This window comes from Olea europaea, unplaced genomic scaffold (genome assembly GCF_002742605.1).
Source record: "Olea europaea var. sylvestris unplaced genomic scaffold, O_europaea_v1 scaffold555, whole genome shotgun sequence".
In the NCBI taxonomy this organism is placed as follows: Eukaryota; Viridiplantae; Streptophyta; class Magnoliopsida; order Lamiales; family Oleaceae; genus Olea; species Olea europaea.
In genome coordinates this window covers 46120-118208 of record NW_019263883.1, presented here as the reverse complement: position 1 = coordinate 118208, position 72089 = coordinate 46120, and the positions used below count along the sequence as shown (strand labels likewise).

General features: G+C 33.9%; 4 protein-coding genes across 8 annotated transcripts; 2 read left to right on the top strand and 2 right to left on the bottom strand.

Annotated features, from left to right (window-relative positions):
• Positions 1-28628: 28628 nt before the first annotated feature.
• LOC111389043 (probable LRR receptor-like serine/threonine-protein kinase At2g16250) lies at positions 28629-32784 on the bottom strand. 5 transcript variants are annotated; one of them, XM_023013892.1, is made up of 5 exons: positions 32324-32775; positions 30157-32202; positions 29723-29851; positions 29235-29257; positions 28629-29069 (listed from the first exon to the last, which is right to left on the bottom strand). In XM_023013892.1, exons 2-5 carry the CDS (start codon positions 32091-32093, stop codon positions 28999-29001), a joined length of 2160 nt encoding a protein of 719 aa, XP_022869660.1. In that variant the 5' UTR covers positions 32094-32202; positions 32324-32775; the 3' UTR covers positions 28629-28998. The 5 variants fall into 5 exon arrangements, 3 of the variants coding, with proteins under 3 accessions (XP_022869660.1, XP_022869659.1, XP_022869661.1); XM_023013891.1 differs by lacking the exon at positions 29235-29257 and having other exon boundaries at positions 28739-29069; positions 32324-32776; XR_002701667.1 differs by lacking the exon at positions 29235-29257 and having other exon boundaries at positions 28944-29069; positions 29723-29873; positions 32324-32784.
• Positions 32785-54039: 21255 nt separating this feature from the next.
• On the top strand, positions 54040-54636 carry LOC111389060 (protein RADIALIS-like 3). The gene is made up of 2 exons (XM_023013916.1): positions 54040-54415; positions 54502-54636. Exons 1-2 carry the CDS (start codon positions 54078-54080, stop codon positions 54524-54526), a joined length of 363 nt encoding a protein of 120 aa, XP_022869684.1. The 5' UTR covers positions 54040-54077; the 3' UTR covers positions 54527-54636.
• A 3165-nt stretch (positions 54637-57801) lies between these two features.
• LOC111389048 (3-ketoacyl-CoA synthase 4-like) lies at positions 57802-59746 on the top strand. The gene has a single exon (XM_023013904.1). It carries the CDS (start codon positions 58036-58038, stop codon positions 59569-59571), a length of 1536 nt encoding a protein of 511 aa, XP_022869672.1. The 5' UTR covers positions 57802-58035; the 3' UTR covers positions 59572-59746.
• Positions 59747-61601: 1855 nt separating this feature from the next.
• LOC111389049 (sugar transporter ERD6-like 6) lies at positions 61602-67639 on the bottom strand. The gene is made up of 19 exons (XM_023013905.1): positions 67590-67639; positions 67328-67526; positions 66487-66549; positions 66314-66403; positions 66150-66209; positions 65935-66000; positions 65786-65851; positions 65591-65666; positions 65132-65196; positions 64951-65043; positions 64584-64664; positions 64385-64469; positions 63813-63859; positions 63663-63725; positions 63524-63583; positions 63324-63389; positions 63170-63229; positions 62716-62830; positions 61602-61900 (listed from the first exon to the last, which is right to left on the bottom strand). Exons 2-19 carry the CDS (start codon positions 67520-67522, stop codon positions 61788-61790), a joined length of 1464 nt encoding a protein of 487 aa, XP_022869673.1. The 5' UTR covers positions 67523-67526; positions 67590-67639; the 3' UTR covers positions 61602-61787.
• Between the last annotated feature and the right edge of the window lie 4450 nt (positions 67640-72089).

The window sequence follows — 72089 nt, the reverse complement described above, 5'->3', positions numbered from 1 at the left end:
TACGTGCACAGTGATAATACGAAGATAATAGCGTATAAATCATTCAATTCCGGAACATTTGCTTAAATATGTCAAATCTCCAAATTAAAAATCAAAACTCGTATTGCAAGGTTCATCTATCTCCTATTACATGAAAAATCTAGCCTAATATGTTAAAAAGAAGAAAATACAAAAATAGTTAAAAAAACGTCATCACCAGAATCAAGTTTCAATCAATTCTTCAATTGGCGTGATATTTTCCTCTTGTTCTCCCTTCGTTTTCTCCTTCAAAATCTTCCTTTTTCTTGTAAAATCGGCGTCCCCTTCGTTTTGGTCGAGTTTTCATTTATATACGACCCCAAAAATTTTGTTTCCATAAGAGTTTCGGCAAAATAAGGAAACTGCAGATTCGGCCTTCGAACTACTCTATGCGACCGCGTAGTACATTTCTATGCGGTCGCATAGAGTAAATTTTTTTGAGAAATTATTCTCTGTCTGCCTTTATGCGACCGCATAGAGTGCTGCCAACTATGCAAAAATTCAATTTTGGTCCTTGAACTTTCATTTTCTTCATTTTAGTCCCTTTGCAATTCCTTCTTCTTCCAATCATCTTGTATCGCGTTCGAGTTCATACTTAGCATATATGCATTCATGGATTGCTTTTTAGTTCAACTCTGAATATTTGCATCCTTAGTCCCTGAACTATCACTTTGCTCCATTTTAGTCATTTTTCGGCTCTTTTCTCCTGAATTCCACCAATTCCATAGAAACACTTACATTGCATGAATTCGAAAAGATCAAGTCATAATTTAAACATTTTGCTCGTAATTAAGTCATGTTTGTGATCTAAATAAGTTTGCAAAAACACACTTATTAGCCATCTAGCCAAAATAATGCAATCTAACATCAGTGATGTTAGAGTGCCAGCTTAGGTATTCGCATTTGATTTGTTTAATTAAATGAATCACGTGACATTGCATTTAAATGAATTTATCATTTAATGATATGCAGTTATCATCTATATGGGCACTTGATACCAGTGATTCAGAATAGCATTACTCTTGAATATATGATATGTATGCGTTCAATCAATAGTCACCTACATCTACACTAGCATTGCATTAACTGTGTTTGTAGGAATGATGATCTTGGAATTTGTACACTTACTTTGACTCAAATATTTTAACCGGGAGTTGGACCATCTCCAATTGTACACCAAAAATAGGAAACAATGTAATAATTAATATGAGGCCTTCAACTTTGCCATGATTTGTTAGTGTTTCCATCTTATATAAAACTAACGAACTTGTTTCCATAATCACCAGTTAGCACCAACAAATGCCATTTATTTATAATAATCCCCATGAAATTATTTTTCTTCAACTGAAGTCCTCTTTTCACTTTGAATTGACCAAATATTTTCTTGACTTTGACTATAATGTGTGGGGTGTGACAATTATGCTGGCACAATTTATTTTGGACTTCATTACTCTTCTAATGCTATTGTTCTCAATGCATATTGTGACTCTAATTGGGTTGGAAATCCAAATGACAGGAAAAGCACCAGTGGCTATGATATTTTCTTGGAACAAAACTCCATTTCGTGGACAGCGAAGAAACAAAACATCGTGTCCCGTTCAAGTAGAGAAGCAGAGTATCAACGCATGGCATTGGCAATTGCAGAGATGTAATTTATTCAAATGCTCTTCCAAGAATTGTAGGTTTTCTTGTATACTGGTCTAGTTTTGTGGTATGATAACATTAGTGCTACTGCATTAGCTTCAAATCACGCGTTTCATGTTCGGACAAAACATATTGATGTTGATTACCACTTTATCCAAGAAAAAGTTGTTAATGGTGACTTTCAAGTTAAACACATTGCTACACATGATCAAATAGTAGATTTGTTTACCAAAGAACAATCTGCTGCCAGATTTCAATTCTTACATAACAAACTGAAGGTGTGTTTGCTTCCCATCAATTTGCAGAGTTGGTGTTAAAGTATTCCCACGTGAACTCAATCTTGAGGTCGAGAATGAAGGAACAAAAGCCAACTAAACATCTGTAGAATTATCTCAACCTCCTGTTGGCTGAGTTCAAATCAGTAAACATTGTAATCAATAAAGTTGTAGTATATCTTTGACAGTCTCCTATCTTTGGTAGTCTTCTGTTGCTATTGTATTTCCTTTATAGTCTCCTATTATGACTACATTCAGTTATTGTAAATCATTATATAAAGGTGATTAATGAATGCATTTGGTAAGTAAGCCAGACAACTCAAAATTTGCTATACTTTTCTGTTCTCATTTTATAAATCTTACATATGCTTGTAATGGTGGTGTATGCTTTTGGGTACCAGCAAGCGATGGCATCTATTTTCTGATTCATGATGGGCGATATCAAATGGACATCCATCTTACGGGATATAACGCTTCTTCCAAAATGAATATAGCAGTCGGACGAACCAATGCTTAGCTATACTATTCTAGAACAGAGGCTATTGAATACTAAATATCAAACACGAAAATCAAAAATAATTTAGAAATTATTTTGACAGAATTCGAAGAAAGAAAGAGTTAGAAATCCAAAGATGATAATGATTTTCAAAAGTTTTGTTATCTCTTTGAAATCTTGTAATTTAAGTTGATGAAAATCTAAATCCAGATGTTTATTTTGTGATTTAATCCAGATGTTTATTTTGTGATTTAGTTAGGTAAACGAACCAGCTGTGCCATGTATATAGTGTATATGTAATAAAAAAATAAGGTCAATATACTTCAATTTGTTTTCATGTGATAGACTCATTATTGCATACATTTAGAATCAAATTTTGAATTACGACAATATCTATTTTGAATTTTTGGTAGTACATTAATTTTCACATCAATCATGCTATATGTACATTTTGTTTGACATCATTTTTGACATTGTATCATGTGTCGTAACATGAGTAGACAGTTTTAAAATGAAACACACTTTCCCATCCATTTCAATTTGAAAATCAATGGAGTGTCAACCACAAGTAGCTTATTTCTTTTCGCATTGAATTTGACCACCAAACTAGTGATTGAATTTTTGTTACCCATTGAATATAGAATGATTCTATTTAGCACAAATGGTATTAGAGCACAAATTTAGGTATTTACACTTAATTGATTTGATTAAATGAATTACGTAACATTGCATTTAAATGAATTTATCATTTAATTACATTGTAGTTACCATCTAAACTGGTGTTTGATATCAATGATTCTTGATGGTAGTACTCTTGAATAGATATGATATGCATTCAATCAACAGCCAACTAGAGCTTTGCATTAATTGTGTTTGTAGTAATGATGATCTTGGAAATTGTACACCTACTTTGAATCAATTAAATATTTTAATTGGGAGCTGGACCATTTCCAGTGGTACATCAAATTTGGTATAAAATTTGGTGTAACTATTGTCCCATTTTGCCCTCCATTTCTTTTACACCAAATTTTGTTCCATTTATATCCTTATTTTTTGGTGTAGAATTTGCTGTTAAAAGCATTTTCAATGATTTGGTGTAACCATTGGAAAGGTTACACCAAATTGCACAAAATTTTGTGTAGAAGTTACACAAAATTTGATGTAATCATTGGAGATGCTCTTTCATACTTATCTAGTACTATACTTCATTCATATTAAATTATTAGTATACTCTTTTCTATGTTTAATTTTAATTTTGTAGGTCAAGTCCCATACTTTAAGACGAGTAAGGCGAAAATGAATGGATTTTGACGCTAAAAGGACCAATAGATGGAATATTCGTGTAATAGGACTTGGACACGAGGAAAGGTCGCTAAAATAATGAAGAAGAAATTCAAATGAAACGACGTGCTTCAAAGAAACAATAAAGATTTAAAGTGGAGGATCAAATATCGAAAGGCCGAAGAAGTAAAATGAAAAACCTATGCACAGAGTACGTAAAGAAAGTGGAGCACAAAGTTTGATACAAAGATCTTCACAGGAAAATATTACACCATTGGAAATAATTGAATTTGCCATACAAAGTTGTGGATCAAAAATTAAGTGCATTTGAATTTACGTCGCCAGAGAGATTAGAGTTTGTGCATACACGCCATGCAAGTAGGAAATGGGGCAAAAATTTTAGGCTAGCTACAAGGCTTAACCACTAGGGGTGGCACGACTGTTCCATCCCTTGGCACATAATGCCACCACATCTCAACTTTTAGGTTAGTTTTGGAAAATTAATTTTCGTTGAAATAATGTATCTTGGACTCATTTTTAGGGCTTTCTGAGACATTTGTATATATCCAAAGCCTCACAACTCCTAATATAACAACTCGAAATATTGTGCTTAGGTTAGATGAAGCTTGGGAAAAACATGCTGAAGAAGGCCAGATACAAAATATAGCAACCCAAACTTATTATTATTATTATTATTATTTGCAAAGTAAGATAGTGCATTTGATCTATGACTTTATCCAGTATTTTACACCTGCAAGTAGAATATTGAAATATTGAGTTACTTCCGCAACAACTTTGCTTCTCTCACTTAATTTCATTATATTTTCATTAAAAATTAAGATCACGTGTAGTGCCACTGTACACTTGAACATCATGGCCTCTTCTTATTCCCCAAAGGATAAATTATTAAGTTTGGAATCACTATCAAATACCACACATAAAAAGCTTGTTTACCATATGTAACTCTGGTGTTTCAATGGAAGGAATATTAAATTGATGTTTCATGTGCTCAAAGGTGTATATGATTTTCATTGGCTTGAACCTTTCCATCTTCGACGCAAGATTGATTGAATACGCAATTGGTAAAATGTTAGATAATCCATGTTGGGGATCACGTCCATGGAAATATCCAACAGAGCAAAAAGGTTTTATATAGGTAATGCACCAGAAATAGATGAAGACACAACAAGTCAAACGGATTGTTTAATGGAATTTTTGAACTGAACTTAACTAGCAGGAGAAGAGAAGTCACACTGGTGTTTAATAAACAAGAGTTTTTTTAATTTCTTCATGTTAAAAGAATCTGCCTGACTTGAAGATGATAATGAAGATTATATGCCTCATGCATTACACAATAATTAAAGACTAAATAAATATTAGGCACTGAAATAAAGGCAAGAATCTAAAAGGCCAAAGCATCCAAGAAGCCAAGTTCTAAGCATCATACTCTACTATATCAGAAGAATTCATTCCTGAATTTGGCAGAAACAGCAAATGGGAAGCCAACAAGTCAGGGAAGATCCCATTGAAGACATCGGCCTTATTGAGATCACTAGGCAGGCAAAGACGGCAAGCAATAGGATTGATTTTCTATAGAACCTCCATTGGTTCAATTCTATGGGAGGTTAATATATTGTATTTGTGTGCATGAAAGCGATCTTCAGTAAGAATATCCCAAACAAGATCACCCACCACAAACAAAGATTGGCATGAGACTTATCGACATGATCTTTAAATTTTGCAGTAAATGCCCAAGATTGGGGAGAGTTATCTGATGAACATCCGTAAGGGAAGCGAACAAAATCAGCCGCTGTATTATGAATGTCTTGTGGCTAGGTAGAGACAGACACAAGGTAGCACGCTATAAACTTCCTAAAAAAGACTGAAATGTGTGCTTTGATTAGCAGAATGATTATGGGCAAAACTATACTTAATAAAGCTGGAGATCCCACAATTTAATGTTGTCAGTATCACTCCTACCCCACCCCCACCCCCAACACAACAACAAAAAACAAATCTAGCAACACCACGTCACATCGAAGGTTAAAATATCTAGCAGAAAGAAGCCCAAGAGTACGGTCCCAGCTAACACATCCTTCATTATACAAATCAGACAAAAGTTTGAGCTAGAGACTACAGTCGGGAACACTCATCTATACACCATGAAACGGAAATCCACCATCTATAATGAACCCTCCAGCACGGCCAAATGAAATGGAATCCAGAAACCTTGCAAAAATGTAAATCAAACATATATATAAATCAAGAAAGTATCAAAACCAGGTACTTAAACATGCATTTCAGTAACAAGGAGCACGCACCGACTAAGGGCATCTGCTACAAATAAGAGGGCAACGTAGCATATCAAGCAGAAATTACAACTTAAACTGGTGATGTATTTGAGAGCTTCATGGCCCCTATAAAGAATAAAATCTCGTAAAACCAATAGTATCTCCAACGTTTTACTGCTTGAACAACAATTTAAAACTCAAGATATGTGTTGTACCTCGACCTTGCCTTGGAGACGTTCTGCCTCATTTTTTAAAATAACTTCGATGCCAATATGTGAAGTATCAATTTTTAGCTCACAAGACTACTCAAAATGTAGAAAAACCAAAATAGGGGCATTGGTTAATTTTTATTTGATGGCACAAAAGGCTTTGCTGGCTAAACATGTCCAATGAAAGTACATTCCTCAATACAATCTGTAATGGGAGCCATCAGCCATGATAGTTAAAAGTGTAGAATAGATTGTAACGACCCGAACTTGAGCCCAAACAATTAAATCATGCGTACTATATGCTTTAGGAGAGCATGTGTCCATCTTATCTATTATGGATTTCTATCGTGTTTTCCTGAATTTAGGCTGAAGACCCTATCTTATGAGATTTTTAAATTGAATTCTAGTACAAATGATTTCTCCCCTTACTAAAAATGTAGAATTAATTTATGTAAAGACAATGTATTTAAATTACAATGATAAATGAATGGAATGTGGCCTACTGTTGGTATATCTAGTCCCAGATAAAAAAACCAATCAAATCAGAACAAAAGATCATGAGAATTTTTCGCCCTTGAGCCTGGATGTTTACCCACAAAGGACTAATCACCACTTTGAATGTCCACCTAAGTGGTTAGTACTCTAATCAATTTGAATCCAGCAAAATAATCAATATACAAGTATCAGAGACTCAAGAATCCCACGACTCGAAGTCCTCAGCCTCAAACTCTCACTTTTCTCTCTTTACAATTACACAAAGTAACTAAGTGTTACTGCTCACCAAAGAACAAGAAAATCACAATCATGCTGTAATCTACACTAGACATCACAAAGAATATCCAGAACTCAAAAGATTACAGAGAGTTTTCATAGAGAAAACTACAAAGCCGAAGAGAGAGTAGACCTTAGAATTATCTCAAACTCATACAAATGAATGAGAGATTGGGGAATTTAAAAGGTCATAATGCATCCAAAGGTTAAGCCATCACCAAGTGTCATCATCTCAGCCATTTAACTCTAATAAACTAAAATCGTGTTTAAGTAATGCGAGAATGCACACAGAAAGGCTAACCGGGTCACATTCCACCATAATGGGCCAAGTATACAAATTATTGGGCTTTGCATCATTGGACAATTATAAGATGTTAAGCACATATTTAACAACATACCACTTCCTTGGGCAAATTCTTTCTATACCTCTGGCCAACAATTCACCTTGTCCTCAAGGTGAAAGTTGGGAAAAGTCATTGCAGCATCACATGGTTTTGGATTAACTGGAGTGGGCATAGTGACTGAAGAGGGCTTATTACAACCTAGTCATTCTCTTTGAATTCAATACCATCAATTTTTCCAACCTCTTTGTTGATAACAAAACACGTGCCTGTCGAAAGGAAGTATTAATGTCTTCCACAATTATCTAATCAATTGTGCAGCTTTATCCTGAGAAAATCAGCCCTTTTGGATGTAGCCCATGAATAAAATTCTCTTCCACATTCTTTTTCTATGACTCCTTCTTCTCCAAAGCTTTAACTATCTTCAATGCCACTGCCCTTCTGTCATATGGTCCCATGTCTCCTTTTCCTTCCTCTGTTGTTCTTGATTCTCATTTGTTCATCATAACATCTATTTTGTCCGACACATCATGCACTTTGTGAAAATCAGATCTCATTCCCTTTATCTGTGACTGCAATTCAATTTGGATTTCCTCCCTCCTTTCCTGTCCAGTGGACCTTCAAATTTTTTTCCTTATCAACCCTAATTTTCAAATAATTCTTGATACCAATTGGTAGGAACTTGATTTATATGTAATTAAATTTGCAATTGAAGAGGACAAATTGTATTTTTATAAATATATTTCCTGCTAAATGAAAGAGAAAAGAATTACAATTGTTGCCCATCTTTCGAGGGGATGCTTCTCTCCCACATTTGCATCCTAATTTCTATCGTCCTACTCAGTTCTCCCTTCTCCTTATTTATATGTTTTGTATTACTACTTAATTCATTTCCTTACTGTAAATGTAAGGACAATGTATGATTTGATTTCTCTCCCTTACTACAAACCAAAGAAATGCATATAAAGACAATGTATTTAAATGATTGTGAGCATGTACTCAGTTGGATAAATACATATTACAGTCCAAGCAAAGATTTCATGCCACATGAACTTGATATCTGAAAAATATTTGAATGTTTGTTGGTTTTTTCTTTCTAGAAAGATGAAAAGTAGTGTGTTGAAACATTTTAGTAAACATCCTGATTCAACTGTTGTAATTGTTAAGATGTCTACGGTAAGTATGTGAAAATGCTATTTAAAATCCGAATTGACTTGAGCAGACCAAACAAACCATAAAGAATGATAATAATGATTTGGTTGCTTCGTGCATTGAGAGCAGACCAATTTTAGGGCTCCACAGTGTCAAGTATGCTTAATGGTACTCAATAAAATTCGATGCCTTTCATCAATGAAAGATATTCTCTCAGTATATAATACCAAAACCAAAACCAAAATCAAAAATCAAAACTAAATATGATGACTATCAATTACAATATTAGTGGCTATCAATTATAATATTCATTAATGGTGACCTATTAAATATGAAGATTGATGCTTTACATTTTTTCCTCATATTCATGAACTGGTGACGATGACAATGCTATTGCCCACTAAGAGAGACCTAAATCACAGTAAGCAACTACTGAAAATAGTAACTGCAAGTGACCAAGGACAACAAATAGTGCAGTTACAACAACAAACTACCCAAACACTACTCGAAGAACACTTCGAAACCACTTTAGAGAGCTCACCCCTTACAAAAGAATTTTCAAAAGAAATTCACGAAATGTGCTGACACATGCAATGAGCTCTATTAGTTAGGAAAACTCAATCGAATACATAATTTGTGTTCCAACAAAACTTCTAATAGCCAAAACATCGACAAAAAATTCGACAATATATCGCTAGCCAATATGCTGCAGTTGAAAGAAATCGCACAAAACAACCTACACCAAAAACTCAAAGTAATCCTTCTTCGAGAATCCAAAACTCTAGCTCATCGGCTAGGCAACCAAAAATCAACGATCTGCATACACTCACTCTCTTTCCCTTTTTTTTTTTCTTTATAAACAGCAGCCCAAATTAATAGCCCAACACAAATATCCCAGAAACCAACAGCGAAAATAAATCCCAAAATAAATAGCCCAATATTACAACCACCTATTGTATCGGGAAAAATTCATAAGCAAGAGTTTAAGCATCACACATTCCAATATCAAGAAAATAAGTTTCAAACTTCAAAAATTAGATTTTAATTAAAATTTATTTATAATTTAATTAATTAAATAAATAAATTTAGGTCACAAATCTATACAATTTGATCACAAATTAACGATTTAGTTATTCACATATTATTTTTTGATCACAAATTAGAAATTGCATGTTACAACTTATTTTATGGTTACAATTCAAAAATTTTATAGATCATAGTTTATTCATCGGTCACAAATTAAAAAGATTATAAGTCACGATTTATTTATTGGTCACGAATCACAAATATTATAAGTTACAGCTTATCATACAATCACAAATTATTAAATAATCAGTCACAGATTAACAATTTTTTAGATCACATATTATTTTTTGATCACAAAGTTTTTTTTATTGATCACAGGTTAACCAATTTAATGGCCAAAATAACTTGTGAGCACCACCACCAACACGACCACCGCCATCAATCCACAACCACACCACAATCATCCACGGTCCGAGCAGCAAAACCATTATCTCAAATACCACAACTACCATCATCACCAGCACTACCAACAAGATCCAACAAAGCTATCGCCACCCAAACACCACATCCACGAGCTCCACCACCACCACCGTCCCCACCCACCAATTGAAAACACACAAAAAATTGTGAACCACCTGCGACAACAAACACCGCACTACAACACCGCAATCTCAGGCAACATCAACCACTACCATCCAAACACTACAAAAAAATAGATCCAGATCTTTCCAAACTAGAGCCATGCACCATTGACGACGAACGACATTGAAGAACATCACCACTATTCCAACGAATCGCCACCTACACCACCCCCACCTAACCATATCTGCAAGCATCGCAACAACTCCAACGAACCACCAACACCATCACAACCACACATTATTGACTTCCATACACAAAAATCACACAGATCAGCAAACGTATACCTTAGATCACCACTTCCACTACCTGCACCAACAACCATCATCACCACCACCACACTGTCACCATTATACCATAGCCACTACACCCATGAAAATTTCCCAAACTAGTTGCCGCTGCTACCACTGCATTCCATTGGTTTAAAACCTGATCTAAGAAATAAGGAAGAACTATGCACAGAGTGGTTCTGGTGTCAAACGAGGGAAAAAAAGAGATGGAACATTGAAGAGAAAAAGAGCGAGAGGGAATGAGTGAATGTGAGGTGATTTTTAGGGTATGTATGAAAATTGGGAATTAATTTTATTAATAATATTAAATTAACATCTGATTTTTGTATAAACAAACTTTAGATTTGATTTTTGAAATTAGATCTTGAAATATATGAGTAATTTCCACTATTATATTTCAATCTGATAAGTGTACAATATATCATAATTTTCCCCTCTTAATTGTTGCATTTGTGTGATTATTTGATACTAAAATGCACTCATTATACTTATGCTTTGATTAGGTCATATTTTGGTAAAAAGTGTGAAATTTAGAAGAAAAGATCAAAAAAGGATCAAAATGGAAGAAAGTGAAAGTTCAGGGACCAAGTTGCAAATAATCTAAAGATAAGATGGGCAATGAAATGATGATTTGAGAAATCTAGGAGTTCATTGGGTCCAAGTAGAAGTTAAAAGAAGTTAAATATGACCATAATATATCCACAAATCAAATTCCAACCGTATAAAGATTTTTAAAATTTTCAGCCGGAGATTGAAATCAACTTTTGACCCAGTAAATATCAGAATTTGGAAAAAGCTATTTCTAACAAAATTTAGTGTTAGCTTTCTAAATCACTTTGAATTATCTTAATTGGACATTGTGAGAGAAAGTTATGATCAAAATACTAAAAGTAGTCGTGTAGAATATTTTAGTCGAAAATTTAGTTTCCTTATTCGGTTCAACCTCTTCTCGAAACAACTTGGCACACGATTTTAAGCCCTAGACTGGATAGAACACATCTCTTCTTCACATCTATAACAATTCTCTCATCTTAGGCTAAAGAATTCGATAGAGAACTAAATTCCTAGGTGAAGCTTCGAAGGAATTCATTGGACTTGGTGACTTCACATCATTTATTCATGCAAATTGGTATTTTTACTGTTAAACACTTATAGATCTAGACTTTCTTTTATGAATTTACTTTGGAATTGATTTAACTTTTACTAGATTCTTCATAGATTTATGAATTTACTTTGGAATTGATTTAACTTTTACTAGATTCTTCATAGATTCAATCATGTTTCTCTATTGTGGAATTGAACAAATTGTTGAATTTCAATTTCAATCAACTTTATCGGTGGATTATTTATTGCCTTATGCGTTGTGTATATGGTCGATTCTTAATCTTAGTCCAAAAAACATGTGAGTGAATGGTTTACAAAAGCCTAGACCCTAGGATTACTATTGAAATTTGATTGATCTTCATTGTTAAATCTTCCGGTTAGAGAGTTGGGATGGAAACCTCTAATTGAGCAAAAAGCCATGAATTATTGATGTTGATGATCCAATCCAATTGAAGGAATTCAGATGCTTCAATAATCTCGCATATTAATAATTAAATGTCATCCAATTGATATATTATTTTCATATAATTCATGAAATCCTAGTTCGATAAATTCTTTAAACAATTCGTCCATCTCCATGGAATCGACACCACAAAGCTGTACTACAACTACAGCGTTATTCTTTGGGCGTAATCAAATTTGGCGTCGTTGTCGAGAAGACGGTACAAATAATCAAAGGATCTTCGAGCAAAAGGGTGACTTTATTCCTCTTTTATATTTTTTAATTAGCTTAATACTATTAGTTTTTATTCTGTTATTTCTCACAAAATTTCATATTTTTTTTTTTTGCTTTATGAATAGAGATCGAAACGAGCGGGGACGATTAATTGCAAGACCGCAACCAGTGTTTGAATCTCTTCTTAACCCTCTCTTTGATACTGAATCTATTGGCACACACATCATATTATACAACATAATGACTGATGGTGAACACGAAGAGGTACCAACTAGGACCTTGCATGATTATCTTCACCTCACACGTGCATCTACCCCATCATGCATTATATTTTTACATAATTTGCCACGTTTGGATCTTAAATCGGTACTTCTTTCCACCTTTCATGGTCTTGAAAATGAAAACTCATTCGTGCATATTAGGGAATTTGAAGAGGTCGTTGTAACTTTCCACAATCAACGTGGTACAATGGATGTAGTCAGGCTTAAATTTTTCCCATTTTCTCTTAAAGAAAGAGTAAAGATCTGGCCGTATTCATTGCGACCACGTTCGATTGGGACTTGGCCTGAAATGACTCAAGTATTCTTTGGCAAGTGCTTTTCCCACCACAAAACAACTGCATTGAAAAATCAAATCTCTTCTTTTTTCTCAAAAGGAGAGTGCAATTTTATATCAAGCGTGGGAAAGGTACAAAGAATTGTAAGCCCTCTGCCCCTACCACGGTTATGAAAGTTGGTACATTGTAAGTTATTTTTATGAGAGATTATTACCTAGAGAGCGTTAATTTGTTGAAATAATGTGTAATGGTGAATTTTTGCAAAACGATTCAGATGAGGCTATAGACTACTTAGATGACTTAGCCGAGAAAGCCCATACCTGAACTGGATCTAGTACCACTGAGAGTACTAATAGGTCACGACCCACTGAAAACCCGAATAGCACAGGTATTTATCATCTTGGGGGAAAGATAACCTTAGAGCAAAGGTAGAAACCCTCACTAGAGAACTTGAAAACCTGCGTGCTAAGGATTCAAAAATTACTTGATCTGTTTCCCATATTAAGTCTTTAGAGCCTTGTTTTATGTGTGGAGAGAGTGATCACCCAGCACAGGAGTGTGCCACTTATGTTGAGATGAGGGAACTTTATGAGGAATACTGTAATGCTCTAGGCGTATATCAAAAGCTCTATATTCCTTACCTTGAGACTTACAATCCAGGGTGGCAGAAACACCCCAACTTCAGTTGAAAGTCTGAAAACCAACAACCTGCCCAATCCAATAGAGCTTACAATATACCCCCACATCAACCCACATCCTCTAGGAATTCCTTAGAAGATACTTTACATGCATTTATTGAGGCACAGGGTAAAACAAATAAAAATTTTGAGACTATGATTGGCTAGTTAGTTGAGGAAAACAAAGAGATAAAGAATCATATGTCCAAACTAGCCAATGCCTTAGCTGTAGGGAAACGTGGGAAATTTCCAGCTCAAGCTTAACCAAATCCAAAGGGACAACACATGGCACAAACTTTGGGCTCGGGAAAGACCAACTTTAAGGAAGTAAATGCCATAACCATTAGATCTGGGAAAGTCATTGAACTAGCCCTTCAATCTAGGAAAAATGAAAAAGAATCAAGTGAGCCACAATGAAGAAGTAATAGAAGCTCCAGTTAGGGTACCTTTCCCTCGAGCCCTCAAATCTACCTCGAAGTTAACCACTCAACACAATGAAATCCTATAGCATCTTAAACAAGTAAAAATCAATTTGCTTTTTTTGCACGTGATTTTTCAAGTTCCTACATATGCTAAAGTCCTTAAAGACTTATGCACTATGAAGAGGAAACATCATATCAAGAAAACTATTTTCTTGATCGAGCAAGTAAGTACTGTGATAGAGCAGAGGATCTCACTAAAGAATAAGGACCCTAGTTGCCCCACTATGTCTTGCACCATTGGGAACCATAAGTTTGCACAAGCTCTTCTCGATTTAGGGACTAGTGTCAATATCATGCCTTATGCTATATGCTCAGCGTTAGGTTTGGACAAGATCAAACCTACTTCTGTGGTCCTGCAATTAGCTGATCGATCCAACATTAAACCTAGGGGAGTAGTTGAGGATGTATTGGTACAAATTGACAAATTTTTCTAACCCATGGATTTCTTAGTATTGGATTTGAAAGTTGATGTGAACGTTAACTTCGAGATTCCCATTATTCTTGGTAGACATTTTCTTACCACAGCTAATGCTCTTATTAATTGCAGGAATGATCTAATGAAACTATCATTTGGGAGCATGACACTGGACGTCAACATCTTTCACATCATGAAGCAACCGAGGAGGATGACGAGTGTCATCAAACATTCATGATTGATGCACTTGTTCAGAAGGAAGCACCTGAGATTATAGACCCCAACCCTTTGAGCTCTTTCCTTTTGAATTCAAAAATTTTAGCAGGATATGATAATGGGGAATATGCTTATATTTGTACTGCTTTTGATTAATTTCAGGATATGGGACACCATTGGTGTCTATTTTCAATGAGTTTGGTGCAATGCAAAGAAGATTGACAACGCCCTGGCTAGATGCAGGCTAAAGAAAGTAATATTGGGTCAAGCAAACGATAATAAACAAAGGCACTGCTTGGGAGGCAACCGAAGGAAAGTTCGTTCTCTTCTCTTTCTTTTCTTATTTTTGCATCTCTTTAGGTTTATTTTCATCACATGCATTATTCACTTTATTTTAGTTTATTTTCATTTTTTGCATCACCCTTTTCAGTGAGTACTTTCAGGCTTTTTATACTTCAGCTTATGTTGATTCATTTCGGTATTCAGATGAAATCTTTACTTTTTTTTCTTTTGACAGACATGTTTTGCATTGAGGACAATGCAATGTTTAGTTAGGGGGAGAGCGTATTCGAAATTTTCTTGTGAATTACATGATTTTCGTGGAATGTTGGTTTTGTTTTACTAAATTGGTCTAAAATTTTCCCTAAGTCTCTATTTGTTACATGTTCAAGTTTTTGAATGACAAAATATGCCATTAGAAGTTGATATTGTTCATGTGAATCTAGATATTGAGACACTTGTCGAATCATTTTATGCACAGTTGTGGTAAGATAGTGGTTTAACACATGTAGCTAGAGGAATCTCTTGCTGAAGTTTTCTTGTGAGAGAATTGGTGAGGATTGAGAGCCATATATACTAAAAATGGTTATAAGCATTCATTGATTTTGTGAATTGGAAACTTCTTCTGAGAATAACATCATGCGGTATGTGCCAAGACGATGGATTATACTTGGGAAATGATAACAGTCAATTTAGAATTGAAGTTGAGCCTTCAGACTAGTTCTTCTCTTTTCATAATTATAATATCCTAGTAGCCACTCTAAGCCAATACACATATAACCGTTTCTTTTCATGCGTCTATGTTATCCATACCTCTTCACATCGAAATTAAAAGTCTATAAACATTCATTTTTCAAACCTTTATGCTTCCAGTAGGGAAAAGCAACGAAGAAAAATGATGAGAGTTGATAAGTGCTTAGGTGAAGTGACGTATCTTAAAAGAAGAAGAAGAAGGGGAATTTAAAAAAAAATCTAGAAAAGTTGATGAAAAGAAAAAAGAAAAAAAAAGGAAGGTGGATTGATCTTGGAAATTGAAACGTTGAGGAATGCATTGATGTAAAGGATTTGATCTATTGAAATACTTAATGAAATGCTTAACTACGTACTTGAAAGTCTTTGAATTCCTTTTGTCATTCTATACACATAGCCCAACTTAATCCTCATTACAACCTTTTACATTGGCTGTGTTGATCCTAAGTAGGGTTGTAGTAAGAAGTTGATGAATTCGCAGTTGATAGTGTGCCTATCATGTGATCAATGTTTGTTTGTTGCTTATTTATAAATATTTAAGCCTCTAAGAGTATATCTTTCTTAGTTCCATAAAGAGAAACCATGTACTAAACACTTTGATACCCGTGAATTATGGGGCTAAACTTTTAGCATGAGACATACTTGATGTTGCATGCACTGAGGTTGGTAGTAAGATGGTTATGGCTTGATACACACTCACACATTTGGCATGTGTTTTCGATATCTTGATAATCATAACATTGTTAATTTCTTGTAGTGTTGAGTTTGAAAGGGACATGGCATGTGGTTAAATTGATATTTAATAATTTCATTTATATCATGAACCAATCATTCATTTGCTTATTTTGTATTAAATTGCTAGGAACTACCAATAAGCAAGTTGGGGATGTGATAAGTGTGCAAAATATCATAATTTTTCCCTCTTAATTGTTGCATTTGTGTGATTATTTGATATTAAAATGCACTCATTATACTTATGGTTTGATTCAGGTTACATTTTGGTAGAAAATGTGATATTTAGAAGAAAAGAGTGAAAAAAAAGGGACCAAAATGGAAGAAAGTGAAAGTTTAGGGACCAAGTTACAAATAATCTAAAGATGAGAGGGGCGATGGAATGATGATTCTAGAAAACTAGGAGTTTATTGGGTGTAATTAGAAGTCAAAAGAAGTTAAATATTACCATAACATATTCACAAATCAAATTCCAACCGCATAAAGATTTTTCAAAATTTCAGCCGGAGATTGAAGTCCACTTTTGACCCAGTAAACATCAGAATTTGGAAAAATATATTTCTAGAAAAATTGTATCCCTTTGTGTTAGCTTTCTAACGCACTTTGAATTGTCTTAATCTGACATTGAAAGAGAAAGATATGGTCAAAATGCTGAAAGTAGTCGAACAGAATATTCTAGCCGAAAATTTAATTTTCTTATTCGGTTCAACCTCTTTAGGAAATAACTTGGCACACGGTTTTAAGCCCTAGACTAGACAGAAGACGGCTCTTTTTCACCTCCATAACAATTTTCTCTCATCTCGGGCTAAAGAATTCGATAGAGAACTAAATTCCTAGGTGAAGCTACAAAGGGATTCGTTGAATTTGGCGACTTCACATCATTTATTTATGCAAATTGGTATTTTTCTTGTCAAACACTTCTAGATCTAGGCTTTCTTTCATGAATTTACTTAGGAATTGATTTAACTTTTACTAGATTCAATCATGTTTTTTTTTTTTTATTGTGGAATTGAACTAATTGTTGAATTTCAATTTCAATCAACTTTAGTGGTAGATTATTTATTACCTTATGCATTGTGTATATGGTCATTTTTTAATCTTAGTCCAATAAACAAGTGAGTGAATGGTTTACAAAAGTCTAGACCCTAGGATTACAATTGAAATTTGATTGATCTTCATTGTTAAATCTTCCGATTAGAAAGTTGGGATGGAAACCTCTAATTGAGCAAAAGCCATGAATTATTGATGTTGATGATCGAGTCCAATGGAAGGAATTCGGATGCTTCACTAATCTCACATATTAATAATTAAATGTCATTCCAATTGACAATTTATTTTCACATAATTCATGAAATCCTAGTTCGATAAATTCTTTAAACAATTCGTCCATCTCTCTATGGAATCGATACCCCAAAGCTGTGCTACAACTAACGCGTTATTCTTTGAGCGTAATCACCGCCATAACCAACTAGTCCATTATCGACTCATATACACAACTCATTCTCTCCAAAGTCCAATTACCCAAATTTTAAATGTGAAAATTACATAGAAACCTACTTTTAAAGATCTCATTTCATAAATTATATGCTAAGTTTATTGTTTCAAAAATAAAATATTTGTTAATTAATATATTATTATTTTATAAATATATTATAAAATTAAATTAATACACATCTACCCCTACCACCCAAAACCTTAATCGTCTTCATATTTCCTCTCTTTTTCTCTTTTCCCATTTTACCTCTCTCTCTCTCTCAACAGAAGAAAAGTGTCACCGGGCCATCACAGCGTCGACGCTACAGTTGCATCGAGTTGTGACTTCTACATGGTGTGAGTGGCTGCAGTATCAATCAATATGTACAAGAATCTGCAACATCCGATCGTCGTGAGTGGCTGCAATACCGACCGATGTGTACGCGAATATACAACATTCGATTATCGAGATCTGTAGTGCTCGAATGACGAGGACATCTACAACTACGGGATCTTTTGTAGCGATGAAATAGATCGAGATCTGCAGCGATGCATTACCCTTGGTGGTGTTGCAGTTTTTGATTTTTTTAATTAGATCTGTTTAATTTGAGTTTTTTGTGGCGTTTGGTGCTTTTGCACATAGTAGTGGTGGTTGAGTAGATGGCAGTGTTGATGTAGTTGGTGTTTGTAATGGTCACACTGGTGCAATCGATGGTGTTGGAGGAGATGGTGCAACCGTCGTGGTAGTATTTGGTAGTGGTGTTGGTTGTCATCATCATTGTTGAGCTCGTGTGTGGTGTAGGTGTTGCTGGAGTCAGGGATGAGGTGGTGGTCACAATTGGTGATGATGATGGTGGTGATGGTAGTAGTGACAAAGGTGGTCTAGTAGTGTAATGCTATGGGAGTGGTGGTGGTGAAGTGAGTTCTATGATGCTGTGATTTTGTCGGTGGTGCGGTGAGTTCTGTGATGCTGTGGGTGTGCTAGTGGAGGTTCTGTGATGATGTGAGGGTGACGGTGGTCATTCTGGCGTGCGGCAGTTTTGGTGGCATTGTGACGGATGACAGTGGTGAGGAGGTAGTCACAAATGTCGGTAGTAGTTACAAATGATTTGGTTGATTGTGGCTATTAAATTGGTTAATCCATAACTAATAAACAATATGTGACCAATAAAAAAAGATAAATTGTAAACAAAAAATAATATGTGATCTAAAATTTTTTTAATTTGTGACCAATAATTTGATATTTTTTGACTGTATAATAAATTATGACTTTTAAAATTCGTGATTTGTGACTGATAAATGAATTGTAACTTAATGTTTTTTTTTTATTTGAGATCGATGAACAAATTGTAATTTATGAAATTTTTGGTCTGTGACCGTTAAATAATTTATGACCTATAAAAATTTTTGATTCATGATTGAAAAATAATATATGACTAACTAAATTATTAATTTGTGATCAAATTGTTTAGATCTATGACCTTTATATATTTAATTAATAAAATATATAATTAATTAATTAAATTGTAAATAAATTTTATTAAATATCTAATTTTTGAAATTTGAAATTTTCATTCTTAGTTTTAAAATGGATGATTCTTATCGTCTTATTAAATTTTCCCATTTGAAATCATCCCTACTCCAGTACACACCTGGCCCAACTACCCGAAACCACTAAACGACCCTCATCTAAATCTACACATCAAACAGCCATCCCTTATCCCGAAATTGTTGTGAACATGACTTCCCCGTTGCACATCTGCTGCCTACCATCACAACGACCACAATTCACATACCGCACAATCAACAACAAACCCATATCACCACCCAACAGACAGATCTGTTAATCTCTTTTTCTTTCATCAACCACAGCCTATCGACACTACACAATCTTTTTCAAATCGTCGACCACCTATCACAACCTCCGATTTATGTCCCTACCTGTGTTTGAAGTTGGCATCTGCGTGTCAAGAGGAATAGAGACTGATTTCATATCTGTCAAAGCAGAAACGCGTGTTTAATTGAAAATTTTTCAAGTTTTGATAAAGCTACGAGGGTTCCGTCACTTCAAACGGTGATTCCTTCAATGCGGCTAGGGTTTCACCAAACCCAACTATCTTTTTATCCCTTGTTGTTAGGTTTGCTTAATATTTCCAAGGAAAATGTTCTTTATGGCCTAACCATGATTAGACTGTTGATGCACATAATAACGTTCTCCAAATTCTCCTCAATGCTAAATTACCTGAATTAATAGAAATGAGGAAGTGTTGTTTCTAGAGTATAAGTTTCTCCTTGAAAATAATTCGGCTGAATTACCTTATGTAAGTTTGAACTACGTAAAAATACGATCAACAGTTAATTTGAGCCCACCAACTTCACGATATTTCCTTAAAACGAATTTGTTACCTTCAACGGTGCTAAAGACGTCCAGCAATCGTTTCTCATGAACAAAGTTCATCTCCTATAGAAGCAGTACAGCAATCTGCGGGAGTTCCAACGAACACAACGAAGTGTTTTAACTTCGAAAATAATATTAGAACGAGAGAGAGTGAGGATGAGATTCAATGCAGAGAATATTTGCAATGAAAATGGTGCGATTTTTCTGGCCATGGGGTAGGCTATTTATAGACTTGTTCATGGCCATTCGAACATCCTCCTGAACAGTCGTCATTGTTCAGGCAGCCTTCAAAACTCGAACAGACATATTTATTCGATACTGCGCCGGTTTAGTCGATTAACAGTCGACTGTTTAGTCGATTAACAGTCAACTGTTTGGTCGGTTAACAGATGACTGTTTAACAAACCATCTAAACCAAGAAAAATTACCTGGAAATAAGCCAAAATTAATTTCATTAAGTACCCGAGAATTTGATTATTTACAATTTGCTCCAAAAAATTCAAATAAATTTTGTCCAAAAAGTTAATATAGTGCAAGGATCCACCCGCACCCGCACCCGAACACGAACATGAACCGAACTGGACTTGAACATGGGCACGTGCTCGTGCTCGTGTCGTACCAAGCTGAGCCGACTGACTAACTGATCGGACGGAAACGACGAGGCGGCTCGCGCGTGTGAGTTTATGACTGAACCCGATAGGATATAGGTCTCTCCTTCCAAAGACTATTGGTACCCCTTGGGGCCCAAACCTAATTTCCAAACTTCCATCATATGAACCACACCAAAGTTTCCTAACCTTTTTATATGTGGGATAAGTGTTTGGTAAATCAAATTCTTCCATGATTTATAGTTTCAAGTGGGTTACTTTTACATTCAATATTTCATTCAATTCTAAATGATTTTTGACAAATAAATATATCACATTAATCATCTCGCGGAGTAGAACGTGAATACGCTAGGTCCCAAATTAATTAAAGTGTGGGTCCCACTAAAATTTGGGTTCAAAGTTGACCCATTTTACTAATCCCCCCACATGAATGAAATATGTCGGCCTTTTTCCAAACAATATCTGACATGTTTATCGAAGTAAAATTGAAGAAAACTACATTGAGATAAGTAGCCAAAGAGTTTGAACTTTTCCTAGTAAAATCTATCGGATTTACTTAGCCAATCAGTAGCAAGTTGCTTTGAACAGTTAGTCGTGCATGTAAACCTAGACAATAGAAGTCACACAATTCTCTTCAAACACTGTTGGTTCTCACGTTTGTGTCCATTTTGGCCTTAGACACCTCCTGATTCATGAGTGTTTTTAGAGAATTCATCTTTCACTTAAGTCTCTTAGAAGCTGCTCCTTCTCACCCACATAGGTGGTTTCTATAAAGAGTATTCTGCTATACTCCACTTGAACGAATCAAGATATAGAAACCATTAAAAGCATAACTTAACCTATTTCACGACAGTTAGGCACTGGCTCATTATAGGAATGGGTAGGAGTAAAAATCTCCCCAGTGCGTACTAAGTTTTCCACAGTTCAGCTGTCTCATTAAACCTAGATCTTGGGATCTCCAGTCAACTAGGTTGGGTTGCCACCATGAAATTTTTTTATTATTTTATTAGTTTTAATCACATCCCCTTCGATGAACTTTTGATTTGCTCTTTTGTTAAACTTTTAGTTTGCAGATCCGCAATATTCTCTTTTAACTTCACATAATCTATAGAGATAATACTAGTAAAGAGCAATTGTCTAACGATATTGTGTCTACGACTTATATGTCGAGATTTACCGTTGTACATTGCATTCTGTGACCTACCAATTGCTGATTGACTATCACAATGGATACATATAGCAGACACAGATTTTATCCAACATAGAATATCTTCCAGAAAGTTCCATAGCCATTCGGCTTCTTCTCCAGCTTTGTCTAACGCAATAAATTTAGATTCCATCGTTGATCTAGTTATACATGTTTGTTTTGAAGATTTTCGTGATACTGCAGCACCTCTGAGTGTAAAAACATATCCACTTGTTGACTTGGAGTCTTTAGTATCTGATATCCAATTTGCATCACAGTATCCTTAAAAAACTGTTGGATATCTTGAATCGTGCAATCTAAAGTTTTTAGTATGTTTTAAATACCCTAAAACTCTAACAATTACCTTCCAATGATCATTATTTGGATTACTCGTATATCGACTTAGTCTACTAATGCAATAAGCAATATCAGGTTGTGTGCAGTTCATGACATACATTAAACTGCCAATAATACGAGAATATTCCAATTGAGAATTATCATCATCAGTAATAGAAACAAGATGCATACTAACATCCATAGGTGTTTTCATAGGGATACTATCATATTTCTTGAATTTATCAAGAATCTTCTCAATGTAGTATGATTGAGACAATATGAGACCATTGGATGTTCTAGAAATTTTAATTCCTAATATAACATCGACCACACCTAAATTCTTCATTTCAAATTTACTTTTTAGTATCCTTTTTGTAGTTTGAATTATAGTATCATTGTTACCCATAATCAACATATTATCTACATATAAATATACCATGATGTAACCATTTTTGAGTGTTCTTAATATAAACACATTTGTCAGACCCGTTAATTTTCAAACCAGTTGACATCATAATCGTGTTAAATTTTTCATGCTATTTTTTAGGAGTCTACTTTAATCCATAAAGTAATTTAACAAGTTGACATACTTTCTTTTCTTGCCTGATACCACAAATCTTTCAGGTTGCTCCATATAGATTTCTTCATCTAATTCACCATTCAAGAAAGCCGTTTTAACATCCATTTGATATATATCCAAACTATTCAACGCTGCTATCGTAATAAGCATATGTATGGAAGTAATTCTTGTCACAGGAGAATAAATATCGAAATAATCAAGACCTTCTTTTTGCTTGTAGCCTTTCGCGACAGGTCTAGCCTTATATTTGTCAATTGATCCATCTGCTTTCATTTTCCTTTTGAAAATCCATTTACATCCCAATGGCTTATTACCGGGAGGAATGTCTACTAATTCCCATGTATGATTTTGAAGTATGGATTCAATTTCACTATGAACATCTTCTTTCCAATATGAACCTTCGATCGATGACATAGCTTCTTTAAAACTTTGAGGTTTATTTTCTAAGAAATATGTTAAAAAGTCAGGCCCAAAGGAGGTTGACGTCCTAGCCCTTTTACTGCGTCTAAGTTTTTCATTTATAGATTCTTGATCGATAGCCTCTTCACTTTCACGAGGTCTCTTTTGTGAATTTGATTCATTTTGCATGTTATAAGGAAAAATATTTTCGAAAAATGTAGCATCCCTTGATTCAAGAATTGTATTGACATGTACATCGAGTATTTCAGAATTCTGTACAAGAAATCTATACGCATTACTGTGGTAGGCATAGCCAATGAATACACAATCAATAGTTTTAGGTCCTATTTTAACCCTTTTAAGTTTAGGAACTGCTTCCTTAGCCAAACAACCCCATACCTTCAAGTATTTATAAGACCTTTCCATACTTCATAAGGTATTTTATGCGTTTTTCAAAGTGGTAATTTGTTAAGAATAAAATTGACAGAAAGCAAGGCTTCCCCCCCCCCACAAGTTCTATGGTAATCCATAACTTATTAACATAGCATTCATCATCTTCTTCAATGTTCGATTCTTGCGTTCAGCAATACTATTGGATTGAGGAGAATAAGACACGGTAGTTTGATGAATAATTCCATATTCCGAACAGAATTGTTCAAATGGAGAATCATATTCACCACCTCTATCATTTCTTATGGCCTTAATCTTTTTATTAAGTTGATTTTCAACTTCTAACTTATAGTGTTTAAATACTTTAATTACTTCATCGTTGCTTTTGAGTAAATACACATAACAATATCAAGTACAATCATCGATAAAAGTAATAAAGTACTTATTACCTCCTCTAATTTGAACAAACTTTAAATAACATATGTTAGTGTAAATTATATCTAGAGGTTCGGTACATCTTTCAACAGAACGAAAGGGTAAACGTGTCATTTCGACTTCTACAGATATATCGTATTTGTGAGTAGGATTTAAATCGCACTTTGGTAATGAATTTAACTTGATTAGTCTACGCAAAGTATTATAATTTACATGTCCTAATCGTTCATGCCAAATATTAAATGACTCAAGCAAGTAAGAAGAAGATGTAATTTTATTCATAATCGTAGGTACAATGATCATTACATTCAATTTAAAGAGCTCCTCATTCAGGTAGCCCTTTCCTACAAACATTTCATTCTTTGTAAGTACAAATTTGTCTGAAACGAATACTAACTTAACCTCGTTCTTGTTTCATAAAGAACTAGATACCAAATTCTTTCGAATATATAGCACATGATGAACGTCATTCAAAGTGAGCTCCTTTCCACTTGTCATTTTTAGCACTATCTTTCCATGTTCTTCTACCTTGGAAGAAGAGTTTCCCACGTAGAGATGTTCATCATGATCCATCACTTTGTAAATAGAGAACATCCCGCAATTTGAGCATATATAACAAGTAGCTCCAGTATCAACCCACATTCTTTAGTGTTTCCAACTAAACTGCATTCAGAAACGACCGTAGAAAGATTTATATCTTGTACCTTATCGAAGAGGTTGTCATGTTCCGTTACATTAGCCTAATGAGTTTTTTCCTTGAAATTCTTTGGCGTTCGACAGTCTTTGGATCGATATCCTGTCTTGCCACAATTGTAACAATTACCTTTGAACTTTTTAGCAATTTTTGAAGAACTAGTTTGTTCTTCTCCATTGTGCTTCCTCTTTTTGTTTGTCTTTAGACCTCCTTCCACAATGTTGGCTTTCAATTCCATCGTATGAGATGCACCACTCCTTTTTTTCAAATTTGTGATTGTCTTTTTCAATTCTCAATCGGACAATGATATCTTCAAGTTTCATTTCCTTCCCCTTATGCTTTAGATAATTCTTGAAGTCCTTTCAGGAATGCGGTAATTTTTCAATTAGTACAGCAACTTGAAATGATTCACTTAGTTTCATTGCTTTGGCATGGATGTCGCTAAGTAGGATTTGAAGTTCTTGAACTTGGGATATGAGAGTCTTGTTGTCAACCATTTTATAATCCAAAAAATGACCGATAATGAATTTCTTCGAGCCGACATCTTCGATTTTCTACTTGGTGTCCAAAGATTCCCATAATTCTTTTGCAGACTTCACATTGCAGTACACATTATATAATACGTTATCCAATCCATTGAGTACATAATTTCTACATAGAAAATTAGAATACTTCCATGCATCTACCGCAGCCAATTTCCCAACATCACTGTCTTGCTCGGTGTATGAAGACGCATCTTCTTTGAGAACTTTTGTCAAACTTAATGTCGTCAGATAAAAAGCATTTTCTATTGCCAGCGCTTGAAATCCGACCCATTAAATTTTTCTGACTTTTCCCCAGTCATATTCGGGAGTGTAGTACCAGAAGTTGTCATTTTTGAAACACAATCAGAAGATAGACGATAAGAAGGGGTAGAAACAAAATAAACCAGAAAAGGTCGTTTTAAGATTTTTGTTTCTGGAGTATAAGTTTCTCCTTTGAAATAATCTGACATAATTACCTTATGTAATTTTGAACAGCGTAAAAATATGATCAATAGTTAATTCGAGCCCACCGATTTTACGATATTTCCTTAAAACGAATTTGCTGCCTTCAACGGTGCTAAAGGCGTCCAGCAATTATTTTTCAGGATAGAACGAATTTCATCTCCTATGGAAGCAACACAGCAATCTGCAGGAGTTCCAACGAAAGCAACGAAATGTTTTAATTTCAAAAATAATATCAAAATGAGAGAAAGGGAGGATGAGATTCGATGCAGAGAATATTTGCAATGAAAATGGTGTGATTTTTCTGGCAGCGGGGCAAGCTATTTATAAACTTGTTCGTAACCATTCGAACATCCTCCCAAACAGTCGTCACTGTTCAGGCAGCATTCAAAACTCGAACAGATATGTTTGTTCGATACTGCGCCGATTTAGTCAGTTAACAGTCAACTGTTTAGTTGGTTAACAGACGACTGTTTAACAGACCATCCAGACCAAGAAAAATTACCTAGAAATAAGCTAAACTTAATTTCATTAAGTACCCGAGAATTTGATTATTTACAATTTGGTCCAAAAATTCAAATAAATTTTGTCCAAAAAGTTAATATAGCGCAAGGACCCACCCGCATCCGAACAGGAACACAAACCGGATCGGATTCGGCCGCGTGTTCGTGCCGTGCTAAGCTAAGCCGGTCGAACGGACGGCGGCGGCGACGTGTGGGTTTATGATCGAACCCGATAGGATATAGATCTCCCCCCTTCCAAAAACTATTGGTACTCCTTGGAGCCCAAACCTAATTCCCAAACTTCCACCATATAAATCACACCAAAGTTTCCTAACTTTCCTATATTGGATAAGTGTTTGGTAAATCAAATTCTTCCATAATTTATAGTTTAAAGTGGGTTATTTTGACATTCAATATTTCATTCAATTTTAAATGATTTTCGACAAATAAATATATCACGTTAATCACCTCGTGGAGTAGAATGTGAATACGCTATGTCCCGAATTAATTAAAGTGTAGATCCCACTGAAATTTGGACTCAAAGTTGACCCATTTTACTAACCATTTTCCAACAAGCAGTCCTTCTGTTTCCAATCCGTTCGCCTGTAAATCGCTTTTGGTTTTATGCACTGTGGCCTCAGTATAAATGCTTCTCGTGCACAGATGGTCACTTATTACTGGTAGACTCTCTAACCGCACTGACAATGAAGTGAAAAACTACAGGAATACCCATTTGACCAAGAGGGCATATATGGCCCAAATATGAACCTAGATTCTTCAATTTGGATGGCATTTTGTGTATTCTGAGTTCAGATAAAAGGCAGCTTCTCAGAAATGAATTCAAAGGTTAATTTATTTAGATCGTAACTACGCTGACTCAAAACATTATGAGTGTTCTTTCCTTGTGTTTCACCGACACAGTCATCTCTATTTAAATTTCATCTGATTGGGAAAATTTTTAGGTATCTGAGAATTGATAACTTTACTAAATTGCATTCGTATCAAAAACTGTTTCTTCAACTTTTTAACGTAGACTTAAAATGACTGGTGATGACTCAAGATGCTTACACCCAAACTTGACCTATAACGCCCTGAGCTCGTTATCCATCGAATCCCTCACATGTGAGATCGGGCTATCTTTGAGGTCGGGCCTACAGATATAGGTCGGGTATTATTGTGTGAATCAAGCCACGTGTCCCTTATCGTGATTCCTGAAAAAGGTATCCCATTCTAACTACAACTCTTCAGGATCCTTATCCCAACCGTTTTAACCTACTCCTACTTTAACTCAAATCCAAACAGTTCACTTTGAATAGAACTCAAACACCTTGTCCAATGAGGAAAGAGACTACAGGTAGTTAAATCGTTCTATAACTCCACAACCAACACCTATAAACATGTGGTCTAGGCTCATTATACAGGTACGTTTTTCATTGTTTGCCAACTCATAGCCTAACACACTAAAATTCCTAGATGACCTAAGCATCGGAGGAGCGACGAGAACATACCTCGTTATCTTTGTTTCAGGTATAGGAAGATTGTTCGTGTTCATCTAAGTTCGGAGTTCAAACATTCAGTTCGAGATCTATCAGGTATGATTTTTTGGTAGCATCAATTGGAAATTTCGGTTCCTGTCCAATGAACAGATTTTTTAATGACTTTCAAGATTATGTTGGTTGGGTAATTGAAGCATATCAGAATCATAACTTTGATAATGCGGAAAGTAAGATAATGATGCTGCTATTCATTCATATCGTGCACGTTTAATAGTCACAGATGGTATAGACAAATCCAGACTTCACTTGTACGAACATAACAATGTAAACTGAAAAGTTCGCAAGCCAAATTTTAGCTCTCTTCCCAGTATTTCTGCACAAGTAAATAGGAAGGGACGACATACATAACTCTTGAACAATAATTGGCATTCAATAGTTACTGGCTCCTATACAAATTGAATTGTAGCCACGTAATGCAAAAACTCATCATTTAGAGGGAAAGTTGCGTCCTGCTTCTGAAAATGACAAAGCTCTTGAGATCACTTGTTACCTTGCTGCAAAGCCTCATAACTCTTCTCTCAGCCTGTTTCAGTGAGTCGTTGCATGAATTACTAATGATGATTTTTTTCATAAACTTGATCACCTGCTCTTATTGTTCGATGTATCATTTAGCAGCTCACATCCTGTTTCTCGACATCTTGCATCTCGATAGGTTCAGGGAAAACCTCACTGGACGTTCTTTTGTGTGAAGATGAATGATCATTAGCACCACTACTACGAGAACCAGTTCTCTCTGTCTGCTTTAGACCAGCGATAATTTCTTTGTTCGTTTGACTATTAGAACTTTCCGATGAGCTGTGGTTCCAACTACCAAAGAATGCAGCAGTCCACGAATTCCTCGATGAAGTTGTTCTAAGCCTCCCCGAGCTTAAATTTTCCTCCCTCACGACCTTAAAAGGGTTTTCCAATGCTTTGAGTACATGTCTCATTGAAGGGCGTCTAGAAGCCTTGGGATTCAGACACGACTTCGCCACTATTGCAACGGCCCAGACTTCTTCAAGAAGATCCTCGTCTATAATGAGAGATTGGTCCACAATCTTGACTACCAATTCCTTCTCGTATATACTGATGAACGATAAATTGGTGATCAACCACTTCTTTGCATGGGCGTCGTTTGAGCTGCTGATGCCAAGCCTACCAGGCAAGCTCGAGTAAGACCTTTCCAAAGCAGTATACATCGTAGGCACAAATCGCAGATGATGATCCTGGATATTAAATTATTAATGAAACTATATATTGATAGCTGATATAATATTCTCAATCAAATTGCTGAATTAGACCAAAAGGGTCCTCCAACCCAGTAGAGTGAAGAAGAGAAGAGAAACTATATCATAAATAGACTTCATATATATGCAAGAGAATTCTAATACCAGATGGGCGTCTTCCTGAAGTCCTGCAGATTGTCAAGGAACAAGGTCTTAGACAACTTTGAAATGAAATACTTCCCCAAAAAATAAATTTGAAAGGAAATAGGTGTCCAGTAGCAGTATAAAGCATACGTACAAGCGTAACTTGATAAAATCTCAAAGGTTTTGGCAGCTCAAATCCTTAATCAATACAGTGCTTTTTTGTGACAGGTTTTAGAAACGTATGCTTTTTGTGACAGGTTTTACAAGCATACACAGACGATAAAATCCTTATTCGCTTAAAAGAAAATATGCTAGAAACTTAGTTCATTAATTTTTCCCTTGGAAATATTAGATTGTGCAGAAGAAAGTGTCCACTTGTTCATCATTTTAGCCATGAGAAACAAGAATACACGTCAGGAAACTCTTCAGATGAATACAGATGCCATTTTTCGAAGGAAATTATGTTTTGAAATCATAAAAGTTAATGTTTAGGGAGGAAATTAACTTACTGCGGCGTCTGAAGAAACCTTACAATCATGCTCTTATGATTATCTCCACCTTGAGCACAAACATCACTCAAGCTTCCCAGCCGTACTTCATATTTGTCGTCTAGGAATATACTGCTAGCTTGAATATCTCTTCAGAAGGGAACAAAATGAACTGGAAGTTAATTAATCGATCAAGAGGGATTTTTTCAGAAATAAGCACAGACTGTACAATTTATTATCAGAAAAATGTCCAAATATAACGAAAAAGGAATGGAAGACTCTGACCTAATATTAGCGTAGACATAATAAAATGGGCTGGACTGAAGTTTCACAACACATTCTTAGAATATCAATTACTCTATCTAACAACCGCTGTTAGATGAAATTGGCCAAGAACAAGTACAAATTCACCCTTAAGAGTAAAAAGACCAAAATATTCAATAAATAAATAATACCTATGGACGAGTGGAGGAGTGCATTCATGGTGCAAGTACGATAAGGCCTCAGCAGTTCCAATTGCAATTTTCAATCTCGTAATCCAATCCAATGACTGCAAGCTTTCATCTTCAAAATTGGGTGACCTATAGAAGGAATTGGACAAATCTCCATTTGGCATGTATTTATAAACCAAGTACATCTCACTCTCATTCTCTAAGCAGTGTCCCAGGAGTGGGACGAACCTTGGGTGTTTGATCTTTCCTAGTAAATCCAACTCTGCCATGTATGATTCTTCACTCAACAAACATAAATCAACTTTCTTGATAACTGCTTGGTATCCACCTTCAAACATTCCCAGAAAGATATCTCCGGAGTGACCATGCTTTATAAGGTTTTCATCACTAAAATTACATGTAGCTTCGAGTATCTGCTCATGAGAAAATGATTCTCCAAGCCCAGACAAGTCAATATTAACCTTTGGAGGTGGCTCTCTACCTCCTCCTCGAACAGGCCTCTCATTTGCATTCCTTTGATGATTTCTACTTCCTATACTACATGTCTTCATAAACAATAACACTCCTGCTGCCAGAATTACGACGAAGCCAAGTCCACCAAAAAGTCCAACCATTATATACGTCAATCTTTTTCTGCTCTTCGCCGGTTTCACTAGTGGAGGTTCCGATGGCTTGGGAACAGTTTCGTTGCCGAAAAATAGACCTCTCTCAGAGTAAAACTTGTTACAGTCCTCCGACTTCCTCTGCCTCGGTACACTTGACAAGCAGTTATTAGTAAAAATAATGCTGCTTCGGCTATCATTAGGAGCTAATCCTTGAAAATAGTTATTGGACAGATCAATCGATTGAAAGTTCTCAAGTCCAGAGAACAAATTTCCATACAACAGATTATCAGAGAAATTGAATACAGCATTAGAGGGATTGAATGAAGCCTTAAGGTCAGGGAAAGTACCAGTGAAATTATTCCCTGCGACATCTAGGTGTCTCATATGGGACATTTCCCATAAATCATCAAGAAGTTCACCAGAAAAATAATTCCGTCTCAGAACTATATATTCCAGTTTAGTAAGATTCGACAAAATATCAAATGGAGAACCCTCAAGCTCATTATTTCCAATCATCAATCTTTGCAAACTTCTCAGGCCTGTCAAGTCCTCCGGTAGTGACCCCGAGAAAGAATTGTATCCAAGATCAAGTACTACTAACTGAGAAAGATTGCCCATCTGAGCAGGAACAGAACTACCAAGACTATTATTACTTAAATTCAAGACCTCAAGACTAGAAAGTGAACCAAAACCAATTGGAATCCCACCTGATAGATAATTAGAAGACAGGTCAAGATTAGTGAGATTCCCAAGTGTTGAAATGTCACTTGGAATACGCCCTGTTAATTGATTTCTCGAAAGATCAAGAATAGATAATGAAAAGAAACTCCCCAATGCAGCTGGAATTAGCCCTGTAAGCGAATTATCCGATAAATATAAATGCCTAAGCCTACTTAAACCTCCAATTGTTGACGGAATTGAACCATAAATTGAACAAGATCTAAGATCAAGAATCTGGAGATTACTTAACCTTTGGCCTAACCATTCCGGAATTGACCCTGGAAGTAAAAACCCAGATGAATTAAAGGAAGACAACAACGTAAAAGCGGGTAAAGAATCAATAGCAAATAGCGGATTGAGTTTTCCTTCACGAGTTCTTCTTAACCCGGATAAATTTATTCCAATTACACGACCATTTTGGCATTTTATTCCAGTCCAATTCAAACATGGGTTAGTTTTTCTAGGCCAATCCTTCGCTCGAATTCCCAGTGACGACCGTAGGTCTCGTAAAGCCCTCCATTCCGAGTTGGAACTCAGTCGTGGGACTGTCTGAGTAAGAACAGAGTTGACAAACAAGAAGAACAGAAGTGGAAAAATCTTGAAGCCAACCTCCATGATTTCTGTTAGAGAAAATCAATATGTGGCTAATTTCTATAACACTTTCTGAAAATGGTTTTCTTGCTTTTGATTACACTAATTTTTTTCTCTTGAACAGTGCTTCTGTCTGCAAAAATGAAGTAATTCGCATTGAAATTAATATATCAGTGCCTATCCATTGACCCATAAAGGTACAAAATTGCAGGAAATATTTGAACGTTTGTGTAAATTTAGGTACAGACACATACCTTGGTCATCACCACGTTTGGTTCTTCATTTCAATACAAATATAACAACTGCGTATATGCATGTGAACCTTTAAGTATCTGGATATGTATACGTCGGGGTGTATTAATGGCGAAAAGGGTTTTTCTCAACGGCCACAACTGTATGTTTTCATGGTAGTGGGAGAGGCATTATTAATGATAAATATCGTTGGTGACCACTGACCAGTAATTTGACTCGATGGGGTTCGTGGAAAGCCGTAACACACAGTAACCGTGTCTCTGTGTCTGTGTTGGCTTTTTCGGGTCCTCTGCAAGAGCAATTATACAAGCGGAAAATTATGAGATTGGTAGGACTAGTGATCAATCTCTTATGATTGATTCGAAATAATTGAATTGATTTCGTGTTTACATTCTTGCATGGACCCATTGCTCATGTAAGGTTAAGGAAGGAGGAGGAGGTTGAATTTTCTTGATTTGTGTTTGTCATCGTTCACTTGTAGTTTGTTTCAAATGGAACCTTGTGGCAAGTAGATTGCCAAGTTGATGAGGATTGAGGTGAGACCATTCTTACTCTTGGTAGTTTTCGAAATTATAATTACTTGTGCAGGGGCAGATGCTGATTAAAAAAGATTAAGTAAATATTTTTTTATATGTGAATTATTATTATTATTATTATTATTATTATTATTATTATTATTATTATTATTATTATTATTGCATATTAGCCCATCCTGAATTTTTCCTTGGATCTACCATTTCACTTGTGATTTATGAATTGTGTGATCAAGTCTTCCATCTTATATTTCTTACGAAGTAGAGAGCATGAAACTTAAGGCCATGTATGATTTTTCTCTTTGATGTTCAGTAATAAATAAATTTAGTCGTAGTTGTTAGGAATTGAGTCACATGTAAGCATTTACAAGATTTTCAAAATGTATGTAATGAAAACATAGAATCGTATGGTGTATTATCTATGATAAGACATTAAAGTTGTCATACGATGAAATTAATTTAATATCTAGAATATATGAGCAACAATTTTCGCTATTTGGAGTGCCTCCTGCACTTAGCCTAAGCAAACATACAATCAAAATCAAACAAAAATTTTGTACAACTAATTTTATCTTTAACTCTTAATTCAATGGAATATGATCGACCAGCACTCCCTTTTTTTAAAAATACTTACCGGAGTTTCCCGAGTCTTTACTATAGATATAAGGTTCAAGCCTTCACCATTTTTAATATTTACAAAATTTATTAACATATTTTTTGTACGAGAATGAAAACAAAAATTTGTTGCTAAGTTATATACTCTTTTTAAGTTCTATTTAGCAAATATGCTCTAATTGTTTTTAATTAATCTTTATTGTGTATATATATATATATATATATATATTAACAATTTGTCAAAGATACTATTCTTAAGAAAGTTATAATAATTGAAGTCCAAAATGTATGGTATAACGTCATATCGCTGTCCTAATCTTATGGTGCATAAGAGGCCTAAAAATGATAAAGACGTGAGTAATTTGTATCATTTAGACGGTTCAATGTATGCATAATGACAATGGTAGACCGTGGACTAAAAAAGATAAAGTTTGAGTTTAGGCTCCAAAGCCGCCAAACTTTCAACGCGTATAGCCGACGGTTTTGTTCATCTCAATGTTTTTATTCATTTTTCTGATAATAAAAATTTATTTTTATTTTTTGTATATTTCGATTAATTTTGCATGCTAAAAAGATCTATTTCGAGCGTAATAAATAATAATACAATTGTGTAAAACAAATACAACTAAACTATTAGGCTGTGGTTGGTTTGGTGTTTTCGAGCCATTTTTCGTTTTTCGTTTTCGAAAACGCGGAAAACGCGTTTGTTTCGTCGTTTTTGAAAATGTATTTTCGAAAACGAATTAAAATTTATAACTGAAAACGCAAAACGACTTTTTATCGTTTTGAGCGTTTTCAATTATAAATTCCCAAAGTGCGAAAAACATTCAAAACGCGTCGTTTTCGAGGAAAACTAAACATCGTTTTGAAATCGAAAATAGAAAATGAAAAACTAAACCAACTGCACCCTTAGCATGTTTATTATTTAAAAGTTAGCATGCTTATTAATTATTACGTTGATTTAAATATATAACTAAATAGTATAATTTCTAAATTTTACTACAGCCAGTGTTAATAGGAAAAAGTCAAAATTTGCTTCCAGTACTAAGAAGTTGTTTTTAAAAACTTTTTAAAATAATTTTCTAGAATTACTTCCCACCCGTTTGGCAGGTTTTCCACTTCTTTTTCAAGTAGAAGAGTTCTTATAAAGAAGGTATATTAATTAGTATTTTTTAAAGAGTTTCTCTTTTGGAAGAGATTTTAAAAAGTCTCTTCTAATTTGAAGAACTATTTTTATAAAATTAACCAAAAGGGCGTAAAAGTATCTTTTGGGTTTAAAATTTTATTTCGACTTTTCAAAAGTCATGTCGAATGATCTCCTTTTCTGGCAAAAAGAGCTGTTGGAGAAAAATTACCTATATAGCTTCCTTATTAAGAACTTGTTAAGTACAGATTTTAAACCAATTAAAATCAATTTTTAACCGTTATTTTACTATTTCAACCGTCATTTTTGAATTATTCTCTCACAGGTAAGACCCACTTTATTTCTAACAGTCAAAAAATCAATTATCAAAATTCCTATTAAACAAACACTAAACTTTTTTTACAAGAAACATAAACAAAAATAGAAATGCTATCAAACAGACCTACATATGCCTCATTTTTTGTCCGTTCGTGTTAAGTTTAACACACCAAAAGTACCCTTTATTTCATGTTTGTGATATATTTTATTTTTTGATCAAAAATGAAATCTTACATGATTAGTTGTTAAAAAGTTTTTGACCATTCATAAAAAACCTTGATATCCAAAATTTGGACGGGAAAATATTTTTGCTAGGTCTACAATTCTTATCATTAATACCCTTTTTCTTTTGTTGCTTCAAGGTGGTAGGACATAATGAACAGAAAAATATAATGAAAATAATATTAATTCTTGGAGGAATAAATGTCAAAAGTATTGATGAAAATAATGGCACAACACGTAATATAACGTGACACAAGAATGGGCCACACATGTTCATGAATTCAGCCAAGGAATAGAGTAAAATGTCATTTTCTCTTGTAGCTTTTATTGGTTTGACTGAGTCTTACAACAGTTGGAATTCATGCTTAATAGTATGCGTGTGTACGTGTAGTGTGAAAACCTGTTTGGAAGTTATTATAAAGTGACAAATTATAAGTTATCTAGTTGGAATTTGTCTTCCAAGAAAGTAACTTCATTTGAGAAAAGTTTATTGTTCTCTACGAGCAGCGTGGCCACATCTTTTAGCAATGCTAAAACTGAATTATTAAAGAATAAGTTACTCGTAATTCAATGTTTAGGTCAAGATTTAAGATATTTTAATTTGTCTTTTCATCTAATAGACTATAAGTAGGAAGTTCTATACTCTTTCGAGTCGTAGGATTGCTTGTAAATGTTTGATCAACTTTGTCACAAACGGATTTAAAAAGGTCGTGTGGGTCAGTAAACCCTCCACACACCAGTAAATTTCTGAAATATATAACTAATGTTGAAGGGAAAAAAATCTATACACAGACCCCCAAGTAAATACATGATTTTTCCTGCTTATTTACTAGAATTGGTTATTAGACATTGGATTCCTGCTTTTCCTCAATAAATTAAGTTCTTATTCTAAAATTTTTATGAATTAGGTCTTCTCTATCCAGATTTATGTTTTGAATTTGTTTATCCATTAAAAATGAAACAGTGTAATAAACTTTTGATATTCTACCACCCCAATTAAAAAATAATAGCAAATATTCAAATATTTGTCTGCCCAACCATTCATAATGTAAATATGTATGCAAATGTCAAGTTTTGCACTTCTAAGTCAAGCGACGAATTGTCCTAAGTTGATGGTTATGGATATTATGGAATATTGAAATTTATTGTTAAATTTTTATTTTTATGGAATTGGTTGTTTTCTATTGTAATTGAATTGAATATTTTAATATGGGGACTTCGACATTTGCCTATCGAAATTGATTGTGTTTTATGGTTGGAAATATTATCTGGCCAATATAAGAAAGGTTCCATGATTAGAGTTTTCATGTCTTCAACTGGGAGCCTGCAAATTGTCTGTAGAGCAAGCCCAAAGCTACGCCTTGACAAGCCTAAGGGATAAACAAAGTCTTGCAAGAAATATTGTTGAAGTCCCACTCTCCACCTACAAGATAAGAGATAAGAATTGCAATTCAAAAGAAAAGGTGAAAATGACAAGAAGCTTAGAACAGAAGGTATTTAAAGTATAACACATAGGATCCCACAAACACTTTAGTACGTTAGTGTTAAACGCTTTCTAGAACTTCATGAAACTATTTTAGGCATCGAAATGACATGGATGACACCATTCCCTGTTATTTTTATGCCAATAAATGTCATGGCATATTATTATTATTATTATTATTATTATTATTATTATTATTATTTAGAGAAAAAAAATCTCTATAAAAATCTATCTTTACATTTCGTTTTTTTCATGCCAACTCTCTTCAAATACATCTATAATTCTACATTTTACATTTCTTAATTTTCACATGCAAATACAATTAGTATAATTCAATTGCTATTATCAATTAATACTTCATACTTCATCACTTCATCTGTTTTTTTATTTTTTATTTTTTATTTAATTTCTAGTTTCTATCAATTTCTTTTTCGGTAATTATCATATAACGTCATTTTTTCACTATTATTGTGAAAAATGTTCTTATTTTTCTTTTTTTTTTTAGCATTTTCACTCTTATTTTCACCTTTTATTACACAAAATGTCATTTTTCATCCATTTTTTCAATTAAAAGCTGTGAAATGATGAATAAACCCTTCCATTTAAATAAAACAGAAAAAAAAGAAACAACTAATTGTAATCATAGTCCCAAATTTTTTTAAAAAGTGTAAACTAGCCCCAAATAAATTAGTAAAAGAGTTTTCAGCATATAATGTCCCTACCTTTCACTATTATTATGAAAAAATGTCTATACCTTTCATTTTTTAACATTTTCACTCTTAATTACACATTTGATTGCGCAAATCATCCTTTCTATCCATTTTTATCCAATTTATCAATAAACAGTTGTGAAATGGTGAATATATCCTCATATTTAAATTAAAAAATATAGAACTAATTGTAATCACATTCCCAATTTTTTTGAAAAAAGTATAAACGAGTACTAAATAAATTATTAAAAAATCAAAAATTATTATATATATATTTTTAAAAGTGCAAATGAGTTACAAATAAATTATTAAAAATTAAAATTTAAAAAAATCTTTTTTTTATTTAAATATGAGGGTACATTCATTATTTTACAACTTTTATTGTGAAAATTGGATGAAAATTAATAGAAATGATGTTGTGCAATTAAATGTGTAATTAAAGATGAAAATGTCAAAAAAATGAAAGGTATAGAAATTTTTCACAGTAATAGTGAAAGGTGGGGTATTATGCACTAATTAATATTTTAATAATTTATTTGGGACTATTTGCACTTAAAAAAAAAATCGAATATTGTTGCAGTTAGTTCTTTCCTTTTTTTTTATATTTAAATAGAAGGGTATATTAGTTATTTCACAATTTTAAATGGAAAAATGAATAAAAATGACCTTTTACACAATCGAATGTGGAAATAAGGATGAAAATGTCAAAAAAAGAAACGTAAGGACATTTTTCACAATAATAGCGAAAAGTAAGGATGTTATAAATATTCTCAATAAACATAATGTCCAGTTAGAAATTCCACCATATCTCAAATTAGATTGGAATTCTGTACTCCATATATACTTCCATCACTTTCCTTAGGTTCCTCCACTAATTTTGTAAACCAAGAATCATTGAAATTAAATAGCTCTTAACTCCCACTTGAAACCAAAAATCATTGAAATTAAACCACTTGAATTATTTTCAAATTATTTCCACTTGAATCAAAAATTTAAACCAACTCTTATTTATTCAAAACTTATTCATTAATACACATAATATCAATTTCAATAATACTCTTCAATATTTTCTCTCTTATTAGGAAAAAATGTCAAATGTCGCATTTTGTGACCCAATATCCATCCAAAATCTCATTTAAATACCTTTTTGGACTGTCATGGGTATCTCAAAGATACATCTTGCTCTTAATAGACTCATGTTCCTAAACTCATTATCGAGAACTTATATAGTCGATTATGATTCTAAAATAACTTGTATTTGTTTATCTACGTATCCAAAACTTATGAGTCTAAGATAACCTGTATTTCATTACTTAGATCAATGTACTCTCATGAAAGAAATTCAGGCTCTCAAAACAGTTCTCAAAGTCTTCACTTTTACAACCAAATTTTCTACTCAATTTCAAAAAGTCTAAATCAATATAATATCTTCAACTTAAGAAAATTATAGACTCATCTGAAATGCATGAATCTATCTATAAATATAACGAAAAATGAAGTTCCATCTCTCTCTCTTTCTTAATCATAGCTCGCAAAGAAATTCAGATGGATTTATTCTATGAAAATATATCTCTTATAGCTTTGAATGATTTTCTCATCTCAAAATCTCAAACTATTGCACAATATCCAGTACCATAATAAATATCACCACTGTGAGTACGATTAGAATTACCACATATAAGTTCAACTATAAGACCACTTTTAGAAGAACAATAACTAATATCAAGTTTAGTAAAGTTTTTAATACTATCTTAATATCAAATTGGAGGCCTCCAGTTTGAACCATTAAATTGCATTATCAGTCTTATAAACATCCAATCCACCTTCATTATTTGTAGATATATCTATTTTGTATCAAGTTAAAGACTCGACAATAGATAAATGACACTTCTTAATCCCATATAAAGTGGGTTTCCAACTCTTGAATTAATTATTCACGCAATAAGGTCCAAGAGTTTTTAATACTATCTTAATATCAAATTGGAGGCCTCCAGTTTGAACCATTAAATTGCATTATCAGTCTTATAAACATCCAATCCACCTTCATTATTTGTAGATATATCTATTTTGTATCAAGTTAAAGACTCGACAATAGATAAATGACACTTCTTAATCCCATATAAAGTGGGTTTCCAACTCTTGAATTAATTATTCACGCAAGATAAGGTCCAATATGCATAGTATTGACATGTAAATAACACTAAGAGGAACATATTCAACTGTAACATTCTTTAGCTTGACTACTTTCAAGTTAAGAGATTCAAATTGTATGGTTGAAACATTTGAACATTTATAATATTGGTCATCCATCAAAATCACTCTCATGTATTGATTATCTGATATGTTCTTCTAGGTTTCTTTCTAGCCTTCTTATCTATCTCTCATTTGTTCTAGCTCGTTTAATATTTAAGATCCAAAATCTTATGCAAATTAGAACATTGCTAAATAAACATGTCCTCGAAACTAGCAACATCAAGTCGCATGTCTTTCAACTCATACAGGGGGTAGTGTCAATAGAGAAAATTGAAGCTTCAATTCAAAGTTTTCATCTACTGAGAAGAGACTAGTTTGAACATAATACTCATTTAAAAAAAGTGACCAACAAAAATGTCAACACTAATGTTAACCATCTCAATCTATAACTGAATTTAACAATTGAAATGCTCAAGCACTAGAATCTATCTGTTTTCGCACTTCATAAAGTTTTGATTTTTATTCTTTAGAGTAGTATAACCCACATCAAATCTACTATTATGTGGTTGATGCTCTCTAAAGCATCATGTTCTTCTAATACGCTCAAATTTTTATCATGCCAAATGTTATGTCATTTAGCTTATCACATTTATTAAAATCAATTATTATAGATTTTGATGTCATAATCTATAAGATTTTATAGATATTTTATTTTCAATCAATGCACATTTATGAACATATACCATTTTGCATTAATGCAAATTAACGTATTCGATAGTTCAACGTTAAGCACAAAGTCATAAATTCACTATGTTCCCAACCATCATCCACAGTCTTATTGTTTCACTACTATAGACTTAATTTCATATTTTGAAATTCCATGAGTTCTAAACGAGAATTACATTAATTTTTCCAGCTGAAAGCTCCCACTCAGTTGGTACATCAAATCATCAAATAGTACAAGGTAAGATTTTCTCTAAATCTTCTAACTATTGAACTATAACTTGGCTCACAATAAATATATCTAAGAATCTCATCAATTCTACTTACCTTAGCATTCATAACAATTTATGACTTAATAGACATCATGTAAATTAAATATGTAATTCCACAATGTGCAATAAAAGTATAAACATGCAAGTTTGTCCAATTATGACATATATCATTATATCACAAATTAATTCTCTCAAAAAATAATATCAATTATAATCGATGAATAAAACTCAAATCATTAAAGTTTTATCATACAGATTCTTAACCCACTTTAATATCTGTTGCAACACAATCCCGACCAATGAAAAGTGACATTAGAATTCTCATATTCTACATATCGCAAAAACAAATTGTCCAAAAAATATTTGTGTCCCATTATGCAATGTTCCACATTCATTTGTTAATTTCAATAAGTACGTAGCTTTTCAACAATTTCCATAACATTTGTTTTTCTAGTCTTCCCTCTAAGAATGCTACAAATATGCATAGATCTAGTAATATCTGAACAAGCACAAAAATTGAAAACAAATTATAATGGATCACATAACCTTATCAAAGACCCACATAACTCATGAATGTGTATAAAAGGTGGTATTTTAAAAACTTTCAAAGCATTTTTTTATTTTCAAAAAAATTAGAGCACTTCAAAAAATAACTCTTACTAGTCAACTACCAATTAATAAACATTCTTGATTTTTAAAGAAATTCAAAATAATCATTTTTAAAAAATATTTTTAACCCTTTTTACAAATTTATTTTAAGCATTAAACAAAAATAAAATATTTTTAACTATCTAAAAATAATTTAATTATATTGAAAAATCAATAATAATTAAGGGACCAATTTGTAACTTTCAAAATTGAAATTGGATCTCATATGCGCCCTCACGTGTAGGACCAATATGTAATTATTTTTTAAATAAAAAAAATGTGGCTATATCAGCACCATTACATCGTTCTTGAAAAAAAATTTCGATTGGTCATCATGATTATATATTATAAGTTCATCTGTGTGATCAAATTTTAAAAAATGAATTTTTAAGGCCCCGTTTGAGACATCAATAGATCCGTCCAAGAGTGAAAATGGCAAAAATTAATGCAAAATTTCATATTTTTTTTATCAAAATTTGAGAGGTCATAACTTCTTTTAATACCAAAATTAACAATCTTTATACCGTTGAAAAGGTCTCGAGAAGATCTATCCAAATATACTAAGTGGGAATCATGAAACATAGTGTAGAAGTTATCATGTGACAAAGTTTCGAATTTCACCAATTTTCAAGCAAAAAATCATATTTTCATCCAAACTTTGGTATAGCATCACTTCTTTATTTTAAAACCAAAATTAATGATCTTTATACCATTAGAAAGGTCTCGAGAAGATCTATCCAATCATACTAAATGGGAAGCATGAAATAAAGTGTAAAAGAAGTTATCAAGTGATTAATTTTCAAATTTTATAAATTTTTGTGCAAAAATTCAGATTTTCATTCAAATTTCAAAACCTCATAACTTCTTCATTTTAAGTTCAAAATTTAAGTTTTTTATATGGTTTGAAAGATCTTTGAAATACCCTTCGAACCATACTAATATTACTGCATAATTATCAATGTGAAGAAAGCAATAAATTAACAAAAGAAGCTACAAAAACCATGTAAGGTTTGAAATTTTACATACAAAATTCATAATCCAATTGAATCATGTAATGACATATTTAAGTATAAAATATTGCAAGAAATTCAACCTTAAGGCTCTAATACCAATGAAGTCATTCACAGCATACTTCATCATAAATTTTAGGTCAAGAATCCCTACTTGAAAGAATGAATTCCAAAAATTTTGTGTGGTTGAATCACTTTACATCACAAAACTCCAAAATCCGCATTTTTTTTTGTTCTCCAGTGGTTCCAATCCTGATCACAATAGAGGGGATTATTATCTACAATTTAAATGCCTTATTTGGTGAGTTATCATTCCAAAATAGTGATTTTAGGGCATTTCCAATTTTGGTACATTTTTACAAACAAATTTTACTGTATTTTCTTGCCATCTTTTCTCTCTCGTCAAGTGCAAAACAAAATTATGGGATTTATGTAAAATCATGAAAGTTGGTGGAAGTTGAGGAAAGTTATGAGTTTGAATTCTATTGGGTGATTCACAACTCAAGTGACCCACTACTCGTATTTTCCAACAACGAGATTTTCAAAAAGTTCTTCGAATGTGAAAGAAGAATCCCTAGTGCAGGGAGCAGCAACAATCTCATTGTAAACCAGATCAAGACTACAAGTGCAATAAACTAACAAGTTAGTGTCACTGGATGGATTGCCGAGGATGGATAACTTGTCAGCTGAGTTTTTGACTTTTAAGGAGAAAATTAGCAACGGGTTCAGCTCTTTAGATGAGCCAAGACAGGTTATCTTTGAGATGAATGATGTGAGAGTAAGATCATATGGCAAAGATTTTATCAAGGCGGGTCCAGACCTCATGAGAAGTAGCAGACAAGGCAATTGAGGAATTACAGGCTCAATGAGAGGCAAAGATAATAGGAAATATGAATTGTTCTTGTCTTTTGCATATAGGATATTTAGGATAGGTGGTGATGCCTTCGTGGTGATGGTTTTTTAGGGACAATGGGAGCAACCATCAAAAAAGCCCATGAGATTGTTAGAAAAAAATATTAGAGACGATAACAAATATCGGATGGACAAGTACCGAATTTGCAAGTAACAGAAATACTGAATTTACACATACCGAATATGCAACAAACAGAAATATCAAATTTGCAATAGCTTATCGAATATTAGCCAAAATATAGCAGATTAAATAATTTTGTTAATCACAATAAAACAAAACAAGTTAATATAAATTACAACAAAGCAAGTAATAAAAAAAAATCAAATGAAATTTGAAACTGAGGTTTGTGTGAACACAGTTTTCTTAAAACTTATTCGTCCCCTCACCGTAAGTGTTTGAGGTTTAGTTCGAACATCTATTTTCTAGGATACAATGAGAAATCGGTAGAATTTGAGCACCTCAATTACAACTCAAGCGAATAGAACTTGTGTCGATACAATATCACCAAAACAAAAAATTTCGAACAGACAAAGGACTATAAATCTATGCAATATGCAGACCAAAAGAAACTATGCAGAAATTGTATTGCTTCTTGTATGGAAATTGGAATGGTGGAAAAATCGGTTCTCACATATAAACTTAACCCCCATGAATGGTGAGTTAATTATGTTCATAAGTATGCCATTAACTTGTATTATAATGACAATAACTAAGGAGTTTCAATAGTTTTGAAATTTAAAAAGTCAGTTGGTTCAATATTCATGTACGCACACAAGTTCTAGGTCCAAAGCCTATTTCGGTCCATGATTTTCACCCCCTGTGCACACACATGGAGAGAGCCTCTATACTACACATGATTACATACTTCCAAAGTGTAATCCTATATAAAGTGGTATTTACCTTCATTATTTTCCTATATGGGACAAACCATAATTAGTTTCCCCCCAACACACAAACTTCTTTAAATTGGCATAATTTTAGTTTTAATTTATCATTCACCCGAGCATAATTTTTGGCTAATAAACATATGATTTTGATGTTCTCACGGAGGAGAACACAAATCAATTTTGATCTTCCAAAATAAACAAATGGACCCCACTCAAAATTTATGCCAAAGTTAGCCATTCAACTCATTTTTCCAACAGAGATTAAGGTTGTAGAGCAAGGAGATGAATTGCACTATCCCAGAGAAATGATTGAAGGAATGAGATGGAGAGAGAATTGTTGAGAGCATTAACTTATACCAAACTATCATGATTGGAGGTAACAGGTTAGGCATTGTGGCAGTGCTAGAGGTGGTGTTGTTGTTGGTGGTGTTTGAGATGAAGTAGATGAATTGGAGATAAAAATGAGATAAGTGGATGGCCAAGGGGAAAAGTGGGTAGTGGGGGGGGTTCAAAATTTTATATTAAGATGAACTCTAGCGTAATTTGAACTACAAGAAACTCTTGTGGAAGCTAATTTTGAACTACAACATATTCAAGCTTGATCTTTGATCTTGGACTCTATATTCGGCTGATCATTAGTGTTAAAAGTTCTAGAATAATTTGTAATCTTCAAGACTTCAAAAAATTCAAATTCAAATTGAACACTCAACCTATAAAGGCTTCATTCATTGAATGGTCAAAGGATAAGATTCCTAATTCAAGTTGTATACTCAACAAGCAAGTTGGAATCTAGAAATTAACATGGATAGCAATCTGATGTTCACAAAATAGTTGGAATCTGAAAATTAAAGCAGCGGCCAATTCACATTCAAGTGTTCAAACTATGCAATCTGGAAATTAACTTAAAGCAGCAGCCATTCACACTTTTGATGGTTAAAACACAGCTGCGAAGACATGTTTTCCAACTGCAAATGGAGAAGAAAAATAGCCTTTATCTGGTTGTAATTGTAGAAAATTCTTAGGACTAGTTTACTCAATGTTTTCTATAAATAGGAAGGCATCCAACTAGTGTCATATATGTAGAAGAAGTGAGAAAAAACCTCTCAAAAAATAGAGAGAAAGAGTGTGTTGTAGCAACTCATTTGTAATCCCGAAATTTCATCAGTAAAATCTCATATTTCTCCAATCTCTATCCTTCTACATCCAACAAATTTTGGTATCAGAGCAAGGTTAAAATTCATAAACCCATTCCTACTAAATTCCTACCAAAAGCTGAGATAAAACCAGCCTAAAAAAATCATAATACCAGCAGATTTTTTAACAGAAACAGGAAAATTAAGGCAACAAATTCGGCGGCCTCTTTGTTCACTTATTCACCAAGTGCCAATCTTTGAAGGTGAGCACTATGGACATTGGAGTAGTCAAATGAAAAAAAAAATTCATCTCTTTAGATTTATGGGAAGTCATTGAAGATGATGAGGTGGTAGAAGATTCAACCGAAGGAGATGAAGAAGATCCAAAATTACAAAAGGAATATAAAAAGAAAGATGCAATGGCGTTGCGACATATTCAACAAAGAGTTGGAAAATCAATTTTTCCTTGTATATTTGGTGTTAAAAAAGCCAAAGATGCATGTAAAATTTTAAATCAAGAATTTCAAGGTTCGGAGAAAACTATCGCCTTGAAACTTCAATCTTTATGGAAAGATTTTGACAATCTCAAAATGGAAGAACGAGAGTCGGTTCGTGATTTCTCTTCACGAGTTTCAGAGATTGTAAACCAAATCAAAAGTTGTGGAGATACAATTAAAGACAAAAGAGTTGTTGAAAAAGTGCTTCGATGTCTCCCTTCAAAATTCAATCATGTAGCCGCCGCAATTGAAGAATCAAAGGATTTGTCTAAAATGACCATGTACGAGTTGACTAGATCGCTTCTTGCACATGAGCAAAGAATCAATCGTTCGACAAGTCAATCAACAATCAACCGAACAAGCCTTCCAATCAAAGTAAGTATTAAAAATAACTTCAAGCAATCATGAAGGTTCAAACAATAAAAAGGGGAAGTTTAGCAAGTGGAGTCAAAATGAAAAGCAAAGCAATTGGAAAGCCAAGGCACCACAACAATCCGGTAAGGCTCAATCTTGCATTATTTGCAAAAAGAACAATCATGAATCAAAAGATTGTTATTTTAAATGCAAAAGATGCAAAGTACTTAATCATTCTCAAAAGGATTGTTGGTTTCAAAATAAGGAGAAAAATGAAGATGCGGCAAATTTTTTGAAAGAAAGTGAAAATGAAATTCTATTTTATTCTCATCAAAATGGTGACTTTGAATCAAAGAAATGGTATTTGGATAGCGGCGCTAGCAATCACATAACAGGAAATAAAGATATCTTTGTAGAGATCAATCAAAATATCACTTCTCATATTATTCTCGGAGACGGAACACAAAGAAGAGCAGAAGGAAAAGGCATCATTGCAATCCAAACTAAGGGAGGTAACAGAGAACTTATTACTGATGTTATTTATGTGCCAAATCTTTCATATAATCTCTTAAGTATTGGACAACTCTTGCAAAAGAATTTTTCGGTGCAATTTGATGATGAAAGAAGCAAGATCTTTGATAAAAAGAAAAATGTCATAGTGGCAAATGTTGAAATGAAAAACAAAACCTTTTGTCTCATGTTGCCACTAGACAACAATTGTACACTCAAAGCTCAAAATGCAGATTTGTCACATCTATGGCATTTGCGATATGATCATTTAAAGGGCAGAGGACTTCAACTACTCAAGGAGAAAAATATGGTGATCGGACTTCCTAAAATTCAAAGGACAAACAAAGTGTGTGAAGGTTGTATCTATGGAAAAATGCATAAGCTTCCATTTCCTAAAGCTTCATGGCGAGCTAAAATGCCATTGGAGCTTGTTCATTCAGATATTTGCGGACCAGTGCAAACTCCTACTCCTGGAAATAAGAGATATTTCATTCTCTTTGTTGATGATTACACAAGGATGATGTGGATTTTCTTTCTGAATCAAAAATCTGAGGCATTCTCTACTTTTCTGAAGTTTAAGCACTTGCAAAAAGACAAAGTGGATTTCTAATAAAGATATTGAGGACTGATCGCGGAGGATAATTTCTCTACAATCCCTTTATTGAATATTGCAAAGTTAATAGCATTCAAAGACAGCTAATAGTTAGTAGAACTCCACAACAAAATGGAGTAGTTGAGAGAAAGAATCGCACTATTGTCAAAATGGCAAGAAGCATGCTAAATGGCAAAGGAATTCCAAATCTTTATTGAGCAGAAGCTGTAAACACGGTAGTATATATTCTCAATCGATCGCCTACAAAAGCCGTCAGAAATGAAACTCTGTTCGAGGCATGGCACAAAAAGAAGCCAAAGGTAGACCACTGTAAAATTTTTGGTAGCATTGCCTATGCCTTCGTTCCATCACAAAACAGAGAGAAGTTTGATGAGAAAGGACAGAAACTTCTATTCATTGGATATAGTGACGAGTCTAAAGGATATCGTTTACTAAATCCAGAGACAAATAAAATAACAGTTTCTCGAGATGTTGTGTTCGATGAAAGTACAACTTATGATTGGAAAGGAAAGCAAGTCGTGGATTCCAGAGCCTATCAATTTGATGATCCATCGACATCTCAAATCCCTAACATTGAACAGCTTACAGCTCCAAATATTCCAACAACTGAAGAAGAGTCAGAAACCCCTCCAAGAAAAACATGTTCACTAAGAGAAATATATGAATCGCAAGAACTCAGATTATTCTCTTGTGAACCTCAATCATATGAAGAAGCTTCAAAAGACAAAAGTTGGACAAAACCGATGAATGAAGAAATATCCACCATTGAGAAAAATAAAACTTGGGAACTCGTCGATTTATCAGAAGGATAGAAGACCGTTGGTTTGAAGTTGATCTATAAAATCAAATACAATGAAGACGGGTCAATTCAAAAATATAAAGCTCGACTCGTGACTAAAGGATATTCTCTACAACCAGGAGTCGACTTCACAGAGACATTTGCTCCAATTGCAAGAATGGAGACAATACGTACAGTTCTAGCATTAACAGCTCAATTGAAATTAAAAGTGTTGTAGCTCGATGTAAAATCAACATTCTTAAATGGCGAAATTTAAGAAGAAGTGTATGTTGAACAACCTGAAGGGTTCAAAATCAAAGACAGAGAAGACAAAGCTTATCGTCTTCAAAAAGCATTATACGAATTAAAGCAAGCACCCCGAGCATGGAATAGCAAAATCAATAGCTATTTCATTTAAAATGACTTCAATCGAAGCACAAGTGAATCATCCCTCTATGTGAAAAACGTAGAAAAAGATTTTCTTATCGTATGCCTCTACGTGGATGATCTTATCTATTTTGGAACAAATGAACACATGGTGGATGAATTCAAGAAGAAAATGATGAAAGATTTTGAAATGTCAGACTTGGGACTCATGAGATATTTTCTTGAGATTCAAGTAAAGCAAAGTCCAGGAAGAATTTTTCTTTTTCAAGAAAAGTATATTGATGATCTTCTCAAAAAATTCAAAATGAGTGAGTGCAAGCCAATCTCTACTCCGATGGCCTTAAATGAAAAATTGCAAGTTTATGATGATACAAAAAAAGTTGATGCCACACTCTACAGAAAATTGATTGGATCATTGATTTATCTTAATACAATGCCAGATATTATATATTCAGTCAGTTTATTATCCAGATTCATGAATGAACCGAGTAAATTACATTTTGCAGCAGCAAAAAAAATTTTGAGATTCTTTAAAGGAACTAAGAACCATGGCATCGAGTTTAAAAAGGAAAATAATTGCAAACTTGTTGGTTATACAGATAGTGATTGGGCTGGATCAGTTGATGATCGAAAGAGCACATCCGGATACATCTTTTGTCTAAGATCAAATGTGATTTCCTAGAGTTCAAAAAAGCAGAAATCTGTTGCTTTATAATCAGCAGAAGTAGAGTATGTCGCTGCTACAGATTCGGCTTGTGAAGCTCTTTGGCTTAGAAGAATTTTAAAAGATTTGAAATTTGAGCAGGAAGGACCAACAACAATTTATTGCGACAATATGTCGACAATTGTGATGACAAAAAATCCAGTCTTTCATGCCAGTTCAAAACATATTGAGCTTCGACATCACTTTATAAGAGATTTGGTAAATCAAGAAGAAATATGCATGGATTTTATAAATACCAATGATCAACCGGCCGAATGATGACAAAGCCAACGACAATTGATAAGTTCGAGAAATTCAAGAAGCATTTGAAGATTACAAATTAAGAGAGGGTGTTAAAAGTTCTAGAATAATTTGTAATCTTCAAGACTTCAAAGAATTCAAATTCAAATTGAACACTCAACCTATAAAGGCTTCATTCATTGAATGGTCAAAGGATAAGATTCCTAATTCAAGTTGTATACTCAACAAGCAAGTTGGAATCTAGAAATTAACATGGACAGCAATCTGATGTTCACAAAACAGCTGGAATCTGAAAATTAAAGCAGCAGCCAATTCACATTCAAGTGTTCAAACTATGCAAGCTGGAAATTAACTTAAGTCAGTAGCCATTCACACTTTTGATGGTTAAAACACAGCTGTAAAAACATGTTTTCCAGCTGCAAATGGAGAAAAAAAAATAGCCTTTATCTGGTTGTAATTGTAAAAAATTCTTAGGACTAGTTTACTCAATGTTTTCTATAAATAGGAAGGCATCCAACTAGTGTCATATATGTAGAAGAAGTGAGAAAAAACCTCTCAAAAAATAGAGAGAAAGAGTGTGTTGTAGCAACTCATTTGTAATCCCGAAATTTCATCAGTAAAATCTCATATTTCTCCAATCTCTATCCTTCTACATCCAACAATTAGAGCATGTGTGGCTCGTATCTTCCTCTAAGGACTGAATCTCCTTAACAAAGCAAACCTTTTTTTTACTATGACAACAATGATTGTAGAGAATCCTAAAGAAACTATTGAGACACGATAAGGGTTCTATGTGAAAAAATTTCATCAGCTAGTAGATTACAATTATAGCAATTTTTGTAAAGTTTATGTTACACTATTAAGAAAGACAAAAGAAACTATAATTAGTGTTGATTGGAAATTGTTTGATTGTTTTCATTTGATGAAGAGGTAAACAGAATGAACTTGAACTTAGGACCATATTAAAATCTTAGTGAAACACTAAATTTATTTATTATCTCGTTTGCTTTTCATGAAAAATAACCAATTGAAATTGAGGGTTTCTTCACCTAAAGTTGAACTTGATTTAGCGTCTCTTTCCAGAAGGCCTGAATGCAACTAATCTATAGTCGATGGTCAAGGCCATGTAAGTAATTCTTGGAATGATATCATTAACCATGCTATCCTTGGTATGGAAGTTTATGTTGTCCATTCGACGTGTAAAATACGCCATTGCGAAATAACATATTATGGTTTGAGTATGTACTTCTTGAAATAGTGTTTCGAAATGTCTTTGTTGCTGATTTACAGGATCAAAATTTCCGACTTTAACTTCTAAGTATAGAGTTGTCATAAATATAGCACACCTGAAGAAGAACTGATTGCCCTTTTCTCTATCAAATAAAAGCCAGAGTAGCAGTACCAGAAATAATCTTTTTAGCACCTGTTTTGAAGAAAATGACTTTACAAGATGTACAATATATAAAGATAGAAGAATAATTTTTTATTGTATATTCTGAACAAAGTTCAGGGATCTAGGGAGCTTGGATTTACTTTTATTGCTCCTTCCAGCCTGGAAAATTCTGCATGCATCTATTGATCACCATCAATGTCACCAATCCCTTCTTCACATTATTATGAGGTGTGATTTCCAAAAGACTGGATAACTACAATTCAGTCAAACCAAAGTAAGATGCATAAAGAATTTATCCCTTTGTTCAATATGTTATCTTCAAATATTTCCCCTTTTAAAAATTCACCTTTTATATGATTCATTTAAAGGGTAGAGGTTCTTGATCATAAGAGTGACATAATGTTGATGGAACAGGTTAGAAGAGGATAGACCAAAAAATTATTGTCTTTAAAGTCAATTTACAGAATGATGTGGCCTAAAATTCACGTAAGAGTTTTCAAGTTGTTGAGAACAAGACTTTGGTTTTTTTCCATTTATATATAAACCTCTTAGTGCGTGTTTGATATGTGGTACTCGACAAATATAGATACAATAATAAATAAAATTTTCTTTTCTCTTCCTGGTAGATAACGTCCAAACAGGCCTGTGTTAGTTACCTGGAAGATAACATCAAATACAAGAACTATACAATTGATGAATCTTCATATCCAACTTTTTCTGGAGCATATATATTCTCTATATAAAATTTAAACTAAGTGGTACAAATCATGCCAGCAAAGACAACAGAAATAGATTTGGACTTTCAAAAGTTGAAACTGCCAACTTCAACTTGCAAGAAGGGACCTGTGAGGGAGTGTTCTCTGAAATCTTTTCAAACCACATGTGACCAAGAATAATAAGGAATCACTGTATCAGTAGCTTGATGTATCTTAGAAGTATCTTCTTTCAGAAAGTCGCCAACAAAATTGTGGAAGCTATTTTCACGTTAAACTAATTTTTCAAGGTATAGAAAGATTGCAAATCAATTTGGAAGTTAGAACATATTTGATACATCGTATAGGATTCTACATTAAGTCAAAATATTTCAACTTCTTTTCCGTCTTAAACTATTAGTACACAGACCGTTTTGCCATACAAACCCGAAAAATTAGTGTGATAAGAAATGCTAGGCTCTTCTAGTATATATAGTTCTTGGTTAATATCATCTTGTAGTTCTTGGTTTGTAATTATTATGCATCCTCAAGTTCTCCATTTTTTAACTCATTGGAGTGAGTTCGATCCAAAAACCGACCCACACAGGATTTGATTGTATTCTTGAACCAACTTTGCATATTCCTATCTTGAGAGAAAAACGTAGTTTGCCCCAAAAGTCCCAGCTAGACTGAATTGAGAATCCATCCAAGCAATCTCTTTCGACAAGTTCCCATCTTCAATTTGCAATTTGGTTCATGGAGAATATAAATATACAGAACGGTGGTCTTAAAGCTCATGACAGAGAAAGGGCAGACATCCATGAAGATGAATTTTTACTGGAATCCGACGTGGATGATAAGGATTCCAAACATATCTGGATTGATCCAGCAGCTCAATGGAATCATTTCAGCTTAATTAGTAATGTATAAATCAACGATTGTATATAGTTGATTTTGTAAGCATCCTAACGAATCAATTTCTCCAAAGAATGGTATTTTAAGCTTGTTATAAGAGAGAATTTCTGTTCTGAGAGAAGTCCCTGGACAATACTATATAGTTTTAGTAGTAGACATTAAGATGTAAGGCTAAATTATCCCAAAACACACTTAAAAATCACAAGCTTTCATGCATTTTTTTAACTTTTTTCTTGGTGAATTTAAAGATTGATGATGAAAATGCTATGATTAATTCGAAAAAGCATTTGCAATGCAGGGTCCACAAATATAATGTGATAGGTACAAAGAAAACATTGTATAATTAGGCTTTATTTTCTATTGTTTCAGAAAACTTGCACAGACTTTTGAATATTTTATCACAGTAATGTGACAAGCTTTAAAGAAAACTCTGCATGAAAAAATAGTGTTTAATATAACCGAGGACTTTCTTAGCAGGTAAATTTCGAATAAATTCAATATTTTTATGGAAAATTATGGGGAAAAATATCAATTTTGCTTTAGCAGCAGTCATATTGTGTTCCAAAGGGGCAAAGAGGGATAAAATGTTAGAAGAGGGATCTGCACAAGTTTTGCATAAACTTAAAAAGGCTAAAATCAACTTATTTTGAGTGACGTGATTTCGGGTGAAGGAAGTAAGACAATGGATGGATAGACGAATACTTTTAACCTGAGATGTGTTAGTGGCTAACAATCTAGTTACTTTATGTTCGATTTTCTTTTAGAAGTATTTAGTTTAAATTAAGTTAGATTTTCTTGAAGAAATAGGAATGATTCAAATCAAGTGGTGCAAAAAAATTAACGAAATCAATTACAAATATCTATTTTTGTTAGAGTTTTGGATTTCCATCTTAAAAGATCAATATTGCTAAGAGTACTAGTCCAAAGCATTTATCATTTTCATATTGATCTTAAAAGATCAATATTGATTTTATTCCCTAAACTTGCTCCAATAAGATAGTGATTCGTTCAAACATCAATTTTGAAATCTAAACATTTGTTTCAACTTCAGATACCGTGTCTTAGATTTCCATATTAAAATGTAGAGAGTAGTCCACTTGATATGCTACGAGCCTATGATTGCATTCAATCTTGTTAAAACAAGAATAAGTTTTTCAAGTCAAAATGATATAAAACTATACAGCAAATCAGACTAAAAAAGGATCAATATAAGAGAATGTAATAGCAGAATTAGCTGCATGCAAAGTTACCAAAAGAGACATGAGAGACACATCTATAATTGCTAAAGAGCATGTACATCCGCAGTACGGACTTACCTATCCAGCTAAAATGATTTGGATCCTTGTTCAGCACACAGAAAACACAAATGCAAAAAGTGCATTCTATTCCGTTTAAGTTGGCTCTAAGGATAGAAAACTCCATGGCATGAAAGGTGCTTTTTGATTCCCATGCACACAATCACTCTGTAAAAATTCTGAAAATTTGATGAGGGCCACATTATGTTCGCAAAAATTTGCAAGATTTTGCCATTTTAATTCACTCTGGACCCATTGTACCACACAAGTATCGTACTTTACGACTCACGATTAGCATGTTTGGTACACAGTATTAAACACGACAATCTTGCTTATTAAACTAGAATAACATTTCACTTTTAACCAAACCTAAGCATTGATTCTGCAATCATGGAACATTTCACACTTTGAAACACGTTGAAAAACATGAAAAACAAATCCCATTCTTTTTAGCAAATCCCCTTATTTACAAGTGCCCTACCACGTGAAAAGCGACTCCCCGTGCACCGCCACCCAATGCCATCTCACTTTCTCCACCCTTTTCTTTTCTCAAAATGCTATATATAGAGCAGCCAGCAGCCAACCACAGCACACTGATCATTGCAAAAGATTCATTTCTACTGACTGAAATGGCGTCGAACTCGACATGGACGGCCAAGCAAAACAAGCTGTTTGAGAATGCACTGGCAACCTACGACAAGGACAGCCCAGACAGGTGGCAGAAAATGGCCAACGCTGTGGGTGGCGGCAAGACGGCGGAGGATGTGAAGCTCCACTATGAGAAGCTTGTTGAAGATATCAACCACATTGAGTCTGGACAAATTCCTTTGCCCAATTACTCTTCAACTGGAGACACTAGCAAAGGAAACAAAATCATGGCTGAGGAAAAAAGGTGGGAAATGACATACAAATACATACTCTTTGAAGCAATTAATTAGTTTCTAACACTGAATTTTTTCAATTTTTTTTCCTTGCCAGGCTGAAGTATCTGAAGCTTCAGTGAAACAAATACTCGAAGCAAAGCACTATGGGTTCAAATCGATTTCCTTTGAGCACTGTAAAGCTACAAAAGAAATAAATCCAGAAAGCAAACACAAATTACATACCTTATTACTTATATTTTTACTTTTCTGCTTTACCTTTCCTTATTACAGCTTTATATTTCCTGCAAATTTACTAAGATCAGGATAAGTTGGTGTGGTCAAGTTGTAGCAGATTACATAGTTAATATATATTTAAAAATATATATATGATGTTGCTTAGTTGTTGTAATTGTATTAAAAAAAAAAAAAAATTATCTGTCTATTTATTAAGCTATTCTAATTGGTAGATCCTCTAATATAGGCTTGATTCTCCAATTATAATTATTTTTTTATAGTTGATGGAAATAATTATCGATTATGCATTAATTAAGTTATTCTAATAAATACCTCTATTCTAATAATAATTAGGACCTAATTCCCTGACGATAAATATAGTTATTTAAATTGATGGAATTAATTATTGATTTTTTTTTTTGGGTAAAATTATGTATATTAATTATTCTAATTAATTGGTAAATTTGACGTTTCTAATAATAATTAGGCAATTCTCCTATAGGAATTGTAGTTAAAATACATTTTTTTGAATTAGTGAACAAGGAACAAATGTGTAATAAATTTAAAAGTTTTAATATAGAGTAATGTTATTTACAATAGCTCACGATCACAATCGTCTTATGTGACATACAGGAAACGCTTAGTGATTTGATACTTAAAGCAATCATCACATATATGTCACGTAGGGCGTCTGTGACAATAAACAACTAAAAATAACATTATTCTACAATGTACTATAACTTAAAATTTCACATATTTTATCATGTTTTATTTTACTAGTATTTCTAATATCGTGTACCAATATTTCAATTCCTTTGCCATTTTCAATTTAAAATTTTTATTTAATTAGACAAATATTATCCACATATTAACTAACGAATTACATTATATTTGTAGAAAATCTGTATTAATTGGAGAAATACTAGATTCATAGAAATATTCAATTATGTTAATAAATTTGAAGTTAATAAAGAAAAGAGATATTAGGAATGTATTGTTTTAAGTCCCTTGAATAAAGGGATTAATAATGATCTTTGCAGTCGTTTACTACCGTAGTTATCCTATGTGACATAAATGTGGTGGTTAGTGATTTGATACATTAATGTTATGCATCAAACACTAATTGTTACATATATGTCACGTAAGGTGACTATAGCAGTGAGCAATTGCAAATAGCACTACTCTTTTCTGTTGCTTAACATTTAAATTGAGGCTTCTTAATGCAAATTCAAAAATAAAATAAAGAAAAAAAATCATGTTCAATTAATAAGGAACCTGCTGTATTTTTAATTTTTTGAGAATTGAATTACTGCTATGATGATAGAGATTAAACAGGTCAAAGTCAAATATTTCAAAAAAATTTCTATACTCTCAAAATATCAAGTGCTTATTACTCATTGTCAATATTGAATTATGGGTATTAAATAAGTAGGACCTATTGGCTACCATTAATTTATACATACTAATTCGGAGTTCTTTTTACTAGGTAGAATAAGGGTCATGCCCGACTCATACTTAACGAATATTGTAATCGAACCAAGTTAAAATGAACTATGTTATGAGTCATGACTTGATTTTCTTTACGGGATATGTAGGCAACTTGGAGTGTTTCCAAGCGTCGATAGAAAAATCAAAATGTATTTCTTGAGACTAAAATTGACTTAATTGCTTTGATCACATTTCAAGAGTATCAAAATATTTTTGATGGATTGTTTTCAATCACAAATATTTTAATCCATCAAAAATATTTTGCTCTGTAATAAGAATAAGGGATGATTGCAATTGAGGTCTCAAACCTTTTAAACAATGACAAATTTTCCCCTAATCTTTTAATTGTTGCCCGTCAACCCAAACCTTTCAAATCGTAACAGTTGAGGCCCCAACGAACGGTTTCCATCCAATTAGATGTTAGTTGACCAAAAAAATAATTTTGACCATTTTTTAATCAATTTTAAAAGAGCAAAATAGTAATTTAATATTTTTCCTATAGAATAATTAAAAGCTTGAATCAAAAAAATAAATAAGTAAACCTATCTTCTTCTTCGTCAACCCCCTCACCAAAATTTAGAAAGTTGCCACCAACACGCCTACCATGCATTAAAATCAAGTAGAAATACACCGATAAATGAAAAACGTAGAAATCAATAATCATTTTTGAAAACAGAAATAATATTTTCTTCTTCTTAGAATGAGTATGCCAAAAAAATCTTAATGTAGAACAAGAACATTCTAAAATGTAGACAATAAAGGTGTAAAAATTAAGAATTTCACTAAAAAAAAGCTTGATTTCAATAGTATTATATCAAAACTAGCTCTCCCTTGATCCCAATGTAAAGGCTTCAACTTCGGCTTCAAAATTGTTTCCTCGCTTTTGCTTTCCAATTCCCCGCCTCCCCCCCCCCCCTACCGTCCTTGACGGCGCCACCAGCTCTGGTGGCCCTGCTATTAATGACTTCGATTCCCGTGACTTTGGTGGTGGTGGTGGAGGCGAAGACCAAATACTCAAAACTCTGATGTGAGGAATTACTAGCCCCATCCTCAGACGACGAAGGCGAAAATGACATATATGTCCTCAGCTCCTTGGATGGAGGTGGTGGGATATAACGCGGTAAAGGGGCCAAAAAATTCAATAAGCTATCCAGTGATTTTGATGCTAAGCTCCTAGGGCTATTGGAATTTAGCACCATTGTTGAGGTATTATCAGATGACGAAAGAGCCGACGGATTTTGGTTTTAGGTTAAGGGATTGGGGGTAGGGGTGAGCGTAAGGGTAAGGGTAAGGGTAAGGGTAAGGGTAAGGGTGATAAAGTTAGTTTTTCCTTTTCTATTTTATTTATTTTCTTCTTTGTGTTTTTTTTTTTTTTTTAATTTAAGTTTTTAATTATTTTATGGAAAAAAATATTAAAGTACTATTTTATCCTTTTAAAATGTGATCAAAATTTTTTTTTTGGTCAACTAATGCTAAATTGGTGGAAGTCGTTCGTGGGGACCTCAACTGTTATGATTTGAAGGGTTTGAAGCGATAGCTACAACAATTGAAAAATTAAGAAAAAATCTATCAATGTTTAAAAGATTTGGGATCTCAATTACAATTATCCCTAAGAATAACGAATAAAGAACCTCTATGCAACTTTTGAGTTTTACCAGGACAATTACGAAAATCCTACCCTCTTTTATTTCTATATTCATGCGTTGGATGTAAATTTTTCTATAATTTATTACGTGAAAAATGATATTTTTCATTTTTATTAGAATAATCCCACCAATCAATGGGTTCGATCTCGTACTCTCGGAAAAGTCAATTACTCCTTTTTCTCTTCTGACAATCCCATTTCTCTTGAAGTTTCCACAACTTTCTGTATTGGAACACCTGTGAGTCTGAGAGTAGGACTGATTCTAGAACTCAAGAAACCACCATGGACGGCGGTGGCAACAGTACCGAAAACAGTGGTACGGTCGGGGTACAGATCCAGCTCTGCCGCAGGCTGCCGGATTTCCTCCAAAGTGTTAAGTTGAAATATGTTAAACTGGGCTACCATTATTTGGTCTCTAATTTGATAACTCTTTGTTTAGTGCCCATAATGTTAATTATTATAATCGAGGCATCGCAAAAGAACCCTGATGATATACGACAGTTGTGGCTTCATTTGCAATACAATCTTGTTTCTGTCATAATATGTTCTGCATTTTTTGTATTTGGATCCACTGTGTATATTATGACTCGGCCCAGACCTGTTTATTTGGTCGATTATTCTTGTTATCGGGCTCCTGAAAATCTGAAAGCGCCGTTTCATCTATTCATGGAGCGTTCTCGGCTGACGGGAGATTTTGACGAGTCTTCACTTGAATTTCAAAGGAAAATTCTTGTGCGTTCGGGGCTTGGGAACGATACTTATGTGCCTGAGGCTATGCATTTAATTCCTCCCCAGCCATCAATGCAGTCTGCGAGGGAGGAGGCTCAGCAGGTGATGTTCGGGGTGTTGGATAATTTGTTTGCGAATACCAATGTTAAGCCAAAGGATATAGGAATTCTTGTGGTGAATTGTAGTTTGTTTAATCCAACGCCATCACTCTCGGCCATGATAGTGAACAAGTACAAATTGAGGGGGAATATTCTGAGTTTTAATTTGGGAGGGATGGGCTGTAGTGCAGGAGTTATTGCTGTTGATTTAGCTAAGGACTTGTTGCAGGTGCATAGGAAAACTTATGCTGTTGTAGTTAGTACTGAGAATATTACGCAGAACTGGTATTTTGGGAACAAGAAGTCGATGTTGATACCCAATTGTTTGTTTAGAGTTGGAGGCTCGGCGGTTTTGTTGTCTAATAAGTCGGCAGATAGGAGGAGGGCGAAATACAAGCTGGTTCATGTGGTGAGGACACATAAAGGTGCAGATGATAAGGCGTTCCGATGCGTGTATCAGGAGCAGGATGATGCCAGGAAAATTGGGGTTTCTTTGTCAAAAGATCTAATGGCTATTGCCGGTGGGGCTCTGAAGACTAATATCACCACGCTAGGTCCTCTTGTGCTACCGGTCAGTGAGCAGCTTTTGTTCTTTTCCACGTTGATTCTCCGAACGTTGTTCAAAATGAAAATGAGGCCTTATATTCCCAATTTTAATTTGGCATTTGATCATTTCTGCATACATGCTGGAGGAAGGGCTGTGATCGATGAGCTGGAGAAGAACCTGCAGCTGCTACCGGTTCATGTGGAGGCTTCAAGGATGACTCTCCATCGCTTTGGGAACACTTCATCGAGCTCCATTTGGTATGAATTGGCATACACCGAGGCAAAAGGAAGGATGCGGAGGGGTCACCGAGTCTGGCAGATTGCTTTCGGTAGTGGGTTCAAGTGTAATAGTGCTGTGTGGGAGGCACTTCAGAACGTAAAACCATCTTGTAATGGTCCCTGGGAGGATTGCATAGACAGTTATCCTGTGAATTGCATCTCATAGAAGGATCTTACTATCATTTGAGGTAGAACATATGTAGTCGAGTCTCGTGTCTCTTTAGTCTTAGTTTATACGGTACTTTATTTGGTCTCATTACCCAAATAAGTGAATATTCAAGAAATACTTTGGAATTATCTTTTCTCCTTCAGTTGTGAATCTATATTTTCTATTTGGCGAATTACTTGATTGCCTGTTCTCATACTTCATGATGCAGACGAAGTTCACTGGGAAATAATTTTTGATCTAAGTCATGATTCTCAGAGATTTACCCTTTTTGATTACATTTCATCAGAGGAGAACAAGTTTTCATGAAGTTACTAAAAGTGTTGGATAAGTTGATAAAAAAATACTACTGAACATTAGGATTGCCTCTGCCAGTACTAAAATTCTTGTTAGCAGAAAATGTTTACATCTCAGAGCTGTGCAAACTTTCTTTTTGGATTGGTTCATCGAACCCTCTGAACATTAGGATGGTCTCCACCAAGTACTATGACTTATTATTAGAATGCATCTTAAACAAGGAAAAATTACATTTGAAGACTACTCTCCTGCAAGTGCATAAGCTTTGCTTCACATAATAGTATTTTCTATTTATATAGTGATTGACTTCGATCGATTAGCAGGCTGCATTTCAGCATTGCTTTCTTCGTGACACCTATAGAAGTCACTTTAAACTTTCCTTAAACCTTGGAGGCTGTTCTGCTGACAAATGTTACTTTTCGCGTAATTCTCTGTGTGTATTCATAGATCAAAAGGAAATTCTGAGTTCAATTGTTGATTAACCTAGTGAGGCAAATAAGACATTTAGGGCTCGTATGGTAGAATGGTTGAAAATTCAAAAGCTATTTTTGAACAAAATAGATAGTTTTTTGAAAGCTCCTTTACAGGAAATAGAAATCCTGCCAAATAAGCCCTTGGTAAATTTAAAGAGTAGTTTAACGAGATCATGAAGTCCATAGTTTGCCATGTCTTGCTCTGTTATTGTAATCAATCTCGATCAGTTTTTATTTGTTATTCGGTGTGAGATTCGTTATGATCGTCTTCTCTTCCCCTCGCATCGGAGTCATCATTTGAATTGTAGCGGGCACCATTCCTTTATGTTTTATTGTAGCATTAATATTCACGATCTCGTTTCTGCCGGATTTTTGACAGCTTCAGGATTACAACTCTCTTTATTTTTGCCCTTTTAGGAGTCGTCTTGAGCCTTGATTTAGTGCCTGCTTGATAAATATTAATTTATTTCATGATTTGCTACATGATTATTTTCGATCACACATTCTTACAATAAAATATTTTACACGTATAATAAAAGCTTTTCCTTACTTTTTAACCACACATTCTCCTAAAAATCACTATTCAAGATTCTTTTTTTCTACAATAATGATTGTCAAACAAGCTCTAGCATGTCAAAAAAAGTGACAATATGGTTTGTTTCCACAGCCAAGAAGAAATATAAGTTAATTTTACATTATGTTGTCTAATTATGTTACAATATAGAGCCAAACATTTCTTTTAAGGGATGTTCCGTACATTTACAATGTTCGATACAACGTTGACAATTCATGTATTTTTTTCCCTCTTAATTTTGTCTGATGTAATCAATTCAGTCCATACTTGTCATACCAAACATGTCATCATTATTGAAACATGAACAAGAGAAAAATCGACATTTTCTAATCTTGAATCCATGGTAATGTCCTTGGTTAGTAAATATTATTTAACATTACTAGTGTTTAACATAAACCTACGCGATCGTACTGGTGATATTAAATTACAAATTCAATTATGTATAAGAAATTATAGTATGTTTGATAGGACCTATAATATAGATGGGTGCTCTAGGTGGTAGATAGTATTATTCTATATTTTAATGTAAAACACATAAAGATATGTCAATTTAATTGCATCATTATTCATTGATGACAATTTAATTCATTAATTGGTTCTCGGCAGATCCCAAAGAGAAAAAAAGAGGCATTTCTTGTACATTACACTATGATGTGGATTAAAGGACATGTAAAAAAGACAGTTCATGTACTGATAAAAGTCAGTAGGAAGACAAATAAATAATCAAGAGAATGTTCGAGCACTTGACTTTGAATAAAATGTTCAAAATTTCTTTGCGTAACAAGTGGTAAATAATAAACGGGACCATCATCCCAACAACAAGAAGAAAAAATGGACACAAAATCCAGGGGCAAAGTGACTTAAAGAAAGTTTCATCTGAAGGAGAACTGGATTTCTTCCAAAGTTTTTCCCTTCGTCTCAGGCACCCAAATTGTGACAAATATCACGGTGAAAGTGCACATGAGCATGTAAAGAGTGAAGGTACCTGTAAAAATTGCAAGAACGTTTCAAGAAAATGTAACCACTAATACGAGGATCATTACTGCTACTGATGATTACTTATGCAAAGCTATATGAGGAACAAGTCAAGTCAATCATCCAATAGGTTTACAGTATTAAACTCTGTACACAGCAATCTGCATAATGTGCTCGACAAAATTCTATTTCACAATGTATACATAATTGATTATTTCATGAACAAGCATGTACTGTAGTAAACTGTTATTTGAAGCCTCCTACTCTGTTTCCTTAATTCCATTAATAAAATGACAAAACATGCATCCGTTTCTTTTAAGATGTTTCATATTGAATAATGCTACTTGTACATAAGGAGTTACATATTAGTTCATATACAAATGAGGTGTCAAAGAGAGAGTAGAGATTTTATTTTTTTTATTTGGTTGAAAAAATTCTGAACAATCAAGTGAAACTAGACTCGAGCTCTGTGTAGTCTATGCATTATCCTTTAAATAACTTGTGGACGTGCTGACAAAATTATTGCCTAGTACAACCTTTCATATCATCTTGACAAGCTTGGGATAAAAAAAAAAAAAAAATCTTTGCATGAGAGAGAGAGAGTTGGAATAGTTGAGTTGAGAGAGAGTGTTGGAATAGTTAAGTGGAGAGATTTATTTAATTGTAAATTAGATCCTAAACTTAATATGAGGGAGTTCCCTTAGCTTAGTGCACATCAACTGTTGTATATAAGATGAGCCCTTGCATTTCTACAATGTGAATAAGATTTCCCATATTCTCACAAAAACCACATAAAAACATTTACAAGAGACGGTGTAAGCAAACCTCCGCTGCTCCAATCTAATAGCAAAGGGGCAGTCATTGTGATAACCCAGGACAATAACCAGTTGGCCAAAGTTGCCACACTTCCAGCAAGGCCTTTGATTTTAATAGGAAGAATCTGCAATATCAGAGGAAATATGGTCACTTGATATGTAGCTGATGAAATTCTATTTAGGTCTGCTTCTGTTTCAGGTTCTTTTTTTCTTATTTTGTTATGTTTTTCGGGGAATACTACATTTATGTGGACAAGAAAAGTTATTAAGGACAAAAATTTAGTCAACAGGCAAATAAAAGAACCAACTCTGAAGAGCTTTGGTTTGGCCAAAATTTAGGCACGTTTAAGAAGAGCAAACAAAATTCATATGTTAGTACTGAAGTGTACTACTATTACACAGAAAAATAGCAGCGTACACCAAACATTTTGCGTGATTGAAAACGAGGGGAGATAGAATAGTACCTCGGACATTATAAGCCATGGAATGGGTCCCATTCCAAGAGAAAAGGCAATGACCATGCACTACAATAGAAAATGTTGGTTGGAAGAAGTAAGAAACTTGTTGAATGGAAACTGAACAATTTTATAGTGCCTGTATATTTGTAAAAAAACATACCACAACCCCAATTACTGATAGGATTCCCAATATACCATAGGCAGTAGAATCCTCTGACACGAAGCCCTTGAAAAATTTCAAACAGAAGGAACGAAATGTTACTTTATGTATCAGAACAATAAGCATGAAACCATACAAGATGTGCATGATCAAATCAATTCCCTTTTCTCTGAATGAAAAGAAATTTTATAGCAAATTACCTTTGAAAAGAATGAAATGGCAACAAGTAGGAGACTAAGAACCATCCCAGAAGAGGAAACCTGCAATGGGCATTTCCATTCTCGTAAGGCAAACTGATAATTCATTGACTGAAAAAATGCCTACAATGCTTTAACTCACTATTAGTAGAAGTCTACGCCCAGTTTTGTCTACCAACCATGTAGAAATTGCAGTGGCAATAACCTAAGCAATGTACAAAATATTGATAAGTAAACAAAAGCTTAACCAGAGTTTTCAAAAATGAAATGCTCATGAGTTTCCTAACTATACCTGAATAGCACCGACACCAACAGTCGCAGCATTGCTCGATGAGATACCTGTTCAATCAATACAACTAAATAAAAGCCATTTAACTTAAATTATAAAATAGCACTCCTTCCTCTGGAATTGAATGGGTTCACTTAGAGTTAGTATTTGAGTAAATTGTTCCTTTTTCCCTCAAAAATTATGGGAGATAATTGTTATTCATAACATCATGTACTTCCACTAAGGGAATTTTTGTAAGATGTCTATTTTAAGAAAGTGGACATTATTAGAGACATCCCAAAAAGGAAACGAGCTCATTTTACCCCTGAGAGAGGGAGTAACAACCAATAGATGTACGTTGTGAAAGGAACAAAAGAAAGCAGTAGGCAACTTAATAATTCTAGAAAAAAGCACAATAGAGTTCTGTCATTTGTTGGTGATGTTTCTATAAATTTTCATTGGTGTAGATTTCATAGCACATCAACGAGCATGAATCATGAATTCAAGAAATTGTAAGTGTATGTACAAATAAATTCATTGAAGAAAATACATTGTTCTATTGCCTGCTTCAGAAACAGCAGGTTATCACCACATACCAGCAGATTCAAAAATAGTCGTGGAATAGAAGATAACACCATTAATTCCACTTAGTTGTTGAAAGACAAGTAACCCAATACCAATCTGCAGGGTAAAAGAGATAAAGAAAATAAAATGACGACTAGTTGAAAATCATTTTCAAAATCATGGGTACAACATAAGCACGGAAAATGAGATCTCTCAAGAAAAGGTGCATACCATAAGAGGTAACCAGTATCTTTTGAGTTTAAGATCTGCAAAACGAATTGCAGTTCTTCTACTTGTTGATGCTACAGATCTCTGCATACCAAAAATTGTCATATGAAATCCACCTTGACATTATTCAAGAAATTAGTTATGTCAGCTGGACACCAACTAATAAATCCATACAATTAAACAGCAAAGCTAAATCGAGAAAACCGGTGATATTCTGCTGCTGTTTTTCTTTGTCAGCTGGACATCAAATAATAAATCCATACAATTAAACAGCAAAGCTACATCGAGAAAATCGATGATATTGTGCTGCTGTTTTTCTTTGTTTAATATAATGCACATCTTTTTCAGAACACAATTCAAGAGAACTTACCTTGATTTCATTTACTTCAAGGGTAATATCAGCGTCAAAACCCCGAAGAACTTGTAGAGAAGCCTCAAAATCATCCGTCATTCCCATTTTGGCCTAATATTTCACAAAGCCAGCTGCATTAGTACTTAAATCTCTGCTAAAACTAGGAATCAAGTTTGATAAACTACTTCATAAACCTCACCAACCACCGAGGAGATTCTGGGATGAAGAACAGACCAGGTATCAATATTAGGCAAGGCAATGTTCCTGAAAAAGAAAATTAATATTGATCACATTTTGGGAGCCCTAGTGCAAACGTTTGAAAGATAATATGCTAGGGATGAACTGCTTTCCTCTTTCCCCTGTAGTTTAAACAGTTTTTGGTATACCAAATAGGATATATGCATCAACAAGGTGAAACTTATAATTACTTAAAATGTAATGATGACAAAACAATTTACGAGCTGGAAGTACACACAACCAACTGAAGAGGAATCTAAGGAAAATGTTCGTTTTGATTCATTTCAGGTCCCTAATCCTAAATTGAAAAAGAATCCAACCACCAACAAGACAAAATACAGGGGATTATTTTAAAGTATAATAGAAATATGTTTCAACAAAAATAAATTGTGAAGAGTTTTGGGTTATCTAAAGTTCTTACCCAGAACAGCAAGTGATCTCCAACCAACAAATAATCCCAATAGATAAGAAAGCATAATCCCAATAGTCACAGAGAGCTACATAATAGAACAGAGTAGAAATCAGTAGTATATTATAGTGAAACAGGTCTTACTGAAAAAATAAATAAATAAAAATAAAAATAATATATATATATATATATATAGAGTAGGCCAACCTGGTTTACTGAGCCCATTCCCCCTCTCAAATTTTGAGGTGCTATCTCAGCTATATATACAGGCACCTATAAATTATATTAGCAGGGGAATGAGGTATTAAATCAATCAAGATTATATTTTAATATAGGGAATACAGGTTCATATTTACCGTGTAAGAGATTATTCCCACACCAAAGCCTTCCAACAATCTTCCCATGTAAAGAAACGAAACATCCTAAATTTATTTTTAAAAAATTAGGATTAGAAATTAATTCAGGCTCTCAAAGCACACAATGAAAAATAAAAATAATAATAATAATTAAAAAAATAAATAATAATAATAATAATAATAATCATCATCATCATCATCAATCAGACGCTCACCCTAGCAAATGATATGGCTAGCCAACCGATGATGTTGGGAATGGCAGCAATCATTAGAGACTGCAAGTTATTGAATTAGATCAAAATACTCTAATGTAAAACATATGGATGAATAAAGTGCAAATATCTAACTAAATAAACTAATATTAGTGAAACAATCATACCCCCTTTCGTCCAATGTACTCAGCAATCTGACCACTAGCTACTGCCCCAACCATAGCGCCTACATTTGCTAAGGAACCAAACAAAGAGAACTGGCCCGACCATACAAGTCAGTAGATATAATAAATAAATGCTGATAAAATTCACAGCAAAAAATATTTATTTTAGCACAAACCTGGGACACTGTAAGCTTGAGATCTTTGGTGACAGCAGATTGTGTTGGTGAAGAGTAACCACACTTTATAAGAACAAGAAACTAAACATTAATCAAACTCGTAACAACTTACAACCACAATAAGAGGAAAAGAGATGCATCCAAGCCGATGGCGGAAGAAATCATTAAAGAAAAAATTCAAAATACACTAGGTTATTCCCCTTTTGGATTATTTTTATGGATCTCATGTTATTTGTTTCTTGGATAATTTAAATCTATATTATCATGATTCCTTCTAAGGTAGTTTCTTAGTTTTCAAGTTTAGGGCTTTAGGTCTTCGAAATATTTGTGCTGTCAATGTTTCATTCAGCCTATAATTACATCTTAATAAATAAAATGTTCCAGCATTTGTATTGTGAAGTTTTAGGATATTTTGCAAATTCTACAGAAAATCTTTCTAAAAAACGATAAACAAATTGTGATTGCTCATCAAGTTGAAATAAAATTTTAGTACATTGAGATGGGCTGCCAACTTGGAATAGTCCAAAGTCAATGCAAATTTAAGTGAAATAAAACCCAATTTTTATTACTAGAAGTCCATTTAAATGTAGCTTTCACAAACAAAAAGGGAAATTTGAAAGCTATACCAAAATTGAAGTTCAAGAATCAGACTTTATCATATCTTTGGAAAAAATAAATTTAGTTGCACAGTAATCTTTCTACAACAGGTCATAATCGGGTCTCTAATATTTAGCAAAAATAAAATCAAATTACAATAAAATTGCTCGATAACCAAAGACATAAATGTAATAGAAAGAACTAAAGAACAAAGAAAACAGGAATTAAGGTGATAATACAGTACAGTGAAACCAAACTGTATAGGACCAAGGGCAACAATCAAGACACAAGCCAAGACTGAGATAGAGCTGTCCTTTATTGCTTGAGAAGAACCCATAATGCTGGACTGCCTCGAACCCATCCGGTACCAACTTCCAGTATGCAAAAATGGCTTCCTCAAATCCCCTCTCCCATCTTCTCCTTCCTCCCTGAAACTCATTCTTTTTTCCCTCTCTCTTTCCCACTAAATTAAGTCCACTCCAAGAAACTGGTTTTTTACTATTCTTAGTTATCCTATGGACTCAAATCGCCAGTTTTTTTGGTACGGATTTAAGCTTCTTTTTAGTTTTGAGCAGACTTTAATGGGATGATAACATGGATGATGATGTAAGAATACAGCGAACTTGGTGTCTCGTGCCTGCATCACGTGTTTAATGTGATGGCTGGACAAGGGCAAGTTTGGCTAACCACAAAAAGTCATCAAACTCGCTTTTGATTTTAATTATAATTTTAGTTTTCTTGAACGGACTGTAACCAAAACTTTATTTCAAAACATATTCTGAAATCCAATGTCTACTCTTTTGACTCATATAAGTAGAAGAGAACGTTTCACACTACCCAATTAAATTATTTTTCAATTCATTGTCCATTTTATTTTATTTCCCAAAATACGGTTTTAGACACTGTAAAAATGGTTGTTAATTTTATGTAATAAGTGAAAATTGACACCACTAGCACAACTATCATCTATCCTAATCACGGTACCCGTCATTGCAATTATCACTATCATCAACAGCCACCAGTCTATTTTACTCTGATATGCAATCACTACCATATTTGCACCACCATTAAGCCCATGGCACCACAAAAATCATCGCCTCCGGTAACCACCTCCTCGAGACCATATATCACAACAACCAATCAAAATCTTACACACTACGACGTATACCATCTTTTCACCAAACTACACCAACATATCAACTACCACTACTTTCTAGTCTCATCACAACACCAAAAAAAAAAAAATCAGATCTAATGGTGAGATTATAATTTTAGGAAAAATAAAGAATGTAAAAAACGAAAAAAAAAAAGAAAAGAAAAGAAAAGGAGGATCGTTCTTTTCTAAAAAAAAATAAGTGTCAAATAGTCTGATTTTGAAATGGCGGTGGCCTATCGTCATTTGTTGGAGTATTGTGGCGAAGTTGTATACGGTGTGGCTCAAATCTGAAAAGCACATCATCATTGATGGTGCCGGTGGGTTTGGAATAGTGATCATTGTAGTTGAGATTATGGTGAAGGAAATGATGGTAGGAGTTGTTTCAAGCGGCGGAGACAATGATGGTCTAGATTATGGTTGGAGGTGATGAGGGCAACATCAATGGTGCTAGTAGGATAATATTGTTAGGTTTTGTTAAGGAACGGGTATTAGGGTTTCAAATAAATATAGGGGCCCGTTTGGTAGAGATTTTGAGAATTGATTTTTTGACCGTTAGAAGAAAAGTGGGGTTCACATGTGAGAGAAGAAGTCAAAAATTACGGTTTGAATGGTAAAATAACGGTCAAAAAATCAATTTTTTGGGGCAAAAAATTCGTACCAAACGGGGCCTAAGTTTGATTATATAGTCTGGAAATTTAAAATAGTGGTACAGTACACGGGACTAATGTAACATAAAGAGGCATGGGTTAAGTATTTTTCAAGTAAAATGTGTTAAAATTTTAAAATGAGCCTTGCAGTCGTACCAATCATTTCGAAAATAATGTTCTAACTTTTTAATAAAGTGGATTATATAGGTTGTTTGGCTTTGAAAATCAATCCCAACTCTCCTCATTCATTATGGGGGGCAATCCATATGATTGAAGTGGATTGGACTAGTTTTGATCCCATCTTTTAAAAGATTATCCACACTATGAACGTTGGACCTATTCTTACACCAATGAAAATACTTGGATAAAGATATTTATATTTACACATTTGTACAAAATGTTTTACTCACTCTCACATGCACTGTGGCTCCACATGAAATAAAAAATGGCAAAATGTGGCCCCCACCCTCCCATTGTGAGTGTAAATAAATCATTTTGTACAAAAGTGTATGTACATCTAGCACTATCCTACTTATTTAGATAATGAAATAAATGTTAATATAAAATAGGCAACTTATTTTCAGTTTGAATAGCCTATATAATATTATTATTTATAAAATATATTCTGTTGAGCTTAGTCGAAGCTAATGTTTCAATGCGAAAACAATGGAATAATCGTTGGGTGGCCTCGGCATATTGTGTACTTGACGGCATTATTTGAAAGGAAATAGATCAAAGACAGGCCCATGTCAACACTCTTATCTATAGTATTAGGCCCCTTTGATTGCACGAAATTTTTCATGGAACTTGAAATTCGAATTTCAACTTTTACTTTTGGCCTGTTTAATTGACAAAATTTTTCAGGGAATTGATTTTCCATGAATTTCTAAGCACAACACCTTAAAGCGTGATTTTCTACCTTTTATTTTCCTAGGAGTAGGTAGTTTTTGGTTTTCCACTTTTTTTTTTTTAATTGTTGGCAATGGGAACAATTGTAAAAGAGGATATCCTTGAAATTGATAATTTTCATGTAAAACAAAGTCAAACGAGCACCAAAATATAGATAATTTTTTGATCTTTTTTTTTCCTTTTTTTTTTTTTTTTTTTGGTTGGCAATAGAAACAAATTTTAGGAACAATGGTAGAAGTGGATATTCCTTAAATTGACAATTTTCATGTAAAACAAAGTCAAACGAACACCAAAAAATACTTTTACTTCAACATTTTTCACGTGGAAAATTATACAAATCAAACACAATAATTTATAATTCCCAGGAAAATAATTTCGAGGTAATTTAATTCCCTGAAATTTATTTTCTTTCCACCCAAATTCCAGCTTCACAATCAAACAGACCCTTAGTTTAGATAAGCATTATAAAGGCCAAACGTTAGTTTTTTTTTTTTTTCATTATTCTTACTAATATTGCAAATAAATCAAATAAAAATATACCGTAAAATTTTCATCATCTACCCATAAATTCAACAAAGTGAGTGGGGGAATACATCAAGAAAGCCATGTTGTCTCATTTTCCTTTCCGTTGCTATTCGAGCAAGTCTCTTGTCCAATTGGTATTAAGATTCAACATAAATCTCTCTTAAATAAGAAAGGCCTCGTGTGTTTAAATCTTGGGGACTCTCACATAAGGGACAGTATGTAAGTTAAAGAGTTGAACATAGAGATCGAATCGTTACACTTAAGACTTGATTTCCAATTTTTCAGCCTACATTTTGTTTTTCCTTTTGTATAGGAACTTCAGCTGCAATTTGTTCAGTTAGACTTCATTTGACTGTCAGAATTCACGGTTTTTATTTGGTCTTCTATTACATGGAAATCTTGTGTTATCTAATGTGGAACTTCTGGAAATACTCATCTCGAAGCTTGGAAATAACTTAAAAGAAACAAACATCTGCATCGACACCTAATCTAATAATAAATGCATGTAATATTCTCCAGTCGCGTCTCAGCATTTTGTATCAGATGCTAAGGGCTTAGTTAAAATCCTTGAGCCTCTACAATATGAACTCTACCTAATAGATTTCATGGAACCAGCTACTTTCCATCTTGGTTATCAGAGTAGTGCATTAACAATAATAGAACTGTGTGCAAAGTTTCTAATGCATACTCCTATGAATTTTGGGTTTTAACCAGTCATTATCGAATAAATCATTGGGGATTATAAAAAAAAAAAATCTCTTTTGCGTACTCCTATGGATTTTGGGTTGGAAGTTCCTAACTTTTATCCATCTCTAGGGCGGGTGAAATTTTTCTAATCTTTAATAGCATAAAAGATTGAAGTATTGAGAATATATTAGACTAGTTTATAGTAGCTGTTATGACCCTATCTGAACCATTTCGGAAAGTCTGTCATTGCGTCATACGAGGTGTTCAACACCCATTCGAAGTGGTTCCGAAGTGACTCCACCACTAATGTTGGCGAGCTGCTAACGCACTGCGAGGCACAAACAATTCTACTGAACCAACCGAAGCGTTCTTGCCTTTGACGCCGAAGCGCAATGCACTCCGAGGATCTCTATCAAAGGATCTGCCGCCAATTTCAGAAAGAGATCTGTGTCAAGATCTTTTCTACCCCCAAAGTTTAATTGATTTGACGTCTTCATGGGCCTAGTTGATGTGACATATCAACTTTATGTCAACTCAATTCGGGAGAAATTATTACCCGCCTACTCTATAGATGCGGCTGATTAATGCATATGAGCAGACGCCTCACATCATCAGATACATACACGTGTCCCACATCTAACGGTTCTCCTCAACTATAAATACCCAAAGTTTGACAAGAGGCAAAAGTAATGAAACTCTTACAACTTAGCTCTCCATAACAAGTAAATATATATTCTCCTCCCCACCCTTTTTGTACGACCTCGGCACTGTTCCGATCACAAGAAGCTAACTTGACTGTCGGAGTGTATGCGGTCGCCGCCACCCACGCTGGTTCCGACCGTGTGAATCTGACCGTGCGTTGATTGTGCGCAAAGAGATTACGTGGAGCAGCTATCGGTTAACCACGTGGAGGGTCCAATTCGTGAGGACAACAAATTGGCGCCATCTGTGGAAAACTTCCCATCCAAATTTCTACATTCTCCACCGAAAAAGCCACTGGGAAGCCCTTGACTTACCCTGAAAATGGGACGTTCTTGAAAAAGAAAAAAGTCAAATTACAACCCAGATCCTCATCACCCTTG

Coding starts and splice junctions, on each gene's coding strand:
- LOC111389048 (XM_023013904.1), top strand. CDS start 58,036: ATGGACGGCGGTGGCAACAGTACCGAAAACAGTGGTACGGTCGGGGTA.
- LOC111389043 (XM_023013891.1), bottom strand. CDS start 32,093: ATGGAGGTTGGCTTCAAGATTTTTCCACTTCTGTTCTTCTTGTTTGTC. Junction 29,852..30,156: donor ACTCCTCCACTCGTCCATAG/GTATTATTTATT, acceptor TCCCTTCTGAAG/AGATATTCAAGCTAGCAGTA. Junction 29,070..29,722: donor AGGTTTCTTCAGACGCCGCA/GTAAGTTAATTT, acceptor TTTAATATCCAG/GATCATCATCTGCGATTTGT.
- LOC111389049 (XM_023013905.1), bottom strand. CDS start 67,522: ATGAGTTTCAGGGAGGAAGGAGAAGATGGGAGAGGGGATTTGAGGAAG. Junction 63,860..64,384: donor GACTATTTTTGAATCTGCTG/GTATGTGGTGAT, acceptor TTGATTGAACAG/GTATCTCATCGAGCAATGCT. Junction 63,230..63,323: donor TATCAGTAATTGGGGTTGTG/GTATGTTTTTTT, acceptor TTTCTATTGTAG/TGCATGGTCATTGCCTTTTC.
- LOC111389060 (XM_023013916.1), top strand. CDS start 54,078: ATGCTATATATAGAGCAGCCAGCAGCCAACCACAGCACACTGATCATT. Junction 54,416..54,501: donor ATCATGGCTGAGGAAAAAAG/GTGGGAAATGAC, acceptor TTTCCTTGCCAG/GCTGAAGTATCTGAAGCTTC.